This window comes from Pseudonaja textilis, chromosome 4, assembly GCF_049901715.1.
Source record: "Pseudonaja textilis isolate UNSWEBS1 chromosome 4, rPseTex1.2, whole genome shotgun sequence".
In the NCBI taxonomy this organism is placed as follows: domain Eukaryota; kingdom Metazoa; phylum Chordata; class Lepidosauria; order Squamata; family Elapidae; genus Pseudonaja; species Pseudonaja textilis.
This window is the reverse complement of record NC_141993.1, coordinates 72,707,315-72,779,403: the sequence shown is the minus strand read 5'-3', so window position 1 is coordinate 72,779,403 and position 72,089 is coordinate 72,707,315.

Genomic DNA, 72,089 nt, shown 5'->3' with positions numbered 1-72,089 from the left:
AGAAAAACTTTGAATCAGAGATGGCCAATATCTGGTTCTCAGATGTTTCTGTATTCCAGGTCCCATCATCCTCCCATTGGCCATCTGACATGGGATAATAGAAATTAGTTTTCAACATTTTAAAAACTATATATTATTCACTTCTACTATAGATCATAACTCTAAACTATGTCAAGCATTCATTATACTTGCTTATAAATGCCAGGACTCATTGAACAAATGAAGATAAAAGGTTACATATTTTCTAATATTGTAATAGATAGTACCATTATTCAATATTATATGGTAGCTTCTAAGTCCTGCACTTTCAAAGGCTGTACAGACAGTTCTTTACACACGAGGAACAAAACCTTACTATTATTTTCTGATTAACAGGATACATACCAGAACTTCCAGGACAACCTGTATCTCACAAAGACTTAACGTTACAAAATTAAAATTAAATCCTTTTTAACCCACAGTGTGGTGGTGATCTCATCACAGATAGTGGCAATCTACATAAAATTTAAAGTGGGTTTTGTACAATGTAAGTAAAGCACAATTCTATGATTCAAACAGGGGAAATATACCCAGTTTTTTTCCTTGTCTTCTGCTACTTTATCTGTTCTTTTCCAATAGCCTCTGGTTTATTTTATCTCCCATACTTTTTAGTACCTTTATCTAATGTCTACTGACTGGGTTGTCCTGCATTGCCTAACTCAAGTTGTGAGCTTCACATCATTATAGTTCAAGACACACAATTGTTTATTGTTGACTCTGAATTTCATTGCTTCTTATAATACAGGAGCTATCAGAAAAGTCTAAGATTACAGTTGGAACTGAGAAAAGGATGGGAAAACAATAAAGATTTCCACTGTATATTTTGTAGTTAGGTTCAGCCAACATCCTGAGTACCTGATGTTGCTAGAAAATTTCAAACTAAACTTACACAGTATAGTTCCATGGAAAGTTCCCACATTTTTGTGTTAATTTATTCTACCCACTGATGTGCCACCAACAAAAATTATTGAGGTTAGTAATCTTAATTTAATCATGCATGCTGTCCAGAGGTGTTTTGGAGTAGAACAGTCTTTCAAATTTAATAGATAAATCAGCCAACAAAATATATCAAATATGTTTTTTTTTAACTTTGTTATAAGTATCCTTTCTACAGAAGACATATAGAACAGAAAGTAGATTGACAAGTATTGGCAAATCTCTGGGAGAATTGCACTGAAGAAAGAGTTTGCAGATTCTTACAATGACAACCATGACAGAGAGGAAGAAGTTGTAAACATGACAAATATGAAGCTTGTCCCCCAATTGATTGTCCCTCTTTGTATTGTAAAAACTGAGAGTCAGAAAGCAACATGTGAAAGAAGGAGCAGAATAAATGAACAACTATTTTTCAGACATGTTATAAAATCTACCTTGCAATTTTTCAGAAGTTTTCTTCCCATAGGGAGAAAGTTTTCTGCTTTTATTATAGTCTCAGTCTACTTAAAAATTTCTTTTGAAGTTCTACTGGTAGTATTGAATTTATCCTATTGTTGGAAGTGGCAGACAATATCACTGCTGGTGATTCTTTTTTGTTCCAGAAGTTTTCATCCTTTGAAGTCTGCTTAGCTACCCACTAATTTCAGTCTTAAATAAGCCATTTTATGTTTCTTCTTGAAACTTGATGGAAACAAGGAATTAAGGAAGTTGAAAATACATGCAGAGGTAACTGGACAAAAATGAACAGGACCCCATATATGTACTTTGCAAATCTTGCAACTAAATCAAAGTCAAGGTACTAAGATTTACTCTGAATCCAATTTTAAAAACAAACTATGTGTTGACAAATTGATTGAACACTAATAAAAATAAATATAATTTTTCTACATAACATTATGTCAGGAAAAGTTTGCACGTTAAGATTTCCTATATCCCTTGACAGGAGATTAGATTAGATTAGATTAGATTAGATTAGATTAGATTAGATTAGATTAGATTGGATTGGATGGAGAGATGAGGGGGGGTAGAGGGAGGGAGGGAGGGAGGGGGAGACGGAAGGAGAGAGATGTATGTGTGAGTTTTAAATATCCTTTGTCTCACCCCTCAATTGATGTTCAAATCAGTCTGATCTTGGTCACATTTTTACATTTTCATATTTCATATTTTCTTCCATTCAGATCTTGGAAGTCTGAAAACTTGTTTTTTATTTATTTATATGTCTACTTTTCTTATTATATGCTTTTTAAAGAAAGTCTTTCCAGATGCACAATTTTCAATCAGCAAAGAAATTTTGAGCTGGGAATGATGGACCCTTAGCAGGTTTTGTTTACTGCTGCCCATCTGTGCTACAATTTTTTTGTCTACAAACTGATGAACAAACCATAAGTGAATCTAGATATCCACAAAATTGAAACTTGGCAGGTGGAAATAAAGTATACCTTAGAGAAGTACAGGATGAAGAACTACTAGCTCTTTAGCAAAGATGGTGTAGCAGCTGAATAATTCAAACTACAAACTGAGTCACAAGGGACTCAGTATTCTCTAAGGCTTAATCAGGCATGGCAATGGAGCATTACTATATGGGCTATCATTTTGGTCACAGTAAAAAAAAGTTGACAATTATGTTCTATTACTTCAGGAGATATGATTATATATTTCAAGCTATTCTATGGCTTAAGGATAACTAGCTCTCTGTGTTGAAACATAAACTGCTAAAGCTGCATATCCCCTTGGCTAGAATGTCAACTGATCTTCAGTGAGTACGCCTTTCTCTCACACTGTCATCATCAGCATAGCTATAAGGGTTAGAACAGGGGTCCCCAATTCCAGATCCACAGGCCGGTGCTGAACCGTGGCCGGTTGGAAGCCAGGCCACGCAAGTGGCAGGCAAGCCTGGGTGTGCAAAGCTGCATTTGTGCAAGTGGCACATGCCTACAAAACCCTCTCCTCTCCCACCACCATCAATACTGTCACCACTGCCAGTCCACAGAGCTGGCAAGGTTGGGGACCACTGATTTACAGCATATATTTCTGTATATTGAAAAGGAGACTGCTATTGTTAAGGAGTTGGAAGGTGCATAAATTAATTGCATAGAAAACTGAATAAAAACTACACTGATACTGAATTTCAATTCAAAAGTCAGAAATGACTTTTTTTACTCACCATTTCATTTTAATTATAGGTAAATTGTCACTAAATTAAAGCTTAAAAAGTCAATTTTTTGGTTTCCTATCTTGAGAATAAGTACTATTTACCTTCTAGAAGCACTGAAGAACAGAAATGACCTGGAATTTTTTTCTTTCTTTCTCCCTCTCCCTCTCCCTCCCTTCCTCCCTCTCTCTTCCTTCTTCCTCCTTCTCTCCCTCCCTCCTTCTCTCTCCCTCCCTCCCTTCTGTCTGTGTCTCTCTTTTTCTCCATTTGTTACCTAGTTCTAATTAAAAACATTTGTCAGCCAATATATTTAGTTTGGTTTCCTGCTCCAATAATCATTCTAGAATGATAATATAGTATTATTATCAAAAGTATCTGTCTCCAAGTTTAGCACACTACAAACAAGCAGCTGTTCTTTAGATCATGGACACCTTGCCAGAACAGAAAGCATCCAGGACTCTTTTAATAGATATTTAAAGAAGCAAATCTTTCCTGATTATACGCTACAAGTCAGATTTCAAGACAATGTGATTACATAATTATCATTTGTCTTTCTTTTCTGACAGAAAGATCTGGTTTTGGCAGAAAGGTTTAGTAATGACAAGCCAAATAGAAGAAATTTATGAATTCCTTATAATTACGCTCTGTCACCTCACTGAGGAGTTCAAACTGTCTTATTCAGGGTAGTCCCTTTTTTTATCCTCACAACCTTTATTTTTTATGTAAGTTAAGTTGAGAGACAGCATTCTGCCCCCTCACCCTCACCCCCATACACACATCTACCTTTTGAAGAAAGCTTGTTAGCTTGCAAAATAAACTTAGTGGAATATATAAGTTTCCTGCATTAAGAGTAATGTACTGAAGAAATAATTTGATGCCAGATTTTACTATATCAAGTAGTTAAACTTGATTAGAACATGATAATAATCAAAGGACTATTCATAACTAGAAGGGAACAGTGTACATGGACTGATGCTATATACATAATGCTTTCCCAAAAGAAGAATTCATTTGCATTTCCAATGAGTTTTTTAATTCCCAAGTTAAAACTGAAAAGATATCCATGTAAGCTTTGCAAAGGTGCAGTATAGTACTCAGTAGTTCAGCAAAATTATACATATACAGATAGTCCTTGACTTATGGCAACTGAGCCTCACATTTTCTGTTGCTAAGCAATACAGTTAAATGAATTTTGCCCCATTTTATGATCTTTCTGGCCACAGGTATAAAGTGAATCACTGACATTCCTAAGTTAGTAACATGGCCGTTAAGTGAATCTGGGTTCCCCACTGACTTTGTCAGAAGGATCACATGGCCCTGGGAAAGTGCAACCATCATAAATATGAGTCATTGCCAAACATCTGAATTTTGATCACATGACCATGGGATACTGCAACAGTTGTAAGAGTGAAAAATAATCATAAGTCACTTTTTTCATGCACTTGAAATTTTGAATATTCACTAAATGAACAGCTGTAAATCAACTACTTGCAATGGGTTTTGTTCTGCTAGGTCTTCTTTAATCAGATATACATTTACCAATTATTAACTAGTCACTGATGCTTCCTTTATGCAATACTTCATTAAGCTGTTTAGGTATAATTGGATGTAAGCTACTTAAATTCTGAGCCCATGCCATGCAATTGATCATTTCTAAGAGTTGTTTAGTTTTTAATCCTTTTTACTTGATTTTAACTATTTCTGCTAATATTAGTAATTCCCATTCAATTTTAAATTCATCTTCAAATTCTTTTATCCACCCAGCATATCAAATATCCTTATTCTTACAACAAGAAGACAGACTAAGCCATAGCTTCATTAAGTATTCTAGACCAGTAGTTCTTAACCTGGGCGATATCACCCTCCCAGGGAGCGATTTCAGTTTTATGGGGGGTGATGGAATAAAAAGGGGTGACATGGGGGCAAAGAAACAGAAGGGGGGTGATATGGGGGCAATGGAGCAAGAAGTCTTGGGAACACTTTTGAGACTTTTTTCGTACAGTGAACCGCTGTATATCTGTCATAAAAAAACATCAGATCGCTCACTATTAGTGGATTGAATTGTGTTTTAAAATGTTCCTCCAGCTAGCTTCAGTACAGAACACCGTACATATGTGAATATGCATCACTCATCTTCATGCGCATTGCACAGCAACCTCTATCACTCTACTCATTAAATTTGTTGCTCTGATTTTTGTTGCTTTCCTTCTGTAAAAAAAAATTTTCAGTGTCCATGAATATATATTTTCCTCGAATCTTAATTTAGTTTCAGAGTTTTTGTCTTGAAATTCTTAGTTCCTGCATTGCGGTTTGTTCTTACGCCTTTTTTATATTTCTTTTTGCATCTTAAAATTCACTTGTAATTAAATCATTAAATGTTACTGTTTTGTTCGGGCATTTCATTTTCTTGCAATTGAATTTTGTTTTCAGTGGTCATTGTATTTAAGTGTCTTGAATAAATAAGATAATAATGAAATATATGTATCACGAAGTTTGGGGGTAAAGTGATGGGTGGCATCAGAATTTTTCACACAGTTGAGATATGGGAAAAAGACTGGAAATAAACTATTTGCATGATATGTCCTGATGACAATTTTAAAGAAAACAAAAAACATATTTGCATAAATTGAAGAATTATTTCTCTGTGTTGTGATTGAGAGGTTATGCTGGGGAAGGAGGGGGCGATGATAACTTCCTCAATGGCTCAAGGGGGCGATTCTTTCAAAAAGGTTAAGAACCCCTGTTCTAGACCAAACTAAATCCAAAAAGGCTAGGGAATTCCTGGAAACTTGGCACTTAGATACATCAGCCATCAATCGACAAGATAGAAATAAACCACATTTATACATTGTCCAAAAGAAACAATAAAAAACTAAGAAAGAAACAAAAAGTCCAGAACACATCACCTTCAGCAGCCAGGTAAGACCCTAATCAGGGAAATGCAAAGGAAAAGATCATACTGTTAAGTTTGGGAAAAGAGAGGCTGAACCAGAGCATGAGTGCAACAATACTTTATTATAACAATAAAGGGCTGACCGTGCTTGCCAAGCCAGGAACTGGCTCGCAGCGATCAGCGACTGGTTGGACCCCGCAGCCTGCTTTTATAGCTGGCTGCTGGGGAGAACCAACCAATGGGTAAAGGGGGGAACGCCCCCGCAAAGTGAATGGACCTGAGTGAGAACTCCTAGAGTCCTCAGGACATAACAACCCTTCCCCCCAGATGCGAACACGCATAGTCTTTGAGGTAGGCAGGAGGTTTATGTTGGCGCCCGGAACGGCGCAGCTCTGGAACGCTGACTGTCCGCTCAGAGTCTGTCTGGGAAGGCAGAGCCGGGTAGGTGTCACCAATGTGCCCCTCGGTTCGGGCAGGCCCGGGACTCGTAGGGTTGGTCACTGGGGACGTGCTCCCGTATACTGGATCGGGCTGGTCCACTGTCTGGGCGCCGCTGTCCGTGCTCGGGTTTTCTGGACTGATTGTTGGTGTGTACTGGTCGCCGGGAAGGATGTGGATGTGGGGTTGATGCTGAGACCTCCCGTCGCTTTGTGATTCTGGGTCCCTGCTAGTGTGGGTGCTGAGGCGCCTACGCAGCTGGTCCAGGTGCCTTCTCCAGACCCGGCCGTCCTCCAGTCTGACCCGATACGACTTTGGTCCGGTGATGGCCACGATCTCGCCCGGGATCCACAGGGGGTCTCCAGCGAAGTTCCTCACGAATACTGGCTCCTGTAAGATAAAATGTCTAACCCCGATGTGGAAGCGAGGGGAGAGTCAGGGCAGTATTGTGGGTGAAGTCTGTCCAATACAGTCCTCAGACGCCTGCCCATCAGGAGCTCAGCTGGGGACTTGTTGGTGGTTGAACATGGAGTTGAATGCTGGCTCATCAGGAAACGCGAGAGTTTGTGGTGCCAGTCATCCTTACTGAACCTAGCCAGGGCTTCTTTAGTGGTCCTGATGGCCCTCTCAGCCAATCCGTTACTGGCAGGATGAAATGGGGCTGTGAAAATGTGGCGGATACCCAGGTTGGCAGAGAAACGGCTGAACTTGGTTGATGCGAACTGTGGGCCATTGTCGGAGACAATGGAGTCGGGTAGCCCGTGTGTAACAAACAGGCGTGTTAATACGTTGGTGATTGCTTGTGTGGTGGTCGTGGATAGCTGTGCAACGTCAATCCATTTAGAATAGGCGTCCACGACCACTAGGAACATTTTCCCATGCAAGGGGCCGGCCAGGTCGATGTGGATTCTGGACCACGGAGCGCTGGTGCTCTCCCATTTAGTAGGGGTGGCAATAGGAGGAGCCAGACGGGATTCCTGGCAGATGTTGCAGGAACTTACCCAACTGACAACGTCCTCGTCGAGGCCTGGCCACCATACGTAGCTGCGTGCTAATGCCTTCATTCTCACGATGCCAGGGTGTCCCTCGTGCAACGCCTCCAGGACCTGGGTACGTAGTGAGGTCGGGATGACCACTCGAGTGCCCCACAGTAGACAGCCCTGCAAACTGGACAGTTCCTGCATGTGGGTCTTGAAAGGTGAGAATTTGTTTTCCACATTGCCACCCGGCCACCCCCTCCTCACCCAGTCGAGCACCTGGGCGAGCGTTTTGTCTGCCTTGGTTTTAGCAGCAATGTCAAGGGCAGTGATGGGGAGGTCCAATTGGGTTACCTCGAAAATGGCGTGGACAGGAGCAGGGTCTTCAGCCAGAGCCGGCAAGGGACAGCGGCTGAGAGCGTCAGCGTGGGACAATGTTTTACCTGGCCGGTGTAAGAGTCTGTAGGAGTAGGCTGCTAGGAAGAGGGTCCATCTCGTCATCCTAGGGGAAAGGACTTGAGGGGTCTGTTTGTCTCCGGCTAGTAGACCCAGGAGGGGCTTGTGGTCTGTGACCAGCTCGAAAAAATGGCCAAAGAGAAATTCGTGAAATTTTTTCACTGCTGCAACAGCCGCTAGAGCTTCCTTATCGATCTGGCTGTAATTACGCTCTGTTGCGGAGAGCGTCCTGGAGAAAAAGGCAATGGGAGCCTCGGCACCATTGGGAAGCCTGTGGCTTAATACTGCCCCAATTCCAAAGGGGGATGCGTCTGCTGCCAGGACTAAAGGAAGGTTGGGATCGAATTGAATAAGTACCACCTCTGACGTGAGTAGTGATTTCACGGCGTGAAAAGCATGGTCTTCTTTGTGCCCCCAGTGCCAAGGTGACTTTTTATCCAGTAATCTGTGTAGGGGTTCAGCTACTGATGCTTTATGGGGCAAGAAAGACGCATAAGTTTAATAGCCCCAAGAAGGCCTGTAGTTCAGTTTTGGAGGTTGGAGTGGGTGCCTCGTGAATTGCCTTAACCTTGGACTCCAGGGGGTGAATGCCTGAGGCGTCAATTTTATAACCCAGAAAGTCCACCTGTCTAGTGGCAATGGCGCATTTTTCTTTTTTCAATTTGAGGCCATGCTGTCTGAACCTCTCTAACACTGCTCAAACTCTCTGGAAGAGTTGGGGTCTGTCCCTGGCCGAGACTAAGATGTCGTCGAAGTAGGGTACTACTCCAGGGAGGGCCTGTAAAATCCGCTCCATGAGGGATTGAAAGATACCTGGGGCAACACTTATGCCAAATTGGAGACGCTTGCATCGGAAAGCACCCCTGTGAGTGACGATGGTCTGGAGTTCCGCTGTTTGGTTATCAACAGGGAACTGTTGATACGCTTGAGACATGTCCAATTTGGCAAAAATGCTGCCAGGTTCAAAAGTGTGTAATAAATGCTGAATGACGGGCACTGGGTAAGCGCTAACTTGTAGAAACTTATTGATTGTGGTCTTGTAGTCCGAGCAAATTCTCAGGCTACCGTCTTTTTTGAGGGGTGTGACAATGGGCGTCTCCCATTTGGCGAAATCTGTTGGCTCAATGACCCCTTGTTTTAATAGTTTATCCAATTCAGCATCTAGTTTTGGCCGAATAGCGAATGGGACCCTACGCGGTTTTAGCCTGATTGGGACTGCCTGGGGGTCGACTGAGAACGATATTGGGGTGCCGTTATAACACCCCAGCTCATCGCTGAATACATCTGAGTAATCAGCGAATAAGGAGTCAGTGTCTGAGGTTGAGACAGCATGGACTCCTGTTAGCCCTAGGCCGAGATGGGGAAACCAATCGAGCCCCAATAAGGTAGGGAGATTGCCGTTAACTACCACTAGAGGTAGGTGACCTTTAAAAGCTCTAAAACTGACAAGGAACTTGCCTCTGCCGATTACAGGAATGGTCCTCCCCTGGTAGTCCTTCAGGCCAAACTGGCACTTCTGGAGCCGGCTGGTTGATAGGCTGGGCTGGAGCCTCTTGAGGGTGTTCCACGAGATAATTGAGAGCGCTGACCCTGTGTCAACCTCCATGCGGCACGGTTTACCTTCTAAGTAAACGGAGAGAGAGATTTTACTAACAGTGTGGCAAGTGTGCTTGGCACGGTGATGTGTGCGACAGTTCAATACTTGCCTGGGCGGCCCCGAGTGTGAGACGGGGGGGTGCCTTTGTGTTGAGCTTTGAGGGGCTTGGCAGACTCTCGCGATGTGCCCCCTTTTATGGCAGTTGTTGCAGGTGGCTCCTTTAAACTTGCAGGTGGCCCTCAGATGAGATCCACCACAGGCTAGGCACAGGGTGATGTGCTTGGGTGGACCGATGTTTTCTTGTTTGGCTCCTACCTGCGGCCGTCTGTCATTGGAGAGGTGGTGGACGTCGTTTTCATCACTCAGGGATTCCTCTGCTACCACCTCCTCGGAGTGGACTGGAATTGATGTCAGCTTGGCAGTCAGGCCATGGATTTCGGTGGCTGAGTGCACTGCCAGTTCTGCTGCTAAGGCCTCCTCGACTGCTTGTGCGAGATTGAGGTCTTTTTTCGCGAGGAGGCGCCTTTGAAGGTGTAGGTCCTTGACCCCGCAGACTAGTTGATCGAGGAGCATGTCCTCCAGGTAGGTTCCAAACCCACAATGCAATGCTGCTGTTCTGAGAGCGGCCATATACTGATTAATGGTTTCCTTGTCCGCTTGCTTCCTCATACAGAAGGTGAATCTCCTGGCAATCTGTGAGGGCCTGGGGGAATAGTGGTTAGTGAGGATTTCAAGTAGCTCTGACCAAGGAACGTTTTTCAACTCACGTGGAGCCACGAGGGCTGTGGCAGTATCGAAGACGATGGCCCCACAGTAGATCAGGAAATACGATTTTTTCCGATGTTCTCCAGCATCAGCGAGTCCAATTGCATCGATATAATGGTTAAAGCGGTTCTTGTATGATTCCCACTTCTCCTCATCCGGTTTGAACGCTGGGAAGACTGGATTGGAGTTCATGGTGATGGGGCCGGTAGAACAACCTGTGGAAAAAATCTCTCTGGGGCAGCAGAAAAATGTTCTAGTGCCTGTGGCAGGCAAGTGATTTCAGCTCTGGAGAGGCTTTTCGCAGTCCTCTCTCTCTCTCTGGGTTAGCCAAGTTTGGCCGTCAGCCGTTGGCGGCGTTTGAATTTGCGCCTGAGTGGGCGTCAGTGACTTGACTACGGCACCGTGCTGTGCCTTTTTTAGGTTTGAAATTCAAATGACAGCCGTTTGAATTTCGCGCCTAAACAATGAGCGGCTGCAGCTCGCAGCGCTTCACTTTCCCTGTAGCTGGGCTAACAAGCGGCTACAGACGCTTCTAACTTTTCGTTCTGACCACTCTCTCTGGCTGCGGATCAGTGTTCGCTTCTATTGCTTGCTGGCCGCTTTCTCTGTCAGCGGACCAGCGTTTGCTCTTTTTGTTTGCTCTTTTTGCTTGCTGACCGCTCTCTCTGGCTGCGGATCAGCGTTGCTCTTATCGCCGGCCGATCGCTCTCTCTGGCTGCGGATCGGCGGCTAGTGACTCAGCGGTTGCATGGTGCTTCTGGTAGCCATCCCATCCTCGTCGCCAGTGTTAAGTTTGGGAAAAGAGAGGCTGAACCAGAGCATGAGTGCAACAATACTTTATTATAACAATAAAGGGCTGACCGTGCTTGCCAAGCCGGGAACTGGCTCGCAGCAATCAGCGACTGGTTGGACCCCGCAGCCTGCTTTTATAGCTGGCTGCTGGGGAGAACCAACCAATGGGTAAAGGGGGGAACGCCCCCGCAAAGTGAATGGACCTGAGTGAGAACTCCTAGAGTCCTCAGGACATAACACATACCTCACTCAACACTGGCAGGGAAAGCTACTATATATAAGCAGCAGCAAACACTACACTTACTAGCATTGATAATGTTATCTAGTTTGGTAATAAAATGTCTGCAAGCAAAAACCAAGCACAGAGGACCCCAAGAACTCTCCAGTTCAACCCTGAGTTAGAGACATTCTCTTCTATTGGTGCTGTATATGATCTCTGACAGCCAAAGCAAAAATGGCCAAGGAAGGAGCAAGCTTTACAGGTAGATGGGAGGCAGAGGAGGACATCCGTTGGAGCCCTATAGATCATTGATATTTTTCAGGCTCCTTCTTCGTTCAAATCAGAATGTCTGCATAGGAAGTTGTATTGTGCACTACAACGGCAAATACAATTTTCCGCCCATATTATTTGACCTGTACTGAGACGAATATTCTAAAATCAAATTCTTCACAAAAGTAAGCAGACCACATCTTTGCCACAGAAAGCAAGCTGTGCAAGTGAGGCCATTGTGTGAGAATATTCAAAGTCATCCCTGTGCATATAGTAATGAAAACTACTTATTTTCCACCACATTTTGACAACATGATCTTGACAAGGAGCCACACAGTTGATTCTGAAGCTGCTTATAACACATAGGTTAGAAATCTCCATTTGGTCTACATCTTGATCACTAAGAGGTTGTCTCACTCAGACCTGTTTTCTGCCACTTGGGGAACCTTGATTTGTATGTTTCTTCTCATATATTCAAATACTGTAGCTTCAGTGTATGATGCATTAGGTTTTAGACTTTTACTGCTAATATAGAAAATAATCCATTTTTAGCATCATCTAAGTTCATCTTAATAAAATTGTGTCTTACTAGAGCAAGAAATGCTAAATTTATGTTACAGCCCTACAAGCCACCAACTTAAGTAATGCAGATTTCTACTGAGTTGCTTAAATCATAACACCTCTTGTAAAGTTTAGGTATAATTAAAGATTTTACTTTTCTCTTTAAACATAATTCTTTTTTTCCAAAATGCTGATAAGGCCTTTAAACATGATATTTTTAAAGTTACATTGGATCTTATAACCAAACTTTCTAGAAACATTAAAGCATTTCTCATCAAATTATACTAAATAAAATTCCACCTAGAAAAATAAATGTTTGCCTAGAAAATGGTGATGTGTCTTGATGGATAATACTTCATGCATCCTCAAAATAAATATGGAACTTCTGAGGAAATAGTTATTTGCAACTTTTTTAAAAAAAAGTAGCTTTAGTCTGCAGGCAGATCTTTCACCATAACTTACCTTTTAAAAAAGACTGCAGACATATTGATCTTTCAAAATAATTAAGACACTTCCTGCAAGCTTCTTGAAATTATAGCAAGGTTTAGAAAATGCCACATTGATTACTTTTATTACTTCAGGTTTTTTTATTAAAAAAAACAACAGATTGAAAGAACATACTGATCTTGTGTATTAAATAATGCAAAACCTAGTATGCCTAGTATGTTTGACAGGAGGAAAAATTATACTAAATTATCTGAATTCACAAACAAATCTCTCATTAACTTGCCATGGGATTAAATATTTATTCCTTTCCTTGCCACTGTGAAGTCCAAACTCCAAATGAATAATCTCCCTAAAGGCTTTTTTCCTTTTTACAAAAAAAATGTTAAACAGTCCCAGGAAGCTGCTAATCTGAGCAAAATAATGGAGTACACTCTTAATGATTCTCCTGTTTGTTAAGATGCATGCATACCCTTAAGGCACTGCAATGGTCAAATACTTGCTTATATGGCAACTTTAAAAAAAGCATTCTTGGCAACTTAGCTAGGGGAATCCCTTACATAGTTGCCAGGATGTCTAATTAGCTACCAGGTTCTTGGTTCATGAATGGGTAGAAAGGCAGAAAACAAAAACAAAAAAATTAAAAATTGGCAAGATTAGATTAAGTTAGATTAGATTACAGGTTTCTTTAAAATAAATTCAAAGGCATTTTGCTATTTCTTTTTATTGTAATACCAATTTATAGTTACCTTTAAAGCACACTATTTTAAAAAGTGTTTCTGTTAAAAAAAAAACATATCAATTGTCCAGTCCAAACTCCATTTTAATATGGACTCCATATACAGACAGGGCTAAGCGGTGATTCTACTTCAAATGCTCTTTTTTCCATACAGCTTCAGATTGTACATATAAAGAAGATGGGACAGCCTGGCAGATGATTTCGGTGTTTGATAGCCATGGCCTGACTTGTACAAAATATTGTCAGTAGAAGTATCGATGCAATCATGAACTGGAGGGATAATGAATCTCCTTGAAAGATTCCTCTCTTGATATTAACCTGTCCCAATCCATCATCATCGACCAGAAACTGTGTCTTCCATTGCATTGATTCCTATTATATCTAGACACTTGATTATCCAGTCATGTGACAGGGAGTCAAATGCCTTCTTGTAATTAATCCAAGCTACTTTCAAGTTGGACTTCCTTCTCTTATATTTTTTCCAAAATCATCTTGTCCATTAGGAGATGATTTTCTTTGTTTCTCTTCTAGTTCTGATGGAAAAAGTTTGAAAAAGTTTAGATACTAGTGGACTGCTTCAACTATCACACCAGTGGGCAATTTGAAAATTGTTGGAAAGCAGATAGTTGGCCTGTTGCCTGCTGCTGCCCCTTTGTTGGATTTTACACTGCTTAACAAAGACTGGCTGTAGAACAGTCATAAGTTTCAACCAAAATGATGAAGCATCTTTCTGTGGTCCACATCAACGCTTACCTTTCCTTATTCTTTCCTCTACCATTTCTGCTATTATTGCAAGTTGTACTGTGCCATCTTCTTTGCTTCTCCACCTCCTAATGATCTGTTGATTTGAGGGGCTAGGGTTTTCTTGATCTTCCTTCTGTCTAGATGACATCAAATATTCTTTGATCTTCTTGTTCTTCAGTTTATTTTGTTTCTTCTCTTCTGCCTTGCTTGCATCTGATCTTAGTATATAGATCAGGGGTCACCAAACTTTTGGACCTCAGGGACCACCAAACTCATAATTTTAGATCCTGTGGACCACTAATATGAATTTTGACTGATGGTGGCTGCAGGAAAAAAAAATCTGCAGGAAAATCCCCCACCCCATTTTCCTACTGATTGATCATTCTTTACCATCTCCAGGTCCATTTTCAGAGGGAGGGAGGGAGGGAGAGAGGGAGGGAGAAAGAGAGAGAGACTGAGACTTTGGGCTTTATGCAAGGAAAGCAGCAGAAGCAGCAGAAGTCTTTCTTCCTCTCCCCCAAACTCTGCCAGAAATGAGTCTTTGCCGGCACAGCCTCTTGAGCAGGATGTCTTGCAGGTCCCAAAGATTCATTTCTGGCAGAGTCTGGGGGAGAGAAAGAAAGACTTTTGCTGCTTTCCTTGCATGCAACCAAAAGCAGAAGAAGAAAGAAGTGGAAAGAAATAGTCTGGTGGCCAGGCAAGGCACATGGGGCATGTGGGGCAAGTACCCCCCTCCACCTTTTCCCCCCTCCCCTCACTACCTCATGTTGTTTGCAATGCAAGTGACACAAGCCTTGTGTTCCCGTGGGCCATGTGGGTGGTGCAGCCTTGTATTCCCGCAAAGCCTGGATTAATTTCTTTGGGGGTGACATTTCTCTGCAGACCACCACAATTTTCTCATGGACCACCAGTGGTCCCCGGCCCACCAGTTGGCGACCACTGCTATATACCACTTGATTGGTTTTTGTGGTATATTTCATATTATAGTATTGTAATACTTGTGCTAGCTTTTTTTGCAACCAGGTCCAATGAAGACAACTTAATTCAATTGTTTTTGTGCTGTTCTAAATGCTCAAATATTCTTCAGTTCCTGTTTTCCATTTTCATGTTTTCATACTTTTAAATCCCAAGGATCAATAATATGATTTCTTTTTTAAAGCTAATATATTTAATATAAAATTATACATGTATGTGTGTGTGTGTATGTATGTATGTATATATATATATATATATATATATATATATATATTTATATATATATATATATATATATATATATGTGGATCTTTGGTTGTTTGGGTTTTCTCCCGCGTAAGATTCGAAGTATCTAGGCAACGTTTCGATGAAGTCTCATTCATCATCTTCAGGCTTCTGTCTCCGGCTCTGTGCTTCTCAGAGTAATATGAGATTGCAGCTGCTTCCTCCTTTTAACTGCCAGTGGGGTGGGACTTGATTGGGTGGGGGATTGGCTGTGTTCTGATTGGGTGGGGGTGTGTTCTCATTGGTAGGGGTTTGGCTGTGTTCTGATTGGTTGGGGGTTAGCCGTGTTCTGATTGGTTGGAGGCGTGTTCTGTTCAGGTGGGGGCTTGGTTGTGCTCAGGTTAGTCTTAGTTGCTGGGGATTTGAGCTGGTGAGTTGTGATCTTGCTGTTTGGCTTGAGTTCGTGGTCCTTCTGCATCTTCATAGTGGGTGTCGGTTTGCTTCATGTATGGCTTGGAGGGGTTTGAAGTGGGTAGTGATGCAGCTGCCGTGCAGCTTCTGGTCCATGGTCGTGTCTCATCTTCTGAGTGGGTGGGAGTCTGTTTTCTACATGGAAGTGTGGTGGTGGCATCTTGTGTGGCTCTCATGGGTGTGGGTCTGGTGTCCTTCTTCATGTTAGGTACTCGTCTGTTCATGAGGGCGGGTTTCCAAATGGCTGGAAGGCGGGAGGTGTCATCTCGTTTGTTCATGCTGTGTGGGCATTTTTCTATCTCTATGGCTTCTCTGATTATTCTGCTGTTGAAGTGTTCGGTTTTGGCGATAGTTCTGGTATTTTTAAAATCAATTTCATGTCCTGTGGCTTTGAGGTGTTGGACCAGGGAAGAGGTCGTTTCTTCTTTTTTGAAGCAAACATGAAGCAAACCGACACCCACTATGAAGATGCAGAAGGACCACGAACTCGAAGCCAAACATATATATATATGCATATATATATATATATATATATGCAGGTCTTGGTGTGTTCGAGTCTTTTCCCGTGTAAGATTGTACCCGTGAAAATCTACGAAAACAAATATACATATATACATATATGCATACATACATACATATATGCATGAGATTCACTCTGAGAAGCAAGAGCCGAAGACAGAAGCCTGAAGATGATGAATGATACTTCATCGAAACGTTGCCTAGATACTTCGAATCTTACGCGGGAGAAACCGAACAACCAAAGATCCACATACAAATACCCTGAGAACCTCAGAAAACAAATATATATATATATATATATATAGTTTTATATATATATATATATATATATATATATATATATATATATATAGTGTGTGTGTATATATATATATATATATATATATATATATATATATATATATATATATATATATATATATATATATATATATATAGTTTATATTTAATATAAAAATTATACACACACACACAAACACTTATTTAATTATAACAAAAACGTAAATGCTTAATGATAACAAAATAAAATGTTCTGAGCTGGAGGCCTCCCCCCACCTGCACCTTCTAAAGAGACAGAAGAGCTCAGATCTGCAGCTGAGGAAAAGCTGGGGGAGGTGGCTCTTGCAGCCTCACCTGGATACAAGCAAGGAAAGGTGTCCCTGGGGGCACTTCACTCACTTTAGCTGCCAAACCCAGCCAGAGTCAGTGATTATTTGGGGGTGGGGAAGGAGAGAGAGAGAGAGAGAGAGAGAGAATCACTTGCATTACCAGGGCAGGAAAGGAGATGAAACAAAACTCACTCTTTCACCAAGACTTACAAAACACCAATCTACTGCATTTCAGGAAATCTTAAAGAACACCAAATGCTCCCACTTGCAGCTCCCATGCCTCCCGGCTCAGGTCCCTGAGATGCACACTCCCACACATGACAGCAGTGGCAACAACAGTCCCCTCCTCCAGCACCCGCTGTCAGATCTCTCCATTAGTTCTCTAGCTTTGAATTGCTCCCGGCTCTCTCTCTTTCCTCCCCCAGGCAGGAAAGGAAAGGGAGATGGAGCCATGCACAGTTCTCTGCTTTTCCAGCCCCCACTGCCTCTCCCAACATCAAAGCCTCAGAAACGCAGGCAAAGCCGCCACAGCAGTAGCGCCCTGCGTTGCTTGCTTCTCTATTACTGCATCCTCCTCCTCCTCCTCCAGCAACTCCTTCTCTGGGTAGGGCGATTCTTAACTAACTGAGCATGATAAGGCAACTCAGGACACTACCACAGCGGTGGCTTTGCCTACACGTGGGGGGGAGGGGGAATGAAAGAGAGGTGGGAGCAATTCAAAGCTAGAGAACTAATGGGGAGAGCTAACAGTGGGCATTTGGGGGTGGGGATTATTGTTGCCGTCACCATTTGTGGGAACTGGTTGGCTCATGCATCTCAGGGACCTGAGTCCAGGGTCCCAGGTCTCTCTGGACCTGAGTCTAGAGTTCTCTCGTGTCCCTGAGTCCCAAGAACCAGGACACGAGAGAACTCTGCGGACCAGAATAATTGCTTTGGGGGTGGCATTTCTTCTGCTGCCCACCAAAAATTTTCCACAGCCCACTGGTTGGCAACCGCTGATTTAGAGGATGTTCTTTCTGAAGATAAGTTAGAAGGGCTCCTGGTTTGAATGAAAATAGTTCAAAAGTGATGCTGGATTGTCTACTACTGACTCCCACTGTAGAAACAGTAAAGACAGTTTGTCTCTACTGTTTGAAGCTACTTCTGACAAAGCTTTGATTTCTTTGTACTGAGTAGACTTTTGCAGTTCTTTCAATTCTACTTCTGTGAATACTTTATTTTGTATTATAAATCAATGCTGATCTGCCAACTTTGTTATTTCTGATTACATGGATGTTGTTCTTTCTAAAACTGATGCATTCTTCTCAAGTTCTCTCTTCTCATTGGTCTTGATTTGCAATGAAAACAAAATAATAATGATATGCTATAGTGATCTTTATATATTTTTTTCCAGGAATCTGCAGTTGCTTATCTTGGTTGCTTAGTCCTGAATCCTGTAGTCCAGTATATTTTAAAAAATCAGCAAAATTCTGCCATATGAGTTTTAATGTATATAACAATAATGGTGAAAAATACAAATAACCTTCTCTTTCCATAAAATCTCCTCAACACTTTGGTTTGACATTTAAAACGTTCATGATAAAAGCTCACAAGCATAGATATCAGTGGTGCAAATGTTGCCCAAAGATGTTTGGCCCATCCTTTCAAAGATCTGATTTACAGAAGCACAGCTCCACAAATCCTGCAGTGATTTTTATGAAATTTGACATGCTTCATTTCTCCCCTCAGCTTAATCTAAAAACAAAACAATGAATAGCTATTTGACTTCTGGTCAAATATGGCACTTCACTCAGACAAGTAACAGCATTCATTAGCATCCCCTATGGTTTTTGTCCTGATAACTGTTTGTTTACTATGCTAATTGCTACTATTGGAGCTAGGAGCAGGTGACTGAGTATGTGTTGATTATCAGAGAGACCTTGTTCATTATCTGACTGGCTAACGTCCAAAAAAGTTCTGCCACCTCTTCTCATTAAGGTGACAGTTTCAGTAGTTACTAAGAAAGATGTGATGGTTATTCTCCTCATGATAGGAAAAGAGCTATTAAACAAACAATTAATACTACAGTTTCCAAATTACATGTAGCTGAAAATGTATTCTCTAGAATAAACTGTGAGAAATCAGAAGACACATTTATTACTGATTCACTAAAAGAATTAAAAGGCTTCCATCATGCTACTTTTTGTGCTATGGATTTCTAGAGGAAGTCAAGCCCATCCAGATCATCATATGGAAGGTTTCATTGAGTAAATATTGCCTTTCACTGAAAAGTATTAGTTGAATATTGAAAGGTATCATTCCAGCTTCTCTTTAATGCAGTTGAAAAACACAAATAATTTGCCATGAAGTTTCCTAAATAAACTGTAAGGAATAAATTCTATAAAAAGTTTAAATCATTGATGTAAAGGAATGGGGAGAAAAAAAGCTTTATACTATGGTTTTCTATGCTAAGGAAATTCAGCATCACAGAAATATATTTAATAAAGTTTAAAGTGTTGTATATAAGAATATTCAATAAAATTTTAGCCATATTATATTCAGAAATCATACCATTATCATGTTGAATCTGAAAAATATTTTTAAAATCTTGTGCCAAAGGAAGAAGACCGTGTTTTCTTATCTTTTGCTGTTAGTTGCACTCAGTCTAATTTATTTCTTTATCTTTGGGTCTTAATTACACAATAGCTTGTTTTATCTGTATGTGCTCAGCTATCTGTAAAGATAATGTTTTTCTCTGCATAACAGCTGCTTGTAGCCCATGGGAAAACCAACTAGAAATGTAACCAGCTTTGAAAAAACACCTTTCCAAATTTCCACATCTTCCTCCAAATTGATCACAGTAATGGCCAACTGTATATGGTTACCAGTTAGGGGATTCTCCTGTTTCTTAATTCTTTCAGCACATACCTGAAAAGCAATCACTAATTGCTTACCCATCATGAGTATTTATCCAATGTATCATGTTGCCAACAGATGGCAGGACCGACATACTAGAAGTTCTAACATGTTTTTTAGTATATATTCTTTCACTTTACTTGAAAAAGTTGTCAGGAGAAAAAGTTTTGTTCCTATCATATGTTTAATGGAAATCCTTTACTGCTGAAGAATTCAATTTAACCCTGAATGCTAGTTATATATATTAATGACTCTGTTGACATAGGCACTAGGCATCATTGGATTCCAAAAATATAAAGATGATAACCTAGAAAGAGTGGACCTGTGTTATAAAAAAATTAAGTGGATATCCCATTACAATAACCAACAAGTTCACAAGAACCAGATGGTGAACTGATTAAAGACAATCAGCAGATAACTCAAAGAGAAATTGCTATCAACCATGTCATTTCCCAGAAAATTGTGGTTTATGTCACTGTTCTTCAATATCAGGAGGCCTTTGCAATATTGGTTTTTCACATGCTGACAAAAAAAGATGAAAACTTCAGGAGCTGAAATTTGCCAGCAGTTGTTGTTTGCTGAGAATAGTGAGAAATTCTACACAGCATTGTGACAGCTGACAAAACATGGACTTATTGCTATGACCAAGAAACAAAGCATCAATCCATGGAATATCATTATAAAGCTTCACCTAGAGAAAAAACTCCAGGCTTTGGCAGGAGAAATCATGGCTACATTTTCTTGAACCTGGCATTACTATTATCTCACTACATTGCAATGCTCAAAATTTTGAAACATTAAGCAGAGTTTAAAATATAAGAAGCGGATTTTGCTACTATACGACAATGCCAGGCTTCCAAACCATCCAAGATAAAATTGTAAAGATGGGTCTCACTTTTTCTATAGTACATTTTCTAAAACTGAATAAATACCTTAATAGGCATATGATTCAAATGAAGAGGTAGAAAAGACTGTAGGAAGCCCATTACAAAGATGGATTGTAAACAGGGGTGAGATTCAAAAATTTTAACAACTGGTTCTGTGGGCGTGGCTTAGGTGGTGGGAGTGGCTTGGTGGTCATATGACTGGTTGGGTATGGCCAACTTAATATCGCCTGGCCTCTTATGACTGTGGAGATGCTGTAACAGTTGTAAGTGTGAAAAACGGTCTTATTTCAGTGCCATTGTAACTTTGAATGGTCACTCCACACAAGCAAAGTACCAGCAAAGAAGCGAAAAAAATTCCAGAGAAGTTCCTGAGACAGGAAGTCTAGTCCTGCCAAGAATGTAGTAAGGGTCAATGGAGAGGCAGTTTCTATAAGGAACACCAGAATGTTTCCTTCCTGCCTTCATTAAAGGATTAGGCCAGTAATTTCTTCTAACAACTGGTTCTCTGAACTGCTTAGAATGTTAACAACCAGTTCTAGCAAATAGGTGCGAACCTGTAAATTCCCACCCCTGATTGTAAATGTTTTTTTGGTGATGGCTTTAAGAAACGTCTCCATTAATAACATAAATGTACTGTACAGGAAGTGATGATGATTATGTGGAAAAATAAATGAAGGTAACAAACCAATATATTTCAGGGACTATTTTTGTGATTCATTAACTAAAACATCCTTTTTCAAATTAAAGTTGTTGAGGTATTTTTCATTCAGTTCTCTTATATGCTTTTTGTACTGACAAATGTTAGTACAATTTTGGACACATTTTGTTTCCATGATAATCAGCTTTAAAGTAAAAATTCCTCACATTTGCCAATTTTGGCTCCCTCAACTCTGCTATTGCTATAATAGTGCTTGAATAACAATGATTATTATTTCATTTATTTGCTTCAGCTACTATTACTGGTTATGAATTTAGAAATCTTGGAAGAATCAGCTGTGTTTTCTTAAGCAGTAACTCTTTTACAGGAAAACTTGGACAAAAATGAAAATGATATTAGGATCTCTGAAATAACATTTCTGAACACCTGCCCCAAAAAGCAATAAAGTTTCACTTTAAGCAGCCGAAACTGGTCACCTGTGATTTTAAAATTTCATTAAATTTATTTTATCTTGAACTCCTCAGAAATAGTTTAGTAAGAGTTGGATACAATCCAGGAGTTGCATATGCAGCTTAACAGTGAAAATATTAATTCATGTGGGTTAGTTTTGTTGTCTTACTGAACAGTTAGGGCTAAAAAAGGCAGTATTATTTAATATTAGGTGAGGATCATGGCTATCCAAAAACACTGACAGTGTAGTTTGACAGATACTGATATTAAGCTCCCAGCATATATTTTTTTCTTGAATTTACCAGAAGGAAAAAACAACATTTTTAAAAAACATTTAGTTCTTTCTTTTATTTCTCCTTTTCATTCATAGTTTTAGACTGCATTTCCCAAATTATAATTCTTCTTCCATAATTCCCTTCAAATTAATCTTAGAAATACATGCTTCCATTTTTCCTAAATACTTTTCAGGAAAGGATTAATTAATATTGCCAGTCCCTGTTTATTCCTTGCCTAATATAGATCTCCCCTGTATATCGATCATCTCCATTGCAGGGGGCTGCAACCAACTTTGTATTCAAATCACAGGCAGCATAGTTTCATATACAAAATATGCATGCAATAGTAATTTGTACCAGGAGCACTGGAGTAATTCTTTCCTCTAAACCAGCATCTGGCCTAAAACAGGGGACACTTCCAACTGCATTAAAAATTCTACTTCAGTGTTTTGTCTCAAGGATCTCTAGCAAAGGGGTAGGAGAATTGAATACATGCCTTTCACAATGATAGTGTGATAGTGTTACTTTTTTGGTATTGCATTCTTTGCCAAATAATAGAAATTCTGAACTGTGTTCTGTTGTGTGTAAGCCTTTCCATGACCAAGGGGGAGACACTGCTGTTGCAACTACTAAGCCTAATAACATAGGGGTGTGTAGAATTCAAAAATATTGTGTGAAGCTCCTAACTATTCAGTCTAAAACAACAGGATAGTTCAATATCTATAATTTGAATTTACGTTCAATTCCTGAATCTCTACTTTTAAGAATATCAGGTAGCAAATGTGTTAAAGATTCAAGCAGATATTATGAGCTATTAAATAGATTCTAGCGAAGTCTTAGTGCAAATATGAGCCTTCTGTTCAGATTCTGTTTTCTAGATGAAACCAGCCATATATTTTGCTAATTGCCCACCTAATAGGAATTTGCTTTCCTCTGTACTGTCATTCCTGACACAAAAAAGTAGCAGAATCACAGCATGTTCCATTCTTAAAAGAGTCATTTGACCATTGCTAAAATCCATTGCTTAACACTGATGAGTGTAGAGCATTTCTAAAAAGATAAAAAGTGACGATTTTACTTCTATTGGAAAAATCCAATCAGGTTGTTACAGTATTACTCTAACACATAACAAACAGCTCAAACAATACATGAGCATCTACTACAAGAAAAACATGTTTAAGAGTTAGATCATTAATCATGGGGGGGATCTGTTCTTTGTTTTGTTTCTGAGTAGCTGAGTAAAGGAACAGATGGTTTGACAAAATAAAAACTACACGCTTTGGAACTTAGTTTGCCTACTTTGCCTTAATACTTACTTTTGATAAATGCCTTTTTTCCAGAATGTATCTGACTACTGATCATTTAGTTCATTTCTAGTCTGAATATAAAAATTTTAATCGTCCAATGTGATCAGTTTGCAGGAACATCTGGTTTTACAGGAAATATCAAGAGAAGTTTATGAAGACAACAATCACTTAGCAAATTTAGAAGTATTAGATTATTTTATTTCTTCCCTGAGAAAGGAAACATCAAGAAGTGCTTAGCAGTCATTATTTTCAGATGCAAATTTTAAACCAATGATGGTGTCATTGAGTTGTTAAATTGAATAGATGAGACCATGAGAAACCAGCAACTAATGCAACATCATGCACACATTATCCCTGAAAAAAGCTGGACCATGCAGCACCCCCAAATATACAGCTATGCAGTGGAAGCTTTCAGGAGGTACATATTTCTGTATCCATTTTTAAGTATTTCATTGCAAAATTTAAGAACTGCAAGTCATCCAAAATAATTGCTACTTGCTTTTAAAAAATATGAAAAATATTTGCTACACATTTCTTTGAAAAATGTGGATATTATCCAGTCTTGCAAAATTAGTAGAATTTCCTCTTCATTTAATTGCGATCATTAGCATCTACAGGGAGGATTAAAACAGGCTATGATTGAAGCCCTCTTTATATGTTCATGGAACATTGATGCCTATACATAAGTTGTAAGGCTTTGGCACATGCCATGTCCACCACTTTACTTGTGTGATGCCCAGGGCAATGCACAAAGGCAACACAGTCAGATAATCAATAAGAGTCCCTTTATTAGCTCCAACTTGCCCCCAATGTCCTGGTTACCTTCTGGCTAGAGAAAACCTCTCCCAGGAACAGCCTTTGACTGCAGAGAATCAAGTCCAAAACATGGTCTACAAAAACTGTAACTATAAGTCCAATCAAGGCAAAATGAGGTAATTAGTCCAGCAGGGCAGGAACAAGAATTCCAGATGTGAAGGCATGGCAATACTCAACACGATTGGGAAAACACGAGGAACACAGAGAAGCAAAGTCAACACAAGATAAATGCACATTTGCTCCTAGCAGCTACCTCATGCAGCATGCATTTCTTCTAAACTCTCTTCCCAGGAGTGGCTAATGAAGGGAATCAGGCCCTTTCCTCCCCCATAAACCATGCAACCCACATTGCTCTCTTCTCCATTCTTCCCTGAGTGCCCTAGGATGAAGAGGGGATGGACCTGGGTCTTCCTCTGAACTCCCTCTCCCTTGCTCTACCTCTCCCCACTTGCCCAGCTGGACTTTGCTCTTCCCCAGTTTTCTCCAAAGCCAATGGAGCCACACTCCCAATCTCTGTCAGCTGTTCATCTTTCTCCTCAGATTCTGACTCTGACAGGTACATGACAGCTTGTTTTTATCACCTTATCTCCATGGATGCCCATGATTTCAAACTTTTTAAACCACTTTGTCCATTTTCACATTATCTTTACAGCACAGGAATTCAGATACAGCAATTTAGAAAGTTATGTTGTATCACTCATTGATTAATCTTTCACTAGCTTTATTTATTCTCCTTTCTTAAAGCAAATATAGGATTTATGTTTTATGCAAAAATAGGTAGGCTATTATATATGCCCCTTCAAAAGAAGAATCAAAACAATTTTTTCCTATCATTGTCATCCAATTTCATGAAAGAATTTTGCTTTGAAATTTATTTCAGTTAAATCTTGACAAAACATCAGGAGAAAATGCCTCCCCTTAAGGCATTATTTTAGATCAGAAAGTGCAGAAAGCCATACAGGCTTAAAGGCAAGAGATGAGGAATAAGAGAAAACAGAATCAGCAGCTGACTGACTCCTTCTGCCACTTCCAGCAACAAGCCAAGCTCAAAAATAGCACAAAGAGATTTTTAAAACCCATAAAAGCTTGAAAAATAAAAGCTTTATTTTTCAGAGGAAGAAATTGTTTCACACATTGTGAGGTATATATTTCAGCACAATATTAATGCAAAGTATTTTAGAAAATAACAAACCCAGCAGAACAAAATCTGAAGCATGTCTTATTTTTCAACACTTTTAACAGAAGATTATCCACATCAATATATGATTGGACTCACTTCTTTGAATATTTAGGTGTATATGAAATTTTAGATTATAATTACCTGTTGGCAACTAAGATCCCAAAGTTATCCCCTGATTCCCGTGGATTCAAAATCTATCTTGACAAAAAAAAATCACATCTAATAAATTCAAAGCTGCTTGTTATATAGAGAGACATTAATCCCTTTTGGCTGAAGATAATAAGACAAGCTTCAAAGCCTATGAGAAGTGTTGGCAATTCAATAATTGAAAAAGTGAACCACATATTTTGTATTTCCCATCATTCTTTTGTCATTTTAAAAACAGACAGATTTAAAGTCTTTTCAAGAGGTCCTTCTTGCAAAGATAAAGCTCCAACTAAGATAATGAATCCCTTAAGTGCAAATGACTTTATCCCTTATGGTGTTGTAGGAAATTCATTAGAGATATTTTATTCTACCATAGTCTTTTGAAGAATTTTCCAGGAGGCCTTTATGAGGAAATATAGCTAAATTGCAAAATGACGTTTCTTCCATAAATATTTGCATTCTTGTTCTGAAGCTTCTGTATTTAAGGAGGGAATGAAATAGTAGTTAAACCTTGACATCTGCGGTTTATCACCTGGAATAAAATAAATAAATAAATAAACCACCATCATAATACAGGGCTGGCAATAATCTTGTGAAAAGCTATTAGCTTAGGTGTTTGGACCCTTCTTTCAATTCCCATGAAGAAAAGTTATACAATTCAGCTTAATATATACTGAGAGAAGTGTTTTGACCAATTTAATTCCAAAACTAGATCTTCATGTGTAGGTATTTTATTGATCTTCTAGAAGCCTTCATGGTTACTGAACTCAAGTAGTAAAATAGCAATTTGCAGAAAAATACATTATTTTGAGGTTAATGCAACTTATTAGGTCAAAAGTCCTTAAAAAAACTCAGAAGTTGAAAATGACAATCTACCAGTGACATGCATGCTTCACCTCTACACTCCTGTAGCCCTCAAGTAGACACGGTCTACTTGAGAGAGAGAAATTAGAATATGAAACTGCCACCTGGTTTTCTTCCTAACCCTATTTCAACACCTCACAAGTCTACCATTTGCCCCAGAATAAACTTTCCATTACTTCCAAAAGAACATTTCTTCGGTTCATAAATACAAGATAGCCACCATTTTGCATCTTATGAAATAGTATCAAGCTTTTAAATTAGGAGGATGTGGGGCAAATTCAAACAGACAAATAAATAAAATAATGTAAATGTACACAATAAATTCTAATGCAATACAGATTGTAAATATTAACCCAGAAATCTAGGAAAATCCTATATCATTAAACTAAGGACCCCTCTAAGTTTCCGTTGGCATAGAGCGATCAACTAAATGTATTCTGAAAATTCAGAAATGGAGCATGAGATTGAGAGCATTCTTCCACTATTCTTCTACAGGCACTGATATTTAGGACCCCAGATTCTGTACGTAGCATTCCGAGATGAGACTGGGAGCTACATATAGTACTAATCTAGTCCAGTTTGCTTTTAATTTGTATTATATCCTTTTAAAGTCATTTCATTGCAATGGAATTTAATTCCATTCTGATTAAAACAACAGGACCTCTTTGTACTTGACTTCATCTGAGTTCCTTAGCAAGAAATATAACAGTACTTATCATAATGGAATTATGTACATAACCCCTTTAATCATAATTGAAAGTTTTCTCCAACTTCTTTACACAACAATTCCCTGAGCAAAAATATAGCCAATTTTACACCTGCTTAGCTGGTCATATTCAGAGGCTCAAGAGAAGGGTTACAATCACTCTATCCAATTCCACTGCCTTCTCTAGTAATTTGCTGCAGGCTACAATGCAGGGGTGACTTCTTCAAAGCTTTTGGTCCATCAGGGAAACAGTCAAACATTAAAATATAACTGAGGAATCAAAACTCAAAAAGACAATAAAGGACTATTTTTGTATCTTCAAAAAAAAAAAAAGTTCATCATGAACACTGTATTAAAATGAACAACACATCTATCCACAATTCTCCCAATAGGGCAATTCTTATGCCTTGCTAGAATTCACCCACCTATAAGGCACCTGGACCATAAAGAACATATGTCCCATGGTGTTTGCATATAAGGGCAAATCATTTTGTTAACATTTATGCTGACATTCCAGCAATTCTAGAAAATCATTGATCCCGATTCTCTAGACCAGAGATATCAAACTCATGTCATCATGGCATCGTCACATGACATATCGCAACTTCACTAAACCAGGCATGGGCATGGCAAGCACATGACATATCCAGCCTGCCAACTGTGAGTTTCACATCCTTGCTCTAGGCCCAAGCCCAAAACTCTCCTCTGAGGTTCTGCAAGAAATAAAACAAAACTGAAATGCTTTACATACTACCACATCTCTATGTACTTTTTATGAATAAATATGTAAAAGATTGGATTGTAAGCAAATTAACTTAATTGTATTTAATTTGAATTAAATTATTGTGATCTTTTCTGAAAGAACATTCTTCTGAATTGAGAAATAAGATTTTGAGAATCAAGATTTTGAGATTGTTCCCCATACACGCTCACAAGAATGGCTGCAAAAGATTCCCCCGCACCTCTACAACATGGAGTCCATTCTCCAGTAGCTCTCCTGTCTAAGCTGCAGTTCCTTAACCAAGTTAATTATCAGGCAAACAGTAATGGAGGTTATAGTTTTCAGTTCATCAATAAAGCCAGATGTAGCATGAAGTAACATCAAAGCCAGACTGATAATCAGCCTTTGTAGACTGATAATCAGCCTTTGTAAACAATAAATCAACAACACACCAGTTTTAAACTCTCCTATAATGGCATCCTGCTCCTAACTGAACATTATTTAATTGTTGGATGCTTATACAGTTGCTCAGCACACAATTGGCCAAATATATATATCTTCTGGAGATGGCTATGGTTTGCTAAATTTGCTAGAGATTTTCATTTATTTACCCATTTTTAGTTCAGGAAATGATCCCAAAGGATTAGATTATTGCAATATTGTGTTAAATTATATATAAAACAAAGACAGATGGGAGGAGTTTATTATTCTTAGTGATCTTATGCATAACATTGCCAAGCCAGAGATTCAGAATTTCTACTCTTACTGACAAGAAAATAAGTTTCTTTTTTTATGTATGCAGCAACATTATAGCAGCAGTGATTTAAGTGCACACACTTGTATGGGGAATCAAGCAGTCTCAGCTTTGGAGAAGCTGATTAATTATACTGTTGTTGATTAATTCCATGGCTGAATTTTTGCTTTAGAACACAGTCCCTTGATGTTTCTGGATTCTTTCGGTCTCTAGTTATGTAGAGGCTCTTGCATTTCCTTTTGAAATATATGACTCACGTGGTCTTAGCAACTATCCAAATGTGTTCTTTTTTCCTTGTGTTAGTAGGAGATTTCTCAAGTACTCAGTGATGTACTTGAGAAGGACTCAGTTTAGTAAAATATGTGACTTTGGAAATATACATGGTTTCTGAAAGGTAAGGTGAGAATTATAGAAGAAAAATGCATGTAGACAGATCTCCAGCATTTCCAATATTTGGTTCATCTTATTTTATTCAGATTATGGCTCCCAGTGGTCTTTTCATATTTTCACAATTAAGTTTAAATCCCAAATATTCAGATCGGGTGTTCTATTTTGAACAGAACTATCATCATCATCATCATCATCATCATCATCATTTGAGCCATTGTTTGTCCACTACAGGATGAAGGTCTCTTCTTCATGTTTCAAACCAATATGGTTGGAAATACTGGTATATATTATATACCAATGCCAATGCCACTTTTGAATATGCTGCGTATTTTCGCCTAACCTAAGCCAAGTTTAAAGCTAAGTAGGTTATGGTAGCCTATTCCACCCCATAAAACCTATCCAAACAAGCTACCACTGGGAGAAGTAAACCAGTTCGTAGTTGGATGGAGAGTTCATCAGATCCTCAAAAATAAAGAGATGAGAAGTGTCAGGATTGACAATAAGTTTTAAGAACAAATCATATGATACGAAGCAAGGTATGCTTATGGTTGGAAGCAAAAATGATTTGCAAGGACAGAGAAGTATGAAGAGAGAAAACAAATGATGATGGATGTAAACTAATGTGAACAATGCTTTTTTCTCTTGTCTTATCCATTTGCTTTCTTTGGCTTACTATTTATTACTCCTTGTATTATCCAATGTAATACTGCAAAGCTTATAAGGGAATATGACATGTATATATGTACATATATAGCTTTATTTAGCAGATTTAATCAATTATAATGGATGCCTAAATAAGCAGAACTATTCTAGAACCCAATAGTAGATAGCAGAAGCATCAAAAACCAAGTAGATTCTGAAAACAGACATAGCTTAGCTGAAATAATGGCCCTGATCAGAAACAACATCAAATATTACCCCTGTCTCTGGTGAATAGATTCAGCACATTGTTTAATGGGAGAGTACTGCAGTTAACATATTGCAGTTAACAGGAGAATATTAGTTGCCAACTGAACACATAAAATTGGCATACATAGATGACTATTATGTTTTGGGCTTAATGAGCATATTAATGTTTCCCAAGGAAGAAAAGATCCTCAGATTTAATTGCATTGTTGTGCTACCAACTTTCCTAATATCTTTTCTTATCCAAAATATTTGCTTGGACATTTAATATCTAAAACGCTGTGGACTGGAGATTAATGAGTTTGTATCACTGACATTCAACACCATGAGGACAGCAATAAAAAACTGGACAATTATGTTTTAAAAACATTCTTTAACTATTCTATACAAACTGTAACAGCTTTATATTTTATGAAAACCATCCATCTATCTGATACTATTAGACAATACCTTCTAGAGAAAAACAAAGATCTTCTTTAAAAAAAACAAGATTGCTTTCTATTTTTATGAAATACCCTTTTTTTCTTTGTACAAGCTGTAGTCCCTTAATTCAGGATAGAGTCAGGGCTACTAGATGGATTGAGTATTTACTGGCCAGATACCCTTTTGGATGCCTACATGGAGTTCACAGCAGATATATTTTCTTTGCATCTCAAAAAGAAAATATCTGCTGTTACTTAGGATTGAACTCCCAACCTTCTGAGTGGGAGGTGAATGTCTTCATCACTAGGCCACCATGTTATTCCGTTTTTGTGGAAATACAATGAATTGTCATAAATCAGAAGTTAAAATAAGATTAAGCAAGAGAAATGAACATTTACTTACTAATAATTTTTAACCATCATGGTTTACAACAAAGGATTGAAGAGAATAAGAGGTGACACTAAATTCCTTTTTGGAATTGGATATTCTGATAACTTCTCTCCTTGATTTATTTGTTTAGGGACATTCTCATTATAAAAATAAGGCTATATTCCCATACTCTCTTGCCTATGTGCATATTATAATTAATATAAGAAAAGCCTTTGCTTCATTATTTATTTGTTCCATTTGTATCCTGTCCTTCATAAAAGTATTCAAGAGGGGATAACAAGAATATTAAATGAACAGACAATGATGATGATGATGATGATGATGATGATGATGATGATGATGTCAATAAAATCAGTAAGAGCAACATATTAAAATAAGCCAGGAGATGTAACCACATTTGTATTAATGATCATTAGCAATTCAAGGATAGATAAAATCATTATTAGTTTCATGGACTCCCTCACAGCTGTCCTTTTCAATATCTTAGGACCTACATTTTCTCTCAGCTATAGTTTCCAGAATGTTGCCAGGATCAGTCTGACATAAGGCACATTAGGACAGTATGTGATAGAGTCCAAGCTGGCTTTATCTAGGAATGGATACATTTAGTAAGTTAGATAAAGCAGTGTAAAATATCCAATCCATAACTCAGGAGGTCAAAAAAGGATCCTGGAGTATCAGTGCATCCATATACATCTGCCTTGAAACACTAGCTCCACCTGACAAATTATTTGTTAAAAAAAAATCATACAGTCTTATCAGAATGATGAAACGTTCCTCTCAACATCAGCTTTATTGCTTATGATTGTATTCATTTACACAGGGGGGAAAAGGACAAAGGTATAGTGAAGATAACTAGATTCAGACGGCATTGTTGCAAATCATACTTTGTAATAAAGTATGTCTTCCTCCCATGGCAGCCATTTTGTGAAATTATTTTGCAATAGTTCCATACCTTAAGATTCCAAAAGTGAATTTCTGGCCCAGTGGTGGGATTCAAAAAGTTTTACCACCGGTTTGGTGGGCATGGTTTGGTGGGTGCACTTTACGCACATGCTCACACTTTGTGTATGTGTGCATGCCAAATGTGCACTTTGCGCAGGCGCTCATCTCCTGCAAGCCTGTACTCTCCTAGTCACTTCAGCAGCTGCTGTGCAGCACTCTTCTGTGCTGCGCAAAGCAGATGTGCTTCAAAAGCAGAGGATAAAGGTGAGTATGGGAGCTCGGGCAGGCAGGTGGGCCCAACAGCAGAGCGGCGGAGAGAACAGTTCAGTGTCCACTGCTCATCGCCATTACTGGCTCCGCAGAACCAAGCCGAACAGGTAGAATACCACCACTGATCTAGCCCAAACAAGGGGTGTCCATGTTTCATTTTAATTGGACCAAATAATTCTTCTTTTTCATTTAAAATAGCTTTATTTTTTGCATTTTGTTTCTAGCCTCAACTGAATGTGCTGGTTTTAACTGAGAAAGATCTATAAACATGCCACAAAAGTATAATATAAATTTGCTAATTCATTAGTATCATAATGGATGACTTATTTCGTGGTGCTTAATCACTTTTGGCAACATACAGTTCAACTTTATATGCCAAATTATTTATCCAGGATTTTAATACACAGTAATTTGTAGTTTGCTGTTGCTTTTATGACTTACTGCTGTTTGTTTGTTTTTTTTAGATCTTCTGTATTGTGGCAAACTTAATAGCATTCATTTTAATATTATGTTTATGGCACTTATTTGTAATATTACCAAGTAATAGAGAAAACAATGGGTATACATTTCTATTTAATAAATAAATCAACATTATAATCCAGATGTCTTTCATTACTTAGACATCTAAATGTTTAACTATCACTTTCAACTACAAAGCTACTATAGTTTTCTGCCAATTTTTCTTCAGATTGTGAAAATTTATTTTGAAATTGGTTTTATTAACCATGGGTGCAGAGTGAAATTCTAATTTCTATCATGGGAAGTACTCCATTAGGACTTTCCAGTAATACTTTTTTATATCTACACAGAATGTGCAGCTTCTGATTATAGCTACCCATTTATTGTATAACCAACAAGGATACTATGGTCAATGGTATTAAAAACTGTTGAGAGGTATGAAATATTTTTCAACAGATTGTTAAATGGATTAATTCAAATGATATTTTAATACTGAAAAAATTATAATGTATCTGTGACAAATGTGAAAAAGTCTTCTGAGGTGAAATGGATCCATAGGTCAGCAGAATTGGCCTGAAAGGAAAAAAAAACCAAACTGACACAAAGTGCAAAATTTATTCCTACTTGAGAATGCTTCTTCTGTACAACTTGCTATTTTAAAAGAAGAAAATCCACCTGGCTGGACAGGTTCAAAAGTTATTACTACAAATACAATTTCATGCCATAGGGAACTTTATCACATACTTAATAATATCCTAATGCTCAGCAGTTTCTGGTCACCAGTAACCCTGAGGCATATTGTTCTAGGGCAACGTATATCCATTGTAAGTTCTGAAGCACCATGGGGAAAATATATCACATTTCTCAAGATCTCAGGTGTTACTGGCCTGGAAGAAAAACACTCATTTTTTAATGAATTCTACAAACTCTCTCTCAAGTAAACGTACTTATTATCCTATTGGTATAATCCTAATTGATGTGTGAATAATCAGAAGAATGTGCATAATCCTTGCAGGATTTTAATTATACAATGAGGAAAATTGATTGATAGAGAGGCTGGAGGTTCTTCTTGTCTAATTGTTCATAACTTCATGAATTTCCTAAACTATGTTTCTTGACATTGGCAACCATTTTCCCATTGCTTTACCTGGGCTCTTTTCATTCAGAATCATTTAAGAAACTTTTTTTAACCGCTTAATATAAATAGTCTTACAATCATTTTGATTGCTTCTACAACAGAAATTTGGTCACATAGATACTTTTTTCCTTGAAGAGGAAGATGGTTCATTTCTCATCTAAAAAGCCTCATCAGTTGTGACTGGATAGTAGGGGAATGGAAGTATAGGGTATGACAGGATTGTGTGGAGATAGAAGGATTCTATTTATTTACAGTGATCTGCTCCTTAGCACTCTCTCTGAGAGCCATTTAGGCCACTTGAGAGTTTATCTGTGTCCTCAGGGTCACCTGCAAATGGTTGTGAAATTTCTTGGAACTACTGAAAGGTCTGTGTTGTAGACAGGAGATAGGTGGTGCCTCCCCCTCTGTTGGGTGAAGACTTCTCACTGTTAACATGAATGGCCTCTTTTACCCCTCTTTCAAACCAATGATCCTCTCTATCCTCTCCCGCAAGGAAAAAAACAGTCCAGCTGCCATTTGAAAAAAAAAAAAGCACCTTTGAGACTACTATGACTTAGATGACTAAGAATCTCCAAAGACAACAGAAAATTAATGTTCTGTTTTGCATGATTTTAGGCATGTTTATGTGTATATAAAGTAACTTGAACAAATAACTAGGCAGGCAGGCAGATAGTTGTATCAAAATAACTGATATTCCAAAACTTTGCTAGATCAGTCCAAAAGTTTATTTATCTCAGTAATCTACTACTAGCTGTAAAACACTAAGGAGAACCCAAAATAGGAATTAATATAGCAATTCCCATATATTTTGTCCTGGACAATTAGCATTCAGCATCATACCAGCTGTCCTTTTCTGCATTTTTTTCCAATTAGTAGTATCCTTTAAGATATCACTTAAATATTTAAAGCAATATATAAAGCTAAAAGCAAATAATGCCTTGAGTCAAGTTCAACATTCATGTAGTTCTCTTAAGAACAGCATAGAGGTTATTGGACATTGTCTTCTAGGGGTGTGTGTGTGTGTGTGTGTGTGTGTGTGTGTGTGTGTTTTCTGATCATTAATTTCCAACCTAGACTAAAACTCCAGGATCTTAGTGGTCTTCTATCAAATGATAATCACATCCAAACCAGCTTTTTCAGGACCAGCCAAGATTAATATTTGATGCTGTGGTAAATATGCTGGGACTAAAGTATTCTTATTTCAACTACCAATAAATTTTAATTAAAAAGAAGAAAGATATCTTTAACATGTACTGAACAAATCATTTTGTCAGAAATAAATCCAGAGTTTGAGTTCTTATGTTTGAAGCACTCTAAATACAAAAGTAGTGGAAAGTTTCCTGCTTCTACTTAATTATCTTTAGGATTTTATTTATATTTAAAAATGACATAACAGACAAAGATAGAGCAACCATTCTGAAGACATTAAATAATGAAATGAAGATTTTTTTTTTTGGCAAAAGATTTAGAAATCAAATGAATTAGGATGCACTGAAATCACTACAAATCATTTCAAAATGCAAAATGCAAAAAAAAAAAAAAAGATTAGCCATAAAGCAGCTTCTTTTGTCAGTAAAAATTTCATAATTAACAGGTCAACAAAACTCTCCTTTGTTTGAATAAAATTTTAAAGCAAAATAGTATTTATTATTATTCTCCAAAGCACCAGAGGGCAGAACAAGAAATGATGGCTGGAAACTGATCAAAGAGAGACGCAACCTGGAGTTAAGGAGAAACTTCCTAAAAGTGAGGACAATTAACCAGTGGAACAGCTTTGCCTTCAGGAATCATGGGCGCTCCATCACGGGACGTTTTTAAGACGAGACTGGAAAGCCACTTGTCTGAGATGATATAGGTTCTCCTGCTTGAGCAGGGGGTTGGGTTAGAAGACCTCCAAGGTCCCTTCCAGCTGTATTGTATTGTATTGTATTGTATTGTATTGTATTGTATTGTATTGTATTGTATTGTATTGTATTCTATTCTATTCACTTAAAAGAAAGTAAGTGAATTACTCATTTTCATTCTCTCTTTGTTCCTCTCTAACACCCAATTGACTTTGAAGTGGTAAAAGATTCTTTATTTTGAATGTCCTGATAACAGCCCCTTCTTTTTTTCTTTTTCTTTTTCACTGATCTTATAGTTCTGCAGCAGCAGACCTGAGCCATCCAACATGTCAATTACCAAGACCTGACAAGCAGAATGAAGTTTATTTTCTTTCAAGATGATCCTTGAAGGCTTATGCAATTTGAGGCTACAGAATAGGCTGACTCACTCATGAAATGAAACCTATCAGCCTGCTCTTGATATTAGCCTTGGCTTTACTAGGCAGTGAGAATTGTTGAGTGTCCACCCGGGTTTTCATTTTACAGCTTCAGAGTTGATGGATTTTTAAATTATTTTTTGTTTAAATAAAAGTAAACCAAAATCACTAGGAATACGTAGGAACTCTTAACATAGCAACTGCCTTCTCCAGTAACTTGTAGGTTTTCACAGTGCGTTTCATCCTGCATCAGCAACTTCTAACATTTCTGTTTCTTCAAATTGGAAAATTACGTCCCCTTTGTTCTGCTCAAAACCCTTTCCTTTTCTGGTAGCTCATCAACCTCTCTATGATGTGTTCCTCAAAATGGCCAAGAGAAACCTCAGATTGTACAGCACTAAGAGGAGTTGCCAGGGGAGTTTCACATAAAGAAGCCACAACAAATGGAGGACAATATGAACAAAGAAGCTGTGGCTTAGCTGTAGGCCAGGGGTGTCCACCTCAAGGTCTTGGGGCTGGATCCAACCCATGGGATGCTTAGATCTGGCCTGCAGGGACAACCTGGAAATAGTGATGGACCAGCCCGTGGTTCTTCCGCCAGAAAAAACTATTCTCTGTTTTTGGCTGCGATGACCTCCTGCAATCCTCTGCCAGTGAAAACAGAGCTCGGGACGGTTTCCTGGCAGAGCGCTCAGGCCACCACAGGCACCCCCGACAGGAGTGACATTGAGCTTGCCACACCCACCCTGGCCATGCCCAGTCCAACCCTCAAGGTCAAACACAACCCTGATGTGGCCCTCGAGTTTGACACCCCTGCTGTAGTCAATTGGGGGGGGGACCCACAAGTGATGTATTCTGAGAGATCTCTTCTCCTAGGATTGAGTGACTGCTTCCTTTGAGTAAACAGAGTCTATGGAAGTAATATCAGGCAGCCAGGTTTCAAGCAGTGAGTTCTATTAAATGAAAGATATGAGAGGACATGATGGCTCAATGATTAGAATGCAGTATTGCAAGCTAATCCTGCCCCCAGCCAGGAGTTCAATCCTGACCAGCTCAAGGTTGACTCAATCTTCCATCCTTTGGGTTGGTAAAATGAGGACCCAGTTTGTTGGGGGAAATATGCTGATAATTGTAAACTGTTCAGAAAGTGCTGCAAAGCACTATGGAGTGGTGCATGTAAGTCTAAGTGCTATTGCTATTGCTAAATATATGAATGAGGAAAATGAAGAAGAATTTTCTCGTGGAAATGGGAATGTTTCAAAAAGAACTTCCAACAGATTTCTCTCTCTAAATGAACGGCTTGTACTTAGCCAACTGACAACCTGACAAAGAAGAATATATGCCTTCCTGCTGTAAGAAACAAACATAAACAAGAATAGACTGTAGATGTGACATGCAATGTTTGTGATTAGTGAATAACCTAGCATATATTTGTAGTAAGCTCTAGCTTGTTGCAATCTCTGATTTAAAAAAGGTCAAAGGACTGCAGCAATAAATGGCTATATTTCAGTTGATATATGAAATTTTATGTATTCAAGGAAAAGAAGCATTATAACAGAATAACAGAACAATCAAGTAAAGGAACAAACTTGGAACATAAGAGTAACAGAATCATGATATGTAAAATATGTTGTGGAGAACTTGAACTTGGGGACAATATTGAATCCTTCACAAAAGAACCAGGCTTTGAGTCTTCAGAAAAAGAGAAAGAAATATTATGAAACTAGAAGAAGAATCCCTGAAGAGGGAAAATAATTGTGACCTGCAAGAGGGCAAAAAGAAGATGCTCTCTTCAGTTGCTGATTCACTACTATATTGAAGGAACTTACCAACTGGTGAATTGTGTTGGCTGCCAGGATTAAGGAACAACAATGTGACAAAATAACTTTCAGAGCTTATGAAATTCACCGATCATTATCTCTTTCTGCTAATATATCTTTCAGAGTGCAAAGAATTGCTATAAATATCAAAGTTCTACAACAATGTTCAAGTACCAGAGACCTCAGGTGGTGCTTTTATTCATCCTTCCAGTTCAGGAAAAGAAAGAAAAAGAAAAATATAGAATACACACACACACACACACACACACACACACACATGCATACAAACAGATGGAAGGTTTGATGGACAGACAGACAGACAGACAGAGAGACAGAGAGAGAGACAGAGAGAAGGAGATGTACAAATACATAGGAATCATAGTGCTTTATCAGAGTAGCATTAAAACAAATACTCTATATATTAGCGTCTAGGGAAAAATGATGCAAGTTATGAATTAAGTAATTTCAGTATACCACCCTATAACACTTTACAGCATTCTGTAAAGTAATTTTCATAGTTACATATTGCTCCCAACAATCTAGGTAATCATTGTATCACCCTCAGAAGGATGGAAGGCTGAGTCAACCTTGAGCTCCATCAGGATCAAAATCCAGGCTGTGGAGAGTCTGCAATACTGCAGTTTAACTACTGTGTCACCAAGGCTTTAGATGATGTAAAGGAAGAAATATTAAAATATGGATGTAGCTTGTGACTATGATTTGTTTAATAGGTGCAAGGAGATTTCATCTGTTCTTGATTATTGAAAGAGTGCAATTGTTATTTCTTTATTTGAAGGAAAAAAATAGCAAGAGTGAATACAAAAAGAACAGGAGGGGAGAGAGAGGGAAGAGAAATGATGATGATGATGATGGAAAAGATTTGGTTTCTGGGGCCATATTGTAAGTTCCCTAGATCAATGTTTTACTCTCCAAATTTCTTTCCCCTTTTAAAAATTATGGAGGATTTCCATCTCTATCCTTTGTGTGGGTTATATTTGTTGATATTTACTGTATTAAAAAAACTAAACTTGATATATTCATAGAACATTTATTGAATCATGAAAAAAGAACAATATTAAACCCACTAACATAAAAAGTATTTTTCATAGCAAGACTGGATATAACAAATAAAATAAGAATGATATTGTTTTAAACTTTTGCAAATATTTTCAATATTTACAAATCAGTTTGATTCTGTAGGCCATATGGATCTTGTGGACCCTAGGAATCCTGGACTCTTTAGGAAACTATGATCTAGAACATTATTAAAAGTGTGTATAAAGCGGTCAAAAGAAAATTAGAGTTCTTTGAAGAAAATTTGAAATTGTGGTGACAAAAATTTTGAAGAATTTTGACTCACACTGATAATATCATGTAGTTGGATAATGCAATGTCTCCAAGCCAGCAACCAATCCCAGAGAGCTCCAAAGAATTTAAATTGCACTTTCATAAAAATCTTTGTTGTTCTTTTTGTAGTTATTATGGTTTGTTGCACAGTCAGCCAGATGTTTCCAAACTGGATTTGATATTTTTGTCCACCTTTTGAGTTCTTCTCAAGGACTTGGGTTAGGTAGATATTGTTCTTTGATGGTATTGAAGGTATTGTCACAAGACGTCAGTTGTTTCAAGTAAAACTGCCTTTTGCAATTTACTCTATATAAATGACCTTTGTGATCACCTTATAAGCAACTGTGTCCTCTTTGCAGATGATGTAAAACTATTCAACACCACCGACAATGCTACTGTTCTTCAAAGTGACCTTGATTATGTGTCTGAATGGTCAAACATTTGGCAACTCCAAATCTTGACCAACTAATGCTCTGTCCTACACATTGGTAAAAAAAATCAGTACACCAAATACAACCTAGGCAGATATGACCTCGTTGATGACCTCCACTCTGTCAAGGATCTCAGAGTACTCATATCTAATGACCTAAGCACCAGAGCTCACTGTAATAGCATTGCCAAAAAGGCATTAAGAGTTGTAAATCTAATCTTATGAAGCTTCTACTTTGGAAATATTGAATTGTTAACTAGGGCACACAAAACTTTTGCCAGACCAATACTCAAATACAGCTCATCTGTCTGGAATCCGCACTGTATATTGGACAATAATACAATTGAGCGAGTCCAGAAGTATTTCACGAGAAGAGTACTATACTCCTCTGCTCACAACAGAATACCCTATATCACCAGGCTTGAAATTTTGGGCTTGGACAACCTTGAACTACGCCGCCTACAGTTGGACTTAAGCGTAGTACACAAAATTATCTGCTACAATGTCCTACCAGTCAATGACTACTTCAGCTTCAACTGCAACAATACAAGAGCACACAACAGATACAAGCTCAATGTAAACTGCTCCAAACTTGATTGCAGAAAGTATGACTTCAGCAACAGAGTGGTCAATGCCTGGAATATACTACCTGACTCTGTTGTTACATCCTCAAACTCCCACTCCTTTAACCTCAAACTATCCAGTATTGACCTCACCCCATTCCTAAGAGGTCTGTAAGGGGCATGCATAAGTGCACTCGCGTGCCTCCGATCCCTGTCCTATTGTCCCCATTTATTTGTACCTATTTCCTGTATTCTTATTCATGTTTATACTTATACTTGTTTATACTTATACTTGTTAATCTGTCTGTCTAAATATGGCTTTGTGTGGTTGCTTTCACTATTTCCAAGAGACATTTCTAAAAAACATTAGGGGCTACAGATACAGATACAGATACAGATAATCAGAGTTGAAAGGGACCTTGTAGGTCATCTAGTCCAACCCCCCACCCAAGAGGGAGACCCTACACAATTTCTGAAAAATAGCAATCCAATCTCTTCTTGAAAGTCTCAACTGATGGCGCTCCCACAACTTCCGAGGGAAAGCTGTTCCATTGGTTGATTGTTCTCACTGTCAAAAAGTTTCTCCTTGTTTCCAGGTTAAATCTTTCCTTGTTCAGTTTCCATCCATTATTTCTTGTCTGGCCTACAGGAGCTTTAGAAAATAGCTTGACCCCTTCCTCCCTGTGGCAGCCCCTCAAATATTGGAAGACTGCTATCATGTCTCCCCTGGTCCTTCTCTTTACTAGACTAGCCAAGCCCAGTTCCTGCAACCATTCGTTGTATGTTTTAGCCTCCAGTCCCCTAATCATCCTGGTTGCTCTTCTCTGTACTTTTTCTAGAGTCTCAACATCTTTTTTATAATGTGGTGACCAAAACTGGATGCAGTACTCTAGGTGTGGTCTTACTAAGGATTTATAGAGTGGTATTAGTACTTCCCTTGATCTTGACTGTATCCCTCTGTTAATACAATTTAGGATTGCATTAGCTTTTTTGGTGGCTGCTGCACACTGCTGGCTCATATTTAGCTGGTTGTCCACTAAGACTCCAAGATCCCTCTCACAGTTACTGCTATTGAGCCTGGTTTCACCCAGTCTGTATGGGTACTTTTGGTTTTTCTTGCCTAAGTCTAGGACTTTACTTTTCTCTATATTGAATTTCATTTTATTATATATGGCCCAGTGTTCTAGATTGTCAAGATCCATCTGGATCTTGAGCCTATCTTCTTGGGTGTTAGCTATTCCTGCCAGCTTAGTATCATCTGCAAATTTGGTAAGTTCCCCTTCTATTCCCTCATCTAAGTCGTTAATGAAGATATTGAAGAGTACTGCGTCTACAATGGAACCTTGTGGCACCCCACTGCTGACTTCCCTCGATGTAGACTTAGACCCATTAAGGACTACTCACTGAGTACGGTTTGCCAGCCAGTTGCTAATCCATCTAGTGGTGGTGTCATCTATTCCACTTTTTTCTAGCTTACTAAGAAGTGGGTTGTGGTCTACTTTGTCAAATGCCTTGCTGAAATCTAAATATATTATGTCCACAGTATTTTGCTGGCCTACTAATTTAGTCACTGTGCTGAAGAATGAAATAAGACTGGTTTGGCATGATCTGTTTTTAACAACCTCGTGCTGACTGCTAGTTATTACTTTACTTGTTTCTAGATGTTGACAGATCTGTTTTTTTATTATCTTTTCCAGTATCTTCCCGGGTATTGATGTTAGGCTGATTGGTCTATAGTTTCCTGGGTCCGGTTTTTTTTCCTTTTTTTGAAGATGGGAGCCACATCAGCTCTTTTCCAGTCCTCTGGTTGTTCCCTAGTGCTCCAGGATTTTTGAAAGATATGGTACAGTGGTTCTGAGATGACCTCTGCCAGCTCCTTTAAAACTCTGGGATGCTACATTTTATACATATTTGTAAGTTATGAACAAGAAAGCTTTATTTCTTTCTAAGCTAAAGAAAAAAACACTTAGAAAATTGTCAGTCATTATCTTAATATATGCATACAGGAGAACCTATTATTTAGAGAGACAATGGGAACCCTTCACAGGGTACATTCAAGTGAAAACAAGATATTCATGATAAGCTGCTTTAATTTAAGTTGGATTCCCACAGTGAGCAAAGAATTGGCCTCAGTGACCTAAGTGTCCTAATTCTGCAGACACAGCTGATTGGGTGATTTTTTTTTTTTAATTTAATAGTGATACTCCAAAATATAATTGAATCTCTGCTTGGTATAAGCTTTGTAACTTCCTGTTACTTAAGGCCTTTTGCTACTTTTAACAAAAACGAAAGGGACAAATTGTCACATAATGGAAAGCCAAGGAAAACCCCACTCAAATTTTCCTAGAGACATGGATATAGTTAAAACGCAAAAGATGAAAAAGGGTCACATTTTTTCCACTCAAATATATCTAAGATACTCAAATCTTTAACATGGTCAGAAAGTTTTATCCTGGGGGCTATTTCAGCAATAGTTCATGGGTGGCATTAAATCTTTCTTCTGATTAATTTCTCAATGCATTCCATTAGAATTTTGAGTAAACTATTAATCATAAAACTAAAAGATTCATAACCAATATATAAGTTTTCTTTTCCTTTATTTTTTTTACAGTAAAGCACTTAATTTTTCTTCACAAATGATTCACACCTAGTTCATTATACAGTGTTTTCTAGTCAATTGCTTCCACATTTGATGCAAAAACTTACAAACAATTTCATGTGTAAATAATTAAGAACTCATTTGATTTGAGTGCTAAAATGTGCTTATGGAATACTATGTAACATCTTTATTGTGAATCCTGAAGAATGCCATTAATTTAGCACCAATCGAAAAGAATATAGAAAAGGCTACTTCTGCAGCCAGCTGCCTACAATCTGGCAGTTCAAATCCCACTAGGCTCAAGGTTGACTCAGCCTTCCATCCTTCCGAGGTGGGTAAAATGAGGACCCAGATTGTTGGGAGCAATATGCTGACTCTGTAAATGGTTTAGATAGGGCTGTAAAGCACTATAAAGTGGTATATAAGTCTAAGTGCTATTGCTATATTGCTCAGATTTGAACTGTTGAGACTTTGGTGCTCTCTGGCTTCCTTGCAGATTTTTCATTACCAAATTAAGTAACTAGGTAGTTAATAACCCCACTTGCACTGGTGATATTACCTTGTTTGGTAATGAAAAGTCTGCAAAAAAACCCCAACAGATACTGTACTTAATATCTAGCCTGAGTTCTGGACCTCACAAAAGGAAGAGACCTTCACTTGATAATTTTTATAATATACTACAAATTAGACTAATAAGGTCTGCACTTCAGTGACCTTTTATTTTTTCATTTACTTAGTGCCTTACTGAAAATTGTTATTGTTGACTTTCTGTTTTAATTTTACACAGTCTTGTTTCACAGTTCAAGAGACAGATATGGGTAATAATTGGTTTTTTATATCATCAGATGTAATGATCCGATAGGTAGCTACATTTTTTTTCTGGATCAAGTAATTTTATAGAGTCCATTGGAAGGCAGAAGAGGACTAGGGAAAAAGCTAACTTTAATTTAATTGGAAATACACTTCACCAAATCTATGAAATTCAGCTAATGTCTTATTTTTCAAGTATTTTATACTGTTTTCACCTTCTGACATATTACATAAATAATAATAAATAAATAATAAATAAAATACAATAGCAACTTTGTAGTGATTTTGGAGAGCACACGCAGAAGGGAGCACATATGTTTTCATCATCTGGCATACATTTACATCTTCTTCCTGTCAAGAGAAAATAGGCCAGAAAGCACCATTATTTGCCACAAATTCAAATCTCTCTTTGCTTTGAAGGGGAAATGATATCAGAGCTGGACAAGGCAAACACATCAAGTTTCCTTAAAAGCTTCATTTCTGGACTGCAGAACAAGTGAATAATCAAGACAGATTTGGAGTCTATAGAACTATACTTGCTGTCAACCTAAAAGTCTTTCACTGTAGAATCTAAATCTATACTGAAATCTGGCTATAGTTTATGTAAAATTCAATCTAAACTGACAGCTTTCAGTTTGCTGTGTTTTAACTTATGTACATATTGAAATGTCCACATATAAATCTCCAACAAAAATAAAAGGGAGTTATAGTCCTTTTTGATGGTGAAGATTCTCAGAATACATCTATGAGCAACAAAGTAAGTCAATGTTAAAATTAACACTTACTTTCTGAAGTCTTCATGGAAGCGAGAATTGGAGATTAAAGCTAAAAACCTTATACAAGTTTGTGTTTACTCTTATTCTATTGCAATTATTATGTTTGTACTTTTCACCAATTATTTATGGCCAAAGAATGCATAGCATATAAGAATGAGAAGTTCACAGCAGCCTTTCCCGACCAAGCACTTTACCAATATTTGAAGGGTTAAGGGCAACCTGCAGAATTCGGTTGTGCAAGTGATGTATTCTGGGAATTGCAGTCTCAGCATATCTCAAACAGGAAGCATTCTGAATTCAACCCCAGCTCCTGCTGTTGGTTTATTTAATATCCCTCTGATTCAGATTTTTAGACATATGCCAATTTTGATTATTCTATTGTGATATTTAATCTTAATTGTCCTATGCCAAGTTTGAGGATTTTATTTAGGGGATAGAAAGGAGGGACAGGTGTGTGTTGTGTACAATATTAACTTTCCCAAAAAATCCCAAAAGCACTGTAGTTCCAGGTCTATAGAGTTTTCTTCTCATAAGTCAAGTAGATTTTTTTTTTCTTGTTATTTGTTCAAGACTTTGGTTTACACCAATAAACACTCTTGCACTACACAGCAATGTCCCATTGGGAAGAAAAGCCACTTCTTTGTTTTCTAAAACAAAGCTGGAAGAAAGAATAGGCTTACTGCAGGGCTGTTTCAGAAAGCTTTATCTGACAAGAATTAAAGTAAATATGCCTTTTTTGCAGTTGTACAAACATGGTTTAACATTCTGATCAGCAGTTTTTGCATCAGTTGTTTTTTCATATAGCACAAATTACTTAACTCCAGGTCTAAGATTTTTTTATTGTTTTATTTATTTATTTCAAAGAGAGGCACTTCTTCATTGTTTCAGGTTGTTAACCACAATGTCTTCCTAAAATGAAGCATGTTTACTGTCATTTGGGAGTGGTGGAGAGTCATCTCATACTTGATGAATTTGGCAATGAAGAATCTAAAAGATACTAGAGTGGGATTGTTATCCCGCACATGCCTAAACTGTCAGGCCTCATTACTTCCAAGACAAAAATTACAGAAGACCGTATTAAATGCTTGAACAGAAACCTACACTGCACCAACCTCTAACTGCAGTTATGGGATGACACCCTCAGACCATTTGCTGAATTACATAGGACTTCTTCCTCTTCTTGCAGATTGCAGCATGAAGGATTTGGTAAAAAGTAAATGTTTTGTTGGCATCGTGATATGCTAGAGAAATAAATGTATGCCACATCAATTGTTAAAACCAAATATATAAGATTTCCCCTTTCTGAAAGAAAGGAAAGCATTTAACATTTTTAGCAATATATGATGATAATATAGCAACCAGAATTTCAACCGGTGGGTATTTAGTTGTTGCTGTTTTATGTCCACTTAACACTGGTTGTTTGGATTGGATTTACTGGGAGTTGTTTGTGCATAGGTTTTGTGAAATCGCAGGTTTCCTATCTTATTTGTTTGCCAGCTAAAGGGCAAAGACATGATATGTATGCTTCGTTGGCAACAGGACCATGTCCAAAATGTTATATGGTTGTCCTCTTTGGCAAGAGGACCATCTCCAGTGTTACATGGTTCTCTGTAACCATAGAGCTATTTAGCAATAAAATTGATTGATTGAATTCAACAACAAACTACACTTTAAATGTAGATTAATAATTTTTTAAAAAGTGTTCGTAAACAGTGAACAATGCTCAAACAAATGAACTGTCAGGGTTCTGGCAATTACTCCAATTAAATCATGAGCCTTGAGCCACACTCCCCAAAGTAAAGAGGATTTATTTGAAGCTACCATTCTATGGGCACTAACCAACTCTGAGGTACATAATTCACTGTCACCCTTGATCCTGCTTTCCCCCCCACCCCTCTGGGTGTATCATCCAATGAAAAAACTTCCATAGCCAAGAGTCATCAATCATGCTCTCCAATTAGATTTTTTCACAGCAGAAGCTTCAGCCATCTAATCAGAAGAAAATATGAATGGAATGTACTTTCGATTTACTGCTCTTTGAACACCCCCCCCCCCTTTCTTTCTGTTGTCAACTATAAAATGTGTATACAAAATGTTTTATGAATTGACATGAACTATGTTATAGCTTAGCATTATGGCTTCATTCATGCAATATACTAAAACAATGACTAAGTTCCTAGTTCATTCTGAGACACCATATATCCAATTCCATTTTTGTTTGGTCTACAAGTTGTGATAGTTAAGTAATTGGGCAATCACTCTCAGCATACAAATATTTTCTGTCATTAGAACTCTCAGATCACCTAAATTAAAATGTGCTACAGCTACAGCAAGACCACTTTCTGAACAACCTTGCCCCCAGTGGTGGGATTCAAATTTTTTTACTACTGGTTCTGTAGGCTTTGCTTTGTGGGTGTGGGAGGGGAAGGATACTGTAAAATCTCCAGTCAGAGGTGGTATTTGCCAGTTCTCTGAACTATTTAAAATTTCCACTACCGGCTTTCCAGAACTGGTCAGAACCTGCTGAATACCACCTCTGCTTGCCCCCAAAGGAAAGGTTGCAGACAGGATGAAAACTGATCACCAAGGTGGAATCTAGCAATGATTTCTTAAGGTGAGGGTGAACCACAACCTCCTTAAATAGCTGAGGCGCTACTGCATCACTCCAGAACCATTAGCCAGAGTGGACATGGATTTAACATACAGGTGGCCAAGCTTATATTCGCTATGATCCTAGAGAATGTAAGTTTGCTTCCTGTATGTTAAATGGTATGTTGGTATGGTGGTATTTATAAATAGATATGGTATGGTGGTATGGTGTCTATTTATAAATAGACTGGTCCAGGGTGGGATTCAAATTTCTTAACAACCAGTTCTGTGGGTGTGGCTTAATTTGTGGGAGTGGCTTGGTGGTCATGTAACTGGGTGAGCATGGCTTGTATGTAAATATTATAAATATTGATGTAAATATTGATTTTTTTATTTAAAAAGAACAACTTTTGCCCAAAAGCAGGCAAAGCAGGCAGGCAGATTGAGTTGCTCACAAAATCACAGATTAATTTAGAGATCTATCTATCTGCAATCAGCTACCTGAGTCTGCACTGAAAAACTTCAGTCCTAAGGAAGGTTCAGCTCTGCTTTTAGATTAGCTAGAAGGATTTCCTGCTTTCTAGCTAATCTAAATCTCCTGGCAGAGCAGAACAGTTGATGGTCGGGGGGAGGAAAAATAGTAACTTACCAAACCAAGCAAGTTGGATGGCTCGCATGCCAGGTAAGGAGTGAGTGGGTGGGGAGGGGAGGGGCCAGCCAGTGGAGCGATTTGTCGGTTCTCCAAACTGCTGACAATCGTGTGTGTAGTGTTTGCAAAAAATCATCAGCTGTGCCACCTGGGCAGCTGACAAGTGCTGCGCTCAGATGCTCAGCATTTGAAAATCCTCTTGTTTCCTTTTTTTTCAACCTCAGCTGTGTCGTGCAGCCAAGGAGGGAAAAGTAGGGAAATAAAGGACAGCCTAGAGCCCAGGCAGGTGAGTGGGCCAAACACTGAACTGATTCGGTGTCAGCTGCTCTTCCCAGCTACAGGTTCTATAGAACCGGGCCGAACTGGTAACATCCCACCCCTGGACTGGTCCTTGATTAGATATGTCAGTCTGCAGTTTTACACAACAATATAGATGAGAGCTTTTTCCATGGTCTAACATTTTTTTTTCAACAAGGAGTTCTGTGAACAAGCATCTTGTGATGAAGTACCTTGATTTTCCTGATTTCTTTCGTTCCTCCCAGGTTTTTTTTTAGTATTACTTATTTCCTTTGAAAAACATGAATGTATTGATCATATTCATTATGATTTTTATTCAAGCATAGTGAAAAACATTGGGAGTGCTTAATGCTTAATGAAATAATTTTCTGACAAAAAGCCGCAGTTCTGCTGTCTAATCAGAGTCATTATTGGAAGCAAAGATGGAATTTTAAATTATTTACTCTGAATGGTTTTATTGACAGGGAAACTGGTTCAGTATTGAAAACAATATTTTGTATACAAACAGTTTTTCAATTTAGTTGCTAGCATTTCCAAGACAAAAGCATCATGCGATAAGGATGGAAAAAGCACCCTCTACACATCCTGGAGATCCAGGCACAATCAAAGGACACAAAAAATCCCTGGTCTAGATACATTTTTTAAAAAAATGATTTTCTGTCAATGATCTTCTTAAGTTATTTGTTAGCAATCTCAAAACTTTGGGAAGATAGATAGATACAGATACAGATTAACAGAGTTGGAAGGGATCTTATAGGTCATCTAGTCCAACCCCCTGCCCAATCAGACCCTACACCATTTTGGTCAGGTGGCAGTCCAGTCTCTTCTTGAAAGCTTCCAGTTCTGAAGGCAAGCTGTTCCATTGGTTGATTGCTCTCACTGTAAAAAAAATTCTCCTTATTACCAGGTTGAATCTGTCCTTGTTCTCATCCATTATTCCTTGTTTGGCCTTCAGGTGCTTTGGAAAATAGCTTCATCCCCTCCTCTCTGTGGCAGCCCTTCAAATATTGGAACACTGCTATCATGTCTCCCCTGGTCTTTCTCTTCACTAGACTAGTCATGCCCAGTTCCTGTAACCATTCTATGTATGTTATATGCTTTATTACAATACAATATAAACATGCAACTGGATCATGTCCAGTGGACAATATAATGAGATCTCTATAAAAACACTGTATTATTTTTATTTATTATTCAACTCCTATAAATGTTTTAAGTGTCTTCACTATTTCACTTTGAAATAGTGTGGGAATAACTCTAAACCCCTAAATGAGCTATGCAGATGTCACTTGTAAAACAGTTATGCTATTGTTTATTTATGTATTTGATTTACATCATATCTTTCCTAATAAAAGTTCAAGGAAACATATGTAATTGTCCCAACACCATTTTATTTTAATGAGATTTCTTTAAGTTAAATCAAAAGATGGAAACATAATTTGAAGCCACCTAATTTTTTTAAAGCCTTATAGCAGTTTTATAGTAATTTGTCTCAAAATTATGTTCTTCGTCATGGGACTGGAAGGCATCACATTGATAAAAGTTATTTTAAACTAAATAAAATTTTCTTAAACTGATCTAGGCTCCACCAGCATTTTCACAGTATAAGAGCTGTTCAAGGTTGTAGTGTGCTGTTTAATACCCACTTTGAACTATTCTAGTATGTTCTACATCGTGGTGTCTTTAAAAACTCCACAAAAAATATTACTGTAAAACATAGATCTATACGCTGATGGGAACCCATTTGTCAAGTTAGATAGTATCAATGCAACATCAATGCTATTGGCTCTCTGCTTCCTTCTAGTTTAATTCAAAGATCTGTTATCGAAATGAACTAAGATTAGTTTATAATCTGCAATAATTAAAAATAAGTGGCATAAATATGCACCAAGAGCCAAATGCTGCTATCAAATTTAATGTAATAGAAAAATTATTTTAAAAACATGAAGAGTAAGTGTATATAATTAACTTACTTTTAATTCAGTATAAATTTAAATAAATCAATAATGTTTGTTTTGCCCCATCATCATATTTATTTTGTCCACTTAGGTTTGCATCCAGTATCCATTTAAATCTTCCTGGACCTCTGCCATCAAGCAATCACAACACAGCAGCAAAAGAATCAAATTTTTGGTGAAATTTAGGACCTTTTAGAAGAAATTAAGAACAAAGAATTGTTTTTTGCTCTCATTCTTATCCTAAGCTTACACACACACAAAGCCAAATAAAAAAGTTTATGAAAGCAGCTAATGAAAATAATTTGAGAGTTTTGCCATTCCCAGAATCTTCCAATGACATCACGTCAATGGAAGTCTCCTCTGACTTGCCCAGAAGGGCTGAGTTGTAGCTTTGTACTAGATGACTGTTACATTCCAGTTAACAATTATCACAATTAATAGTAATTGTACCTTAATTTAATGTTTGATTCTAATTCTACCAGAACAACAAGATGAACTTTGTATAAATTTCTCAATATTACAACACATGATAATCTGCCTCATAACCTTAATCAGCTATCCCTTTGCTATTAATGAAGATAAATGCAGATTTTAATTAATAAACTACACTATGTAAAAAAGAAAAGCAAGTCTTACTTTGAAAATGTGTGCTTTTACCCAGCTTTTTTCACTACATTTGTCTTGTAGTGTGTTAAGCAGAACAGGTCTGTCAGCAAACAACCAAGCTCAGAGAGCACCAAGGACTCCATAGTTCATCCCTGAGTTACAATCATTCTCTTCTATTACACCAAGTCTCAGTTCCAGGAAAAGGTCATATTTTTAGCATATCTATTTTGTCACAGAGTTTCTAACTGTTGGGCTCCACAGTAACCTTAACAGTGAAAGGACCTTTCTCTTTTACACTTGAAAACATTCTTTGGTAATGTAAAGTTCAGGAATGACTATGGCACAAGAAAGAGAAACCTATTTTAAAATCAACCTATTCCTCAAGAAAACATTAGCAGCAGGTACTTTCACAGAATGTCATCATCCAATACAACAATACCTGCTCCCATATAATTGTAATAATATGCAAAGGATGTGTTGAACCAAATAATACATTTATCACACACTTTTTTTTTGTTTCTCCTATGGCAATAAGGCTAGTGTGAAGAAATTAAATGCATATTTTGCTTTATATTATTGTGTGAGCCACCCCAATGTCATCTTTGATGGGAGGTCCGAATAAATATAAATAAAATTCTATTGGTATAGAAAGAAATGTTTTAAATTACAGTTCTTCTGTAATCTAAACAATTTCTACCGTATCAATAGCATTTTTACTGAGCTCAGCCACATGTAGGTTGTTGAGATTTATATATATCCATGTCCATTGTATTGTCTATATTAAGATAGAAGAAGTTTGGTCCATTGACTTCCTTCGAAGGTTTTTTAAAACACCTTTTAAATATTCATGTCCAATAAACACAACTATTCTCTCTTCCTAAATTGCCTTTTCTTACACAACTTTCAAAATAATATGTTGTTCCTTCAAATGCATTTTTCACAAAATGGTTCCGGGTGGCACAGTGGTTAGAATGCAATAATGCAAGCTTTGTATTTCACTGCCAAGAGTTTGATCCTGACCAGCTCAAGGTTGACTAATCTTTCCATCCTTCCCAAAGTCAGTTCTTTAACAATGAATTTGGCAAACTTTTTGAAAAAAAGAAGTAGAAATAGAAAAAAACATACATAAATGGGAAGTGTTGCTGATCTAAAATTTTCAATTGGTTGTTGTCAAGTGAACACCACCAGCAAAATATAGCACTGAATTTTGTTTAGCAGCGTTATAGATGTTGACTATTTCTTTCTTTTTATAGCTTTACTCGTGAGGCAAAATGACATATTTGGTGCTCATAGTAAAATTGCCTCAAGTTTTATGGCTTTGACGTGTATGTATTTCAGGAAAACAACTAGAATGACCTTGCAAAAAAAAATAATCTAATGACAGCTAGTCTGTTTACTCAATAATAAAACTCAGCTCCTTTTCTAAAAATCAACAAGAAACTGCCCACCAGCAAAAAATAAATCCTTAAGATTGCAAGCATAAGAAAGAAAAACAATGCTTGATCACACAAAAGATCTTTTTTATTTCAGCATTCTTTTCTCAACAATGGCCAAACAGACATCTTCACAAATTGAGCTTCTACTATTAGCTATATAAATCTGACTAAGATGGTTAGGGGGGGAGGGAGTGTCATCATTAGCTAATGGTGTTAGGGGGCGTGCATAAGCACACCAACGTGCCTATTGTCCCTGTCCTATTGTTTTTATTTTTCTTATAAGTATCTATCTCATGTATTCAAAACTATATTTATTCTTATACCTGTATCTTGTAAGCGATTGACAAATCAAATAAATATTAAATACATGTTATCTTAATGGTTTTCTAACCACGAATGAGCAATTATTTTTCTGCAGCATCAACCTTTTTCCTTGTCTGAATATAGCTCCATTTGGCTATTAACACAGCAAACTACCATATACCAAAGAAATGATATACACCTTGCTATTTCACCATGCAAATATTTCCATTACCCATTTGCATCTAAGAATTTGTACAATGATATTATGCATAGTTCATCTTCCCACCCCACACCCAGAACCCAAATATATTAAGTTACCATAAACTGAACAACTCATTCTCTTTCTAATTAGGAAGTTCTTCCCTATTATAAGACATTGTGATATCACTCAAAACACTGGATAAGGTTGGCACTGTAACATCATTCAAATCGGAAAACAGGAATTGGGTCTGCTTTTGAAAAGCAAACTGGAAGAGCATAGAAATTCACTAAGAACAATGCCACTAAAAGTAATAAAAGCTATGTTGTGATATCACAGTGTGAGCCCTACCTTCAATATGAGTAGTATGACATCACAAATATTGAGACAAATATCGAGACACAAATATCGAGACATATTTCATCACTTAGAAGTCCATAGGAAGAAGAAATACAAAATCTTCATTTAGATTTAGAAGAATGTTCTTTATTACTCACAAATTGATCCTGTCAGAACAGAATACTTGGAGATCAGAGCTGAACTTTGGGGTCCTTGATGCTTTCTGAACTTGGTTGTTTTTGTTTTTTGCAGATATTTCATTACCAAACTAGATAATATCATCAATGGAACTAGGGAATGGGGTTTGCTCTATTTTATATACTAGTGACTTGTCCTGTCGGTGTTGATGGGAGTGGTCTTGGTTGTTCCTTAATTGGGCTGTCATTTATTGCTAGCTTGTTTGGCAACTCTTTGATTGGGATATTGTTTGCTTCTTGATTATTGGTCTAATGTTAATCTATGCATCTGGGTGTTGATTGCTGGTGAGGAGGTGTTTTGCTGTTTTTGTTCCTTTTTGGCTTTTTGCTTGTCTCTTTTGAATGGTATGTAGATGTTGTTTATGCCTATGTGACTGTTCATGGCTGATTTATCCGAATGCTAGATTTCCAGGCATTCTGCAGCATTTTTGGACTTGGCTTGGTCCAGGATGCTCACAGTTTCACAGTTTCCTGTCTTCATGTTCTCTCATTCATTAGCCTTGATCTACTTTTTTACATGAAAAATCAGTGTGATCTATAATTTAGGATATGCAATGTTTGTTACAATGTTTTAATGTGATTTGAGGAACCTGAGGATGCCTTACTATTATTCCCTAGGCACTATACACTTTGGACCATAACCCATCCACTGCAATTAAGTGTAACATCACTTTCCAACTACTACAATTTACACAATGATGATATCAGGAATAGGAAAATTAGTATTCTTAAAATACATAGTTTCACACGCCCCAAATGAGTTTGGGTTTTTTTTAAAGATTATTATATTTTTAATAAATTAACCTAAAGGGTGACATGTTAAGCAAAACACCAACCTCTAAAACCTTATTTGTTTGCATAGATCATTTAGATCATAGATCACAAAAGTCAAATAGGCATTTTTCAGAAATAAAAAATGGTGGGTAGAGGAGTGAGCCCACGTGGTTAAAAGTTTAATCCTGACCATTTCCTAGCAAATTATCTACAATCATTCTTCCTGATCAACGAATAAGGGGAATATCACTTTTCTCTAGCTAGATGCCTTCCCAATAGACCAAATTCTCAACATATTTTGATCAATTAGTTTTGACCATAAAGGTGAATTGAAAATTTTGATGTTTGATATCAGATAGGGCTTGCATAAACTAATATGGGCCCACATAAAGGAAAATCTCCTATGTGGCCCCAAATGAAATTAGCAACCAGACAAATCCTATAAATGTAAAAGAAAAAAAAGGTAAAATCTGCCAACATTAAAAATATAGGAATGAAGAATGAAAACTGGACATTTATTTTCTTTTATATCAGTGTTTTTCAAACTTGGCAACTTGAAGATGAGTGGACTTCATCTCTTAGAATTCCCCAACTAGCCTTTTTGGCTGGCGAATTCTGGGAGTTGAAGTTCACACATCTTCAAGTTGTCAGGGTTGAGAAACACTGTTTTATATTATATTTATACTCTTTTTTCCAACTCCCAAATGTGATATACAACATAAAGAGATTACCCCAAAACTGCTTCTCCAAAAGGCAATTGGACTTGGTTTTTTTTCCTTGAAGAAATTTTACTTCTAATCCATTCTTCAGTTCTTTAGCACTTTTTGGAAAACCATGATGTGGATGATTGAGAATCTCCATAGACACAAATAATTTACAATGAAGTATCATCATTAAGCTATTTCTGTTCCTTTTCTCTAGCCTTCATTGGCTTCACTCTTGCTTGCCTTCACCCACATTTAATTTGTCTGGCTGCTGCATAGTAGTTGTATCAATAGTATCATAGCACAGTTCTAGAAATTATGATATTATAGATCACTGCCATTATACAAGTACTCTGACTGCTGGCAGTGTGAATGAATGAGACTGAAGGCAACAAGTTCAAAGAAATAAAGCATACTAAAATAAACAGTGTGGGAGCAAAAGGAGAATAAATGCTTTAATTCCAAGCCATATGATTATCGGCAGGTTTCACTTTTATTAATTTGCTCATCTATGTTGAGTCTATGGATTTAGAAATCATAGAATATTCAATGTGTTCATAAATAATGTGTAAATATCACTTGTATGTGTAGGCAAAGAATATTTTCTTGGGTTTTAAAAATACCTGCAAGTAACAGAATGGATGGGTAAAAATAATTTCTGTTATGTTTTTATAGCAATATAAAAATCATTGGTAGCATTTTCATTAAGTAGAGTTTTTTAGTTATTACTAAAGAAGGTAGTCACTAACCTAGCCTTAGGAGAACAATTTTGCTTTATTTCATGCTGGGAAACTTTGTCCTCATACACCGTAAGGTACCCTTCTGAACTCAAATTTATCATCCACCTCTCTTGATAGTAGCTTTTTGCCTGAAGGCTATAATAAACCAGCTTACCATTTCAAGCTATGTTATCTTCATGACTGAATAAAACCAACTCATTGCTCCATACTCATCTATTTGCACCATTTATTATTCACAGTGTGCAGTTGTCGAATAGAAATGAATTCCCCTTTATCCCATTTTGTTTCTGCAGAGTATAACATTTTAACATTCCTACAGCTGTACCTTATTCGATTCTGTGAAATAATTATGTGATTGTTTCAGACTGATAAAGTCATAATTAGAAGTATTGGAATGTGACTGTTAGTAAAAGAAAAAAAAATACTTACTACCTGACCATATATTTCTTTACACTCTATATAAATGACCTTTGTGATCACCTTATAAGCAACTGCATCCTCTTTGCAGATGATGTAAAACTATTCAACACCACTTACAATGCTACTATCCTTCAAAGTGACCTTGATTATGTGTCTTGAATGGTCAAACTTCTGGCAACTCCAAATCTCGACCAACAAATGCTCTGTCCTACACATTGGTAAAAAAAATCAATACACCAAATACAAATTAGGCGGATATGACCTCATTGATGATCCTCACTCTGTCAAGGACCTTGGAGTTCTCATATCAAATGACCTAAGCACCAGAGCTCACTGTAACAGCATTGCCAAAAAGGCATTAAGAGTTGTAAATCTAATCTTACGAAGTTTCTCCTCTGGAAATATCGAATTGCTAACTAGAGCATAGAAAACCTGTGCTGGACCAATACGCAAATATAGCTCATCTGTCTGGAATCTGCACTGTATATTGGACATTAATACAATTGAACAGAGGGATACAGTCAAGATCAAGTGAGGTACTAATATAAATCATTAGTAAGTCCACACCTAGAGTATTGCATCCAGTTTTGGTCACCACACTGTTTATCTGTTAAATATATTTTATAAAGTATTTTATTCTGTGTCTGTAAGCTGCCTGCAGTAACCTTTGGTGAATTGGGCTGGAAAGAAAAGAAGGAAGGAAGGAAGGAAGGAAACATCATATGCAAATAATATGCATTCAGTTCTGATCGTCATTTTTCTCTGTCACTATCTTTGCTTGACTTTAGTCTCGTTTTCTCTGATGTTTGATAATAGTTGATAAATAAGTCTCAAGTTTTGTTTTGCTTTGTTTTGTTTTTCTAAATAAACTGAATAGCTTGTGTGCTTGGTCTGATCTGCATGTCAATTGACTGGAAGTATGTTGCATGCAAACCACACTGAAAATTAACTACACTAATTTATTTTGTGCTGCTGTTCCAAGTTCCATAATTTATTATCAGTATTGGAAGAGGATTGTGTTGCTTCATTCTATACATCAGAGGACAATCAGTAAAATCACTATGAGGACCAATGTTCCTAGAGACACCTCTACCAGTGCCTCCCTAAAATAGGCTCATGATGCTCTATTTTTTTTAAAAAAAAAAGATTACTGTCATTAAATATTCATTTGAAATAATCGGCAAAAAAACCCAGCTTCCAGAAATATATTTATTTACAAGGAAGTTGCAGGGCCTTAGACAGATCTTAGAAGCATTGTTAGAAAATAAATCTATAGTGGGTGACCATAGCTACATGCTTTCTTTGGCAGTATATTCTCAGAAAAAGAGACAAGCTGAGTTGATGAAAATATAATTTCATGAGCTGGGGCCACAGGCAATAAGGGCTTAGTTGACAACCAATTTTGTTCTCCCTGTCAGGCTTTTAAGTATGATCCCAAAATATTGACATATTTCTAAGGATAGAAACAGTTTGTCAGATAATCTGAAATTACACTGTATGGGGCCATTAGAGATCAATGCCTGCCTTTTGTATTAGACCCAATCAAGCCTTAGATTTCAAGATTAATTAGTGGCTGGAAAATCCCAATTTAATTTGATGGACTTACATGACTGGGAAAGCAAGAGTTGTGTAAACAAGCATCTGTTATAACTGGATGCATGAGGGCTAGAAATAAGAAGAAATCCATATTTTAAATAGCAATAACCTTTCCTATTTCATCAGAAACTTTCAGCTAACTTATATTAGCTGAAACCTTCAGCTAACTTATATTCAGCTTACTTTTTCTTGGAAGAAATAAAAATACTGCCCCTGTCTATGGGGCATTGTTAGTAGCAGATCAACAGCAGCACTATATGTTGATAAACAAACAGTAGTGTTCAAGCTCTCACCAAGAACTTGTCAGATGATTCTTTCTCCAGGAACTGAGTATCAGATCTGAGCTTGCAATCCTTTTGAAATGAAATGCACTTGTATCACACATCTAGATATATAATCCAAAATTAATTTTCTTCATTTTAACAGTAGTGTCATTGCTTATGTATAACAATTAGGATTCAAAAACCTTGTGAATCTATTGCCAGTAACCTAGAATTTTGCCAATAGGACTAATTTCACTTTAAATCTAATGGGAAGTCTCTAATACATGAGAGAATGAAACATAGGTAGTCCTCAACTGATGACCAGAGACTTAACAATCATTTTAAATTATCACTGACCATCCAAAAATTTAAAGTTAGGATGGCCCCAATCCTCCCTGCTGTCATGTGATCACATTTTGACAAGCAATTCATCATAACCACAATTTACTACATTTTTTTGCCAAACATATTTAACCACTTGCAAAGCACAATTTGGTATCTCCATCTTGTCTGTTACTGTTGCAAAACTGTCTGAAATTTACAATTCAGAACTTCTTCAATTTTCAGGGATGAGTACTTAGAGAAAGAAGGTAAGCCAAAATAATTCTTCTAGCAATTGGTAGTAGGTCTCTTCCAAATCTCAAGGTTGCTTCTTCTACTAAATTCATGAAAATGTCCAATCATCTTTTCTATACTTAACAAAATTGAAACTCTTAAAAATGGGTCTTTCAGCCTTGACTCAGTATCCATTATGCTGCAACACAGAATGAAAAATAAACCAAGATTCAAAACTTATATGAGAAAAATTTTATGCTTTTAACACAGTAAGATATTTGCTTGTAGTGTTAACACTATCTGCTCTCAGAAAAATTTTTGCATATGCTACATAAAGGATGAGAGTATACTTCACAATTGGTTCTTATACCTTCATTTGTCTAGGTTCAGGCATAAAACAATGTCTTAGAACATTAAATCCACCCTTATATGCAAACACCTGAGCTAGCAAGAAAGATCTGCAGCAGAGATGCAGATGGTCTCAATGGTCATAATGGTCTAAGTCTCACTGAAATTTATAAGCCTATTTGCATCCAGACTTATCAGACATGACAAAATGACTGCCTAATGATAAAATTTCCTTTCACTTCTGTTGGCAAAGAGACCCAAAATCATAGATAGATGGGCAAGTATATAATTGGGGGGGGGGGCGATAGCTACCTTCTGCAGTCCAGAAGATAATTTATCAAAATTGTAACCATTTTTGTCAAAATTATAAATATTTTAGTCGTCCAAAAGCTCTTGTGAAATTGGACAGGCCACAGACCAGCCAGCAATAAATAAAGAGAATAGTATTTATTGTCACTGGCATAGATAGACGGTAGAGAGGGGGAAGCGGGAGAGAGGGAGAGGGAGAGAGAGATGGATGATAGAGAGATGATGATGATGATAGATAGGTAGGTAGATAGATTGATAGATAGACATACAGACAATGATAAACTGAAGGCTAACATATTGTCTCTCAATCAGACATGCATTCAAACACATTTGTACAGTACTATATAATATGTAATGCATTCTCATTTGTAAAGCTTTTATCTTTTTAAGGTGTCTTTTCTTCAAAATGCATGAAATGGAAGCCTTTCTTTTGTTTGTTTTTTAGATGGCACCGGGTGTCTCTCTCAATTCATTTATTGCATTTATATTATATTTTATGCACACACACACACACACACACACACACACATATATATATATATATATATATATATGTGTATATATATGTGTGTGTGTGTGTGTGTGTATGTATGTATGTGTGTGTGTGTGTGTGTGTGTGTGTGTGTGTATGTGTATGTGTATGTGTATGTATATATATATATATATATATATATATATATATATATATATATATATATATATATATATTCATATTCTGAGGTTTTCGTGGGTATTTGTATGTGGATCTTTGGTTATTCGGGTTTTCTCCCGCGTAAAATTGGAAGTATCTAGGCGATGTTTCGATGAAGTCTCATTCATCATCTTCAGGCTTGTGTCTTCGGCTTTGTGCTTCTCGGAATAATGCGAGCTTGCAGATGCTTCTTCCTTTTAACTGCTAGTGGGGGTGTGACTTGATTGGGTGGAGGCTTGGCTGTGTTCTGATTGGGTGGGAGGGTGTCCTAGGGAGGCCCTCCTGCCCGGCAGTAGAGCTCTCACCAAGGCAGCGAGTGCCTCCCTGCCAGACCCTCTGCTCGTTCCACCAGGGCCGCTCCAGAGTCGTGCGGGCTGGGCAGAGCCAGGAAAGTGAGCCGCGGGTGCGCACCCACCTGCCAAGCAAAAGAGCCAGGCCGACCTGAGCTTGGCTTCCTTCCCAAGTCCCTCCAGCGTGAACCCGAAGGTGCCACTGGGAGAGGCTGCCCGAGACAGTGATAGCGCCCACCCGTCCGCAGACAGGGAGGTGAGGTGATGGCAGCGCTGCTTCTCTGGCCATCGAAGAGAGCCCAAAGTCCCCCATCCTCTCCCCATGCATCTCCAAATGCACTGGCAGCTCCAAACGCTGCAGCGGAATGGGCATCAGGCAGAGGTGCTGACTCGGCGGGGCTCATCTCGGAGGAGAACGCAGCATAGGCCATCACCTTGCCTCCCTGTCCACAGTGGGTGCTATCACTACCTTGGGCGGTCTCTCCTGGTGGCCGCTTTGGGTTCAGGATGCAGGGACTTGGGAAGGAAGCCAAGCTTGGGTCGGCCCAGCTCTTTCACTTGGCAGGCAGGCGCGCACCTGCGACTCGCTTTCCCAGCTCTGCCCAGCCTGCACAGCTCCGGCATGGTCCTGGTGAGATGAGCGGAGGGCCCAGCAGGGAAGTGCTCGCTGCCTTGGCGAGAGCTCTGCTGCCGGGAAGGAGGGGCCACCTGTTAGCTGTACTGGGCACTCCAGGCAAACCTCTTCGCACTCTGCCCGGCGCCAGGCAGGGGTGGCAGCTGGGTGCTTCTCCCAGGGTGGGCCGATCCTGTGCTGCAGCCCCAGGAGATTCGCCTCCCCACATGGGGTTGGGCTGCCCTCTCAGGCAGGAGAGGCTTTGTTGTAGTAGGGTGTTGTTTTGAAAAGAATTGGCTTTATGTTCAAAGGTAAAGGGAAGGCGGCGACAGGAGCGCCTGAAGCCAAGTGTCTCTGCAGGGCTCCGGTTGCAGGGAGGAGCTTTGGCTGGCCACACATGGCTGCGCCAAATGCCACAGCGTTGCTCTAAATGCTGCAGCAGCAAGAGAGAAGGGAAAGCAATGGTGGCGGAAGGTCTCCCGATACGAAGTACCCCACCAATACAGGCAGCACCATATGTGGGTATGCAACAAAAGTACTTCCTAACAGCAAGCCCCCCCGCCATTCCCCCCCATTTCAATATTTAATATAGTCCTTAATTTGGGGGGAGGGGCTTAATTTGATTTTATGCCAATAAAACATGCTGGGCCTTCCTATTGGTGGAGGCCGTATTGTTGCAGAAACACAGTGTGTGTGTGTGTGTGTGTGTGTGTGTGTGTGTGTGTGTGTGTGTTTGATTCCTTTTTGATAGACATGTTGAAGTCAAAGTTAAGCATCTGTTCTGAAAGATCCATATTGGATTCCTGTATTGAGTCTGTGGTTTGGACTCAATAGCCCAGATTACTCTTTCTAGTTGAGGCTTTTGATGATTGTATGAATACTTGATCCATTAAAAGATCCAAGCCTCTGGGAAGGTATATTCAAAGCAAAGAGAATTGTATCCCACTTTGGATTGCAAGAAGAAGAAAGATAAAAGATCTCCTTCTCCTAATCCAGTGCATGTTACTTTAGAATAGGAAAAAAGGCCAAGTAGTAAGCTCTGTCCCTAAAGTTGCATTTATTTGGTCCTGAGATTCTTGAAGGAATTATGCCAACTTTTATCACCCTTGGAAACCTAAAGAAATGTGGGCTTCAACTCCAGAATTTCTCAGGAAGGCTTGCTTTTCTGGAAGTACATACTTGTTAAAGTTGCAAAATTGAGAAATATCAGATTATACTATTATACCCACAAACACCAACTGTTAAAAATCAAGACTGTTTCTATTCACACAGCTTTGAATTTTCATCAATATTCTTTCTTAGTTTGCAAAATGTTGCACAAATGATTAAAAATGCTGTTAGGCATATAGACTAATATAAAAGCCATTCCTATGTCAGGAAAGATCTCCACACAGAATCAAGGAAAAGAGCAAATATAATGTCTCTATGCATGGCATTATTTGACCTCATTTTGGTGGTTCTTTCTAGAACTGGTTACGAATGGTATTTTGAAATTCTCTGTTATAATTCACAAAATTGTCTGCTATAACATCTTGCCTGCCAATGACTTCTTTAACTTCAATCACAATAATACACGGGAAAACAACCGATACAACCTCAAGGTAAACCGCTTAAAACTCGATTGCAGAAAATAGGACTTCAGCAACAGAATGGTCAAAGCCTGGAACACCCTACCCAACTCCATTGTTACAGCCTCAACTCCTCACAGATTCAACCTTAAAATGTCTACTATGGACCTCACCCCATTCTTAAGAGGTCCTTAAAGGGGGTGTGCATAAGCACACCAGCGTGTCTACCGTCCCTGTCTTACTGTCCCATTTATCTGTATTTACTTCCCTTGTTCTTGTTTATGTTCATACTTAGACTTGTATATGCTTAAATAAATAAATAAATAATAAAATAATAAAATATTTCAGTAAAAGTATTAAGTGTATTATCGCTTCAAAAATACCAAGCTCCACCCATGATAATTTATTTTCTTCTTTAGAACCATTTCTAAAATAAATTCTCTTCTTTCAGACTAAGTCTTATTGGCAAAAAAAAAAAATGAAGAAATTTCTCTCTCCATGAATTTATTCCTTATTTACTGCTGATATGAAGTGACAAACAGACTTTGCCTTCTGTCAGGTGTGTCGCAGTAAGTGACCTAACCTGCAGAGAACTAAGCTGGCTGAATATGCAGTATTGTCTTACATTCTGTGTTTTAGTCACAATGGAATATGAGAAAGCATTGACAAAAAAAGTAGAATGACTGAAGAAAACTGAAGTTTAATAATTAATAACATACTTGTTCTTGGGGTGTCTATCTTTTTGTAGTGAAAATGACACTGTTTACACGCAATAGAGAAATTCCCAAATATACAAACTCCGTAAGAGCCATGGTTAGAATGCAGTACTGCATGCTATTTCTGCTGACTGCCGGTTGTAAGCAGTTCAGCAGTTCAATTCTCATCAGCTCAAGGTTGACTCAGCCTTTAAATCAAGGTTGGTAAAATGAGGACCCAGATTGTTGGGAGCAATATGCTGACTCTGTAAACCGCTTAGAGAGGCCTGTAAAGCACTGTGAATCTGTATATAAGTCTAAGTGCTATTGCTGTTGCTATTTTTAATTACTAATTTAGAGGAGGGATAAAAAAAATGAGAAAACCATTGAGAATAGGGCATATTCACTGAACATGTATCCTGACATTGGAAGAGTACATGGTTGATTGTTGAAAATAAAACTAAACCTTCCTTCAGCTGTTACCATTTTGTGGCAGTTCTCGTGCATATATATTTAGTTAGTTAGTTAGCATCTGGCAATGTTATGTTTACCAGGAGACTGAAGTGCTATTACAAAGTAATCATTTGGTTAGTGATGATTGCCAGTCCTTTCTGTTCACACTATATGCTATCCAGAGTACACTATGGGGGACAAACTAGCTCCACATTCATAAGACTTAAGAGCGCTCTGCAGAGTCATTTGAGACTTGTCCCATCACCAATGTCACCTTGCATTCAGGCATTGCATTCAGGCAGGTCCAGTACCAGTTGAATTCATTTTGATGCTTGTTTTTCCCACTGAAGTGGTACCTATTTATCTACTTGCTTTGGAATTGCTAGTTTGGCAGAAGGTGAGGCGAATGATGAGAGCTCACTCCATCACATGGCATTAAGACTCAAATCACAGGAGTACAAACCTTCTCCAGCATCATGAAGCCACTCAGCCACCATACCTCCATTGTGGATATAGATATTGCAGACAGGGGAACTAAGTCTGAGAAAAGCAACCAGTTTCCTGATGGCAGAGGTGAATTTGGTACTGATGACATTGAAGCTTATTGTCTTAACTTCGGAGGCACTATGATTGGAAATCAAAATTCTTACCACGACTATCATTGTTTCTGCCAGATCCAGCCTCAGAGTGACTCCAAGTTCTTGTCAGCCAGCAATGAAGCTATCACTACAGTCTCCTGGGATTCTCAGGAGAACATCTGCCTCTTTCAAAAGACACGTTGACAGATTACCACAGGAGTGATGGGAACTTCTCCACATCTAGTAATTAACCTGAAAGGATCATTTACCCATGGCACTATGCCATGTCAAGAAAAAGATGTTGTGCCAAATAGCATCAAAGCCTCTTTTAAAAAATTAAAATCAGAAGCATTTTGCTTTGTACCTAATTCAGCAATAGTTCCTTTACATCTGTGAGGTTTTTAGAAGCCAGCTTTGTTTGAAGAATCTAAAATGTCAGATTAAAGGCAAAGGGAAAGAAGAAGAAAGAATGTCGCATTTTTTAACAACACAATCCCACAATAAATCTAATGTACAAATGATGCTTTTTCTATATTTATCTCAGTAACAGATACATACATGTGGTAATTGGATATCATATCACAGGGTATGCCAAACAGGCATCACTGTTTGCAGTTGCATATACTTTGAATTTTTGAAAGAGGACTATAAATATGAATTATAAAGCAACTGCCATACTGAAAAATGCCTACAAACCAGAAAATGAACGTTCTTAGCAGGTATTGTGGCACACAGCTAGTAGCAATTAGGGATTGAAAATTATTCTGCTGTGTGCAAATTTAAGAATTTTGTTTTAAGAGACCAATGACATATTCACGATGATACAAAAGCTAATTAGGCCAGAGTCCAGCTAGTACTCAAGTTTCTCCAGAAACAAACTAGAAAATGACCTTGTACATTTTAAAAGATGACTAATTTATCTTTTTCCTACGTTTGTCTGGTTTCAATATTAGAAGCTTCTTTCTTACACTAGTGATTGACTACATCACTAACAATACAATAAGGTATATATTATACAATGCGGCTAAGATTATATAATAGGAACATTACAGAAAGTATTTGAAAAGAAATATTTACTGTTTAAAGAGCTGGTTTCTGCGGCAAGAACACTTATCAGATTAAAAATGGATGATTAAACTGAATGAATTTATGTGTGCCTGCTTGTCCACAATGGCACCTTGTATTCTAGCCCAATAACAGATATAGAACCATGTATTAGATGATGGCCAAATAGGGTGCTTAAGATGTTCTCTTCATATGACACAATCTAAATTTGTGTTTTACATCTATTACTGTTATTTGATAAATATCAACCATTCATGTTCCACTGAACTTGATAAAGTTAAAGATAAAGACTCCTTCAAGTTACCTTCGATTCCTGACAACTATGTGAAATGACCGTGCCCTTTTTTTAGCAACAGTTTTCTGTCCTCACTACATGTTAGTCTTTGTGCAGCTCAACATGCAGCTAAACCCACCTATCCTCCAATAAAACACTGTGTCCATAGATCTGAATGCTTTATTGGAAGAATAGGATATGGTGAAATTGGGGAAAATAGGGATACATACAATTAGAACCAAATACAAGATAGACAGTATTGATTTACTGCTGAACCTAACAATTAATAAATACAAGCAATTTAAATCTCACCATGCTCTGTGTGTAGGATGTGGGTTTGTTCTTGGATGACTATGTGCCACAGATTGAGATGGATTTTTCTTTGTGCTTTTGCCTTCTCCAAATGCTAAAAGGAAATGGAGTCTGGCTTCCCAGCATGCAATTGTTTTGAGAGATAAAGATTGTATGTTGGGGCATATTTGTCTGCCCAGCCACTAGATGGGGCTAGAGAGCAATAACAGTATATAAAAGTTATATGCTGTGTCATGACAAACAGTATAGAACTGATTTGCTATTACCCCTTCCAAGTGTGATTTTTGACTTCCCTGTCTAGCTCATATCTTTGTGTTAACTGGTAAAAAATGATCTTCTTGTCTGAATATATACTAGTTTTGCACTGAAATTCCAAGCAACCATTTTCTGTGTGACTTATATAGTCACTTATGTATGAGTCCCGAGCAATCAACAATGTCTATTATTACCTTATATTTTATCATAGCTATAGGTCTTTAACAAGGGGTACATTTGATATATTTGGGTATCAGATTCAAACATCTTGTCGAAAGTATCTTTGGGAAAGGGGTGCTATTTAATAAGACCCCCCCAAAACTAAAAGAAGCTGAAAAATGGCTTAGTAAAAAATAATGTTGCTACAATTTTAAAAGCTTTTTTAAAGCTTTGAAAGACTGTGAGTATGCCATGACTGATTCACTGTCTTGTTGTTTTTAATGACTATTATAATCCATTATATTAATGACCTTCAGTTAATGAAAAAAAATAAAATTTGATGAGATATAATATTATTCACCTTGGAAGAAAGCCAAGCTTTATTTCCTAGCCAAGCTGTGCTCCTTTTTTACTCAGGATCCCCTTCCAGATCACCTTCCTTTATGTAAGGGAATATGAGAATCACCTTGGAAGTCAAGGGGAGGGAGGAAAGATGCTGCCTAGGGAATGGCCAGATTAAAGAAGGAGGAGCCAGGAACTAAGTAATAGACAGAGAAATAAATTTAGAAAAGATTTGATGTAACTCATTAGGTAGTTAAAAAGAGATGGCAGAGATTTGTACTTTCAGACATGCAAGATTCTGTTACTATATCCTTACAATAAAGTAGATTTAGCTCTTCTTGTCATTTTTCCAGTTTGGTCTGTTTGGGAGGCTAACACTTACTATCAACTCCAAAAACTTGGGCTGTATAAAAGTATACTTTTGGATCCAAACTTTTGAACTTTTTTACATGTTCATCAAGCATGATATCCAGTTGTGGGATTCAATTTTTTTTACTACCAGTCCTGGGTTGTGGCTTGGTGGGCATGGCAATGGAAGGTTACTGCAAAATCCCATTCCCTCCCCACCTCACTAACCTGCTTTTCAACTCTGTTCTCCTGTGCAGGGCAACAAAAAAAGACCCACTCGAACAGCTGGGACTCAGGAGGTAGAGAATAGATGAGAATGGGGCCAGTCAGAGGTGGTATTTGCCACTCCTCCAAACTCCTCAAAATTTCCACTACCAGTTCTCCAGAACTGGTCAGAACCTGCTGAATACTACCTCTGATGATATCCCTTTGAAATTCTTTTATACATTCTAGATAATTTCAGTGGTACAATGTACCTACTTTCTTTCCTTCCTTCCCTGCCTGCCTGCCTCTTCCTTCCACAGTGTTTTCCTACAAGTGCAAGATCCACTTTATTTCACATCAACTATTCTTAGCAACAGGAATTTTCACCTAACCTGAAATGGTAGGCTGGGAGAGGGTGACTAGCCCAAGGTTACCCAGCTGTTTTGATGTCAAAAGTAGTAGTAGAGCTCACAGTCTCCTGGTTTCTACCCAGGTTCCTTAACCACTGGACCAGGGGTCCCTAAACTTGGCAACTTTAAAACTTGTGGGCCAACTCCCAGAACTGAAGTCCACAAGTCTTAAAGTTGTCAAGTTTGGAAACCTCTGCACTAGACCAAGAAAGAAGAGAAAGTTTGGGGACACAAATATAGTTTTTGATGAGAACCTTTGCAGAATGTTTTCATTCTCCAGAAAATCCAAAAACCCTCTCTTTTTCATTTCACTATATTTCTAGTTTGTCCCCAAATTATTTTTGTTTATATTAATTATGTGGATTAATATTGGCTTCATAAATTTCAATAATGTAAAACTGCAGTAAGTTTTTTGGGACACCTGTATTGTGATGTACTATATAAGTATTGATATTTTAACCAGTAATGCAAAGATTTGCTTAAATGTTTTTCCCAAAATAAGTTTATTAATCAAATATTTGTTTAATCTGGATCATTTTACTTTTCATTCTCTGTATTGCAACTTCAATTTCCCTTATTTCTGCTGCTTTCATCTCTATTATCATGAGTGCTTCGTCACTGGAGGTTTTTAAGAAGAGACTAGATGTCACTTATCTGAAATGGTATAGGTTCACCTGCTTGAGCAGGGGGCTGGACTAGAAGACCTCTAATAGACCAGCTCTATTCTATTCTATTAAACAAACTTTTTAACTGATTAATATATTATTTTACTATGTATTATTCATTTCTTGTATTTATTGAATGGCTATATGCTATCTTTACAAACATATTAAAAGCATATGGTTTAAAATGTGTTTATCAGAGATGGTATTCAGCAGGTTCTGACCAGTTCTGGAGAACCGGTAGCGGAAATTTTGACTAGTTCGGAGAACCGGCAAATATCACCTCTGACTGGAGATTTTACATAATCCTTCCCCTGCCACGACCACCAAGCCACGACCACAGAACCAGTAGTAAAAATAAATTCCTCAGTACATAAGATTAAGGAAAACAATTTCTCCTGAATATTTATCTTCTACACAGTTATTAAAAATAGTACTGTCTAGAAATTATGGGCATTTAAAGAGTAAAGTCCATTGTTCTTTGTAATTTTATTTCATGTACTCAGAAATTTAAACCTTCTTTGCCCCCACCGAACATCTTTTCTTTTTTCATGACTAAAACAAATTTAGTTTAGTTAACACATAACATTAAGTAGTAAAGGGGTTTGTTTCAGCTGGCTTAACCTGTCATATGAAACCAGCTTTTAAGCTTTATACATCATGCATTATTGTTTAGTGTGATATGTAAATCTAGCTATTGTGGTTTCAGTAATAAAACAGCACAAGAAACAAATCAAGGTTTGCATGATACATGAATCCACCTCAGTATTCAATGTGCAATGGAATTGGTTTTGTAGATGAGGGAAAGTGCAGCTTCAGTTGTAATTGTTTGTATCAATAACAAGGTTCTCCAATTCTATTTTATGTGCTCTAGTAGCACAGAAAAAGAAAGGTAGACAGAAATAAAATAGTAAATCTTAGCATCTGAATGAGGTGCTTCACAAAATGTGTTACCATGAACAAAGGAGCTCTCTTTCATGCACTCAAGCATGCTTCAAAAAGCTTGCATGGCTACTTTGCAGATTATTCCCAGTTAGGTACATGTCAATGTGCATGCATAGATAAAAAAAATTGCTGTAATAACCATATAAACATGCATACTCATGCAAAGAAAGCTGAGGAAAGTCACCAAAAGATATACTGTAACAGCTTCAATGCTTCAAAAACAACTGTTTTCCATGCACTAATGCTCTTCATAAAGACTTCCTTTGTAATGCTTTGTCCAGGTCAAACAATCTAATCGAGCAACTGGAACATACAAAACTTTCCCTCAGTTTAAATAGAAAGTTGATTAGTGTTGCTATTATATTAAGCTTTGAAGCTAAAAGGTGGCATTCCAAATTACTGTGGTGTTTCTTTACGTATCTGTATTCCTTACACATTGATTCTGGACCATATGACATAATCACAAGAAATTTCATTGAGTCACTGCTCAATCACTGGTTGACTTTAGCCAATCATTTTTGTTATCCATGATTATCTGTTTGTTTTCCATTAAGATTATTATTTGTCTTTTTTGTAGAAAGAAATACAAAAGAAGAAAACTCCAGGGGGGAAAAGTTAAAAAAATAAATACATTGAACTCCCTGTTTAAAAAAACTAGAAAAGTGGGAAAATGTTTTTATATGTCTTATATTAATCAAACAACAAATACATTTTAAATCTACATTTATATCTATGCATAAAATACCAAAAAGGTTATCCAATTCTTAGAAATATGATTACTTTTACAATTTATCAAAATAAATACCTCGGCAACACAACAAGAAATCCTGAATTACAGTTTAATATCACATTAATTTGTTTAACAACTTTTAATAAATGTACTTATATACATTAAAATATTATTTCATAAACTGTCACAGAACTAAATCATATAACTGAATGAACCGACAAATTTTTTACATGACAGACAGCTGAAATCTGTTATCTATCCCTTCTCATCCATTCTTTAGGTATTCTACTAAATGCTAAATAGATCTTTGATAAATCAATTTTTATTTCAAATATACTGAAGCAAATTTAACATATTTTAAGATTTGCAACCATTGATGTTTCATTATTGGCTGTTCTATTTTTTTAATTCATGAGCTATAAATGTAATGTTGACTTTAAAAATATTATTTTCTATCTGACAGATCATTGTTTTGGTAGAAAAATAGGTCTTACAGAGTGCTCATATGTAAATGCACACTAAATGAAAATAGGTAATATTGATATAATGGCTAATTATATTGCAGATAATTCTGTATAGGGTTATAGTCATGCTATTTCTAGTAGCATGATTGAATAGTGCTCTGTGCTATGTACTGTAGCTACTTGGAAAAACCTGAATAGATGCTCATTTTCCCAACAAGCTGCTACATTTCAAAACAATTTCAATACATCACCTTGTCAGGGTGAACAATTAATATCCTTTCTGTTGAGATTGCATAACTTTCAACTTTCTCTTTTTTTTGAATACCTGTTATTTTAGGCCTTTATCCCCCACTGTTGAAAATCTACTGACATGAAAGCCTGCACAATTATTTTTACCTCTGAAAAGCCCAGCTAAGGTTTGAAAAATGTTGAGGTAGCAGTTACTATAGTCTTAGACTCTGGCAATTATCCATAGCAAAACTAATCTCTGTTATTCAAATGCACTCTTTTTTTAAAAAAAAAAGGTATCATAAACATCTTATCTCTTTAATGGTGAAATAGCAAAACAAAAGGAAAATGAGATTCTAAATTTAAAGCTCGGTTCTATTGCTATAGCAACTCAAGTATCAGCAGATATTATACAGCATTACACTGTCTTTCTGCAATCCAAAAAACATCTTTTGGGAAATGTTTAATTGTAGGATGTGATTAGACTGAAATTAAGATTTAAGATGTGTGCTTAACGTTGCATTTTCTGCTGGCTGCACTAGAATTGTTTAGATGCTTTGACTTTTTTATTGCCAATTGCAACAGAAACTTTGCTATCCATGCTAGATCATAAAGAACATAAAACAGAGGGCCTTATTGCCTCACAACAGTGGCCACTGATGATAAATTAGCATAGTGACAAAAATAATGTGATTGGACAGCTATTTCTTTTGTAGGAAGAAAACCAATTGAAGCCCCGAGGCTATTTTCACATTTATAGCATAGCCATGTATGAATACAGTAATGTGCTGACTTCTCCTATGAGTAACAAAATATAGATTGCTGTCAATAGCAAATGAAAATAATCTATGGCTTATTTTAAGACAAAAACAAAGAGTTATGCTGATCAAAGAAAACAGAAAAGACATTCAGGCAATGCTTTTATTAGATCTAATCCAAATATGACCAAAGAAGATTTTGGAAAAATCAGGAAAAAGATACAGAAAGCAGAGTATGTGGCAAATGAAATAAAATCTAAAATTAGATCAGTTATCTTAGTGATGAGTTCAAATGTATTCTGAAGGTGGAAATGATAGACTGCAATAGTTCAGGGGTGTCCAACTCAATTTCATTGAGGGCTGCATCAGGGTTGTGTTTGACCCCGGGGGGCCAGGGGGACATGGCCAACTTGATATCATTCGTGTTGGGGGGCACCTGTGGCTGCCTGAGCAGTCTGCTGGTGAAAACGGGCTCCTGAGTTTTTTCAGTTGTGATGGCCTCCTGCAGCCCTCTGCCAGCGAAAATAGAATTCGGAGGATGCACGTGGCCCTCCCAGGCTCCATTTTCACTGATCATCTCGATTATGACACATCACGGCATGAACTGTCTTGCTTTGCATGTAATGAGTCTATCTCATATATTAGGTTCATCTTTTAAGTTGCATTACTGAAATAAATGAACATTTTTCACAATATTCTAATTTTTCGAGTTTCACCTGTATTAGTTATACTTTGATTAGAATTGGACTCTGAGAGAACTCAAGGGCATCAGTTCAATGCAAACTGATGTGGAAACTCTTATACACAATCAGCAGGCAAATTTTAGCCTTTTGGAAATATGAGCCTTGAACAAATTATTTATTCTTTGTTATGGATTTTAAGGATTCTCATTTTATTCAGCCACAGGCATCTCCTCCACTAATTATAAGACAAATTATATATTGGAGTAGGATATAAATGCAGTAATCTGAACTTTCAGAAAACCCTTTTTATTATTGCTGAAATGTTGAGTATCTCAACATAATATAATCACAAAATACTCCCAAAAATGTAAACAAAGCTAATTTTTTTCTAACCAATTCAATGTGTGTTTGGCATGATTTACTTCACTGAAAATGCATATTCATCTTGGCAATAGTACTGAAAACTAATTATAGCTGGCATAGTCAGCCAAAATAACACTGCACTAATAGTTCTAGCAAACCCATTTCCATGGCTATGTAACTTATTTCAAGATCTGTAATTTTGATGATTATCTTGCTGCCTGTTCCCCATAATTCAATGTATCAAAGTCACATAGCTACACTTTTAGATGTATATTCTCTTGAAACTCACTTTCCGATTAGCTTCAGGTTTGCATTCCCTCTCTTCAGTTCATATTTATTATGAAATCGGTTTAAAAAATAATTGCAACACATAAATTCACAAATGCATCCTGAAAAGTGAATAAAATTGTTATGTCCTTGGAACTGACCAAAGTTCCCAACCAAGTCCATCTATACTACGGGGGCGTTTACAGCTCCCATTGGCTGGCTCCCTTCGACAGCCGGCTATAAAAGCCGGCTGCTAGGTCGAGCCAGCCGCTGTTCGCTGAGCATGTCTGCTTGTTAGTATGCAGACGCGACAGCCCTTTATTCCATTGAATAAAGCCATTCCTTGTTAATGCTCTGGTCTAGCCTCTCATTTCCTGATCTATAACACTGGCGACGAAGGTGGGATGGCTAACCAGAAGCATTCCATTGAGCTGAAGTCACGA